This window comes from Vanellus vanellus (genome assembly GCF_965231255.1).
Source record: "Vanellus vanellus genome assembly, chromosome: 3".
Taxonomy (NCBI): Eukaryota; Metazoa; Chordata; class Aves; order Charadriiformes; family Charadriidae; genus Vanellus; species Vanellus vanellus.
Window position 1 is genome coordinate 47,296,418 of NC_138907.1, and position 60,948 is coordinate 47,357,365.

The 60,948-nt window shown below is 44.2% G+C and overlaps 2 protein-coding genes across 2 annotated transcripts; one reads left to right on the forward strand and one right to left on the reverse strand.

The window, feature by feature from the left end:
* Nucleotides 1-16,551: 16,551 nt before the first annotated feature.
* RAB4A (RAB4A, member RAS oncogene family) lies at nt 16,552-24,223 on the forward strand. Its single transcript, XM_082480959.1, has 6 exons — nt 16,552-16,597; nt 18,124-18,186; nt 18,876-19,030; nt 19,955-20,050; nt 22,025-22,185; nt 23,565-24,223. Exons 3-5 carry the CDS (start codon nt 18,922-18,924, stop codon nt 22,138-22,140), a joined length of 321 nt encoding a protein of 106 aa, XP_082337085.1. The 5' UTR covers nt 16,552-16,597; nt 18,124-18,186; nt 18,876-18,921; the 3' UTR covers nt 22,141-22,185; nt 23,565-24,223.
* Nucleotides 24,224-32,377: 8,154 nt separating this feature from the next.
* Nucleotides 32,378-43,653, reverse strand: CCSAP (centriole, cilia and spindle associated protein; the record flags this gene model as incomplete). The annotated part of the gene is made up of 3 exons (XM_082481789.1): nt 32,378-32,562; nt 34,406-34,713; nt 43,341-43,653. 3 exons carry the CDS (start codon nt 43,651-43,653, stop codon nt 32,389-32,391), a joined length of 795 nt encoding a protein of 264 aa, XP_082337915.1. The 3' UTR covers nt 32,378-32,388.
* Between the last annotated feature and the right edge of the window lie 17,295 nt (nt 43,654-60,948).

Sequence of the window (60,948 nt, forward strand, 5' to 3'; positions counted from 1 at the left end):
TAGTCAGGGTACCTGTTTTGGGATGCCTTCATGGGCATCTGCTCTGAATTTCTGTGCCCGTGACTGAAGGGATGCACTGTCCCTGACCCCACTTGGTACACAGCTGCAGAAAACCTACAATCTGAATTCTGGACTCCCAGACCCTGATCTACACCTGCTTCAAGAACATTTACATTGCCAGAGTGATCCAAAGGGACCTTAATCGTGAGAATCAGGCTAAAACACATGCTTTTAACCAGAAGGAAGTGCTGCTGAGTGTGCCTGCTCTCATGGCTGAGAAAGAGAATTTGCCCTTCTGGGGCACTTGTAATGGGCAGCAAGAGGCGTTGTGAAGAGCTGGTGCCTCTGATGCACCCAGTTTTAGGTATTGCTGTAAGTAAAATGCACCTGAAAAACTAAAAGGAACAAAAACATTCTGCTGGCTTTGAAAGAGAAACACAGCGAGGGTCGAGTCTTCTGACAGACTTAAAAATTCTGTAACATCTGCTGAAAAACATATCTGCCTCATTTGTCTTCAACCTCTCCTTTAGCTGGTGATAACAGATCTGTGTGGGTTTTATGTGACAGCAACAGCTAGGAAGCTAGATAAGATCATCAAACACATTTTATATAAGCCATCAATAACAATATTCAGTGACTAGCAACATAGGCTGGATGGAAATCCATGCCCGTTCATTTCAATCAACATGTCAGTTTGATGATGTAATTAAAAAAAAAAAAAAGAAGAAAGGAAGGAAGCTTCTTCATAGACCACAAGTATTTTCAAACTTTTCTTTTCAAAAAAAAAAAAAACAACAAACCACTATTGAAAATAACAGCTACAAGGTGAAACTAGCTACAAGATTATCTCCAAGTGAAGGTGAACCAGGTGGAAACACAGCCACAAAAAATGATTTGCACGGCCAGAGACAGAATTGCATTTTGGGAGCTGAGATTCACTTGCTACACAGACATTGTTATATTTAGGCACAGAGTCTTCCTTCAGACACTCTTGAACATGCCATGTTCCTCTTTGTAGTATACGGGAGCTTGCACACCTCATCCACATGGGGCAGCTCAGTCAGTCACCTCTGTCCCAGCAAACGCAAGGTGAATCCCTTGGCTTTTATACCAAAAATATTGTATATAAAAAAGCAACTTCAGATGTTCTGACTTTTATGTGTCTGAAAACAAAAAATCCAGTCTGATCCCTTCATAGGTGAACAGTTACTAAGAGATTTTCTTTTGCTTCATGAGCGTATGATGGCAAGTTGAAAAATGCTAATCTTGCAGCTTTTAAGACAGAAATATGTGGCTTCAGGGAAATTTAGTACATATTTAGCAGTGAAAGACTTAACACTGCACTGCAGAGCAGACTTCTCAAACCATCTTGGCTCAGGCCACTTCTTCAGGCTCATGCAAAGCCACAGCAAGATTTTAGCCCTGGAGACATCCCCTCATGCATGCCTGCTTTCTCTTCTCCCAGGCCTCTTCCAGCTCTCCTTACAGCCAAGACAGATGTGCAATGTGCTCTTCTTTGACCTCTTTACATGAAAGCTGGCCTGTCTCGGCTTTCATGGCTGCATAATATCACCACAATCAGGAGGGACAGCAACACCAGGAAAGCAGTTGCAGCTTATTTTAACAACACTGCAGCTGAAAACCGCAGCACTTCATGTCCAGAGGACCCTTTTGATGGGCAGGGAGCTCTCTCCACTGAGCACAGCTTAGCACTGCCAGCCTGTGTCCCACCAGGTCTCCCTCTCACTTCATCTGTGCACACAACAAAACAAACGTGTTCCAGGAGCTTCACGGTCTGTTTAGATTATTTCATGATAGCAGCTTTCAGAGGCAAGGATGTCCCTACAGACTGCTTGTTTAAAAGTATGTAACAGTTCAGAGAGGAAGATAAGCATATTAAAATTTGGCTTTACTCGCCAAACCTGAAAAAAAGGTTGCCCATTATAATTCCAAATGCATGATGAACTGCCAGTAACAGGCCTAGAAGTTGCAAAATAATATTCCATCAGCCGCCTGCACGCACCTCCTGACTGCTTCCAAAAGCAGCTGCAAGCAGAGCCTGCTGTGAGTGTGCTGGCAGCAATGGGTCACTGGGGAGGCAGGGCACAGGCCCAGGGCATTCAGTGGTTGTCCCCACCAGCCTGGTGCCTCACCCCTCTCCCTCCTCCATCTGCACAAGCCAGGCCCGGAGAAAGGAAGATGGAGCCAGACGCCCTCGGGTGGGGTTTGACAGTTCCTGCTTTTAGGTATTGATAAGTTAGTTTTTCGAAGCCTACACCTATAGCAGAGCCAATGGAGAAGAGGTGATCCATTCTGTCCTCAGACAGATGATGATGATCCCTGGGCTGAAGTCCTCTCCGGAGATGACTCTCATTCTGCACTGACACAAACAGTGTCCAAATAACCAGTGTGTGTTTAGGCTACACCTGAACAAGGGACATGGGAGTACTTCCGTGGGCCAGGGTCCAGCTGCACTGCTACTTGCGGCCCCCACCACAGCACGGCACTGGCATCATGGTACATTTTGGACAGGTCCCTGAGTCAGCTGGCTGGGAGACAAGGACCTTGGGAGCATGAGATCATGCATCCACCACTTGGTTATCTGTAACATGGGAGGTGACAAGAGAAATTCCTCCTTGAGCATACAGCTCACACACTGACCCAGGCAGAGGCACTACTTGCTGAGCCATCCAGGTGAACGATGCAGGTTTACACCCGCATCCAAATCCAGCCTTGATTGCTTCCTGGTGCTGCATTTAAACCAAATAAAGAAGCAGAATTGAAACAAGACTCCTGTATTGTGTCTTCAAGGATACTCGCTTGAGAAACAGGACCCAAATGAGCAATCTTTTTGTTATATGCGAGTTCTCCTGAGCAGGGAGAACATCTTTGAGCTTGAAAGAAGGAATGCTCACATGGCTTCGCATGTGCCTAAGTGCGTAATCTATTAACAAATCTTCTCATTCAATTATGTGGTATTAAAAATATCAACCCCCTCAGCCATCCCCTATTGTTAAAGGTGAACAAATGCAGCCAATTACATCCCATTATCACTATTTCACCAACAGAGCAGTTAATCGGTGACACCGATAGGCTAACTTCATAAAACACAGGTGTCACACAAAGTCTGTATTCTAGACACTGTCAATGAGTAATGTACTTTTAGAATGTCCCAAATTTCTGTTGCCTTCATTTACCTCTGCCTCTCTTGACATGCTGAAGTAAGTATTTAGGTCCCTCCACTCTATTTACATGATTCTTGCAAAATTAAATCACTAACTGCTTTTGAAAGCTATGTCCTATAGTCTGATTTCCTTTAAAATCTTTTTTTTTTTCTATTCTGTACATTTCTTTTTTAATTATAGGGCTTCTATATACCTTTATGCTAGTAAAAGTGCATTAATATGTTTCCCTGGACAAAACACCTGAAAATATTATATAGAGTTCTGCAAGACAAAAAGATACGGTACTCAGTCTGACATCAGGGCAAATTTGTACTTCTGCATTATAGCATAAAGCTATCCTGAAATGAGCTTATCTCAACTTCTGGTGATTCTTCACAAATACCAGGTTGCACAGTGTGGCTGCCTTCTCCCTACTACTGGTTACGAGAGAATGACAAAAGAAAAGAGCAGATAACTAGCATATAGCATGCCGGACTCTAGCCGTGACCGACTGCCAGTACGGTAGCATAGCTTGTGGGCTTCATATTTATTCTTGGAAAAGTTCACCATGGACCAAAGTAAAGGAGTTCAATAACAGCACCAATGTACCTTTGCAGTCACCTTCTTCACCAGCTCCTGTCACTCTGGGCTAACTGCTGAGGGATTAAGCCCAGGATTTTAGAAGTATCCAACCCATAAATTTTCATGCATAACTACAATAACATTAATTGACAACCATGTTCATATGTTGAGGACAGCTTCTTTGGAAGCTGAAGATGACAGTGTTCAGATGATGTCAGTTAGTTTTCAGATGAAGTCAGCTGGCCAATGACACTGCATACAAAGAGGTCATGGAAATCTCAGAGGTTTCTCAGAGCATCAATCACCTATCTTCATACTTCTTTTGGGTTGTTGGAAGCCTGCAGCTTCCACATACACTGGGTTGCTTTCCATATTCAGCACACAAGGAACAGGAAAGTACGGCAGAATGCATTATTCCCCATTTTACCTGAGTCTCAGACTGGACTGCCTGTCACACAGCCATAACTAACGGAGAAAAGACACGGTAGTCTCAGGCTACTGTAGTGCCTTTCACATACGGCCTTGTAGTGCCACCTTCAGACCAAAGCTTTAGCTGCACTCTAGCCCCAGCCAGAAGCACTACAGCCCCAGCAAAGGTGAATCCAAAATAGGGCCCAACTTCAGATCCAGCCTGAACTTTTTTTCCCTACGATATGGCAAGGAAAACAGAAGGATCTGGCCACTTGCAATACTAGGTCATTAAAAGCCATGTCCAAATCTGCAAAGTCCTAAGTCAGGTTATTTTACTTTGGAAGAAAGAGCTTTCATTGAATACCCCATCCTGAGTCTGGCTCTGAGGAAATCTTGTGGGTCCTCTTCCATTCCTAAGGTGTCAGGCACTAATGTTATGGTAAACTGGTTAGTAAAAACTATTAAAAAATGAGATTATCATTTTTAGAGAAACCTTAACATGACCTTCTGAGCAGCGATTTTACAACCACAAGCAATTATAGGCAAAATAATTGTGGCGAAACTAATTTGAGGAACAAATGACAGCATTTAAATGCCTGATCTGCAGATACAATCTGACATATGTTTTCACATGGGACAGAAGTTTCTAGCAGATGTAAAAACAGAAACCATAAATCAGAAGATGAATTAAGCATTTGGCTTTGGGGTTTTTTTCACCCTTATACTCAAGATGGACACCGATGAGTGAATTCTAGCTATTTATTTTTTGATTGCTCAGAAAGAAGGATTTTACTAACATACAGGATCCTATATTCTCAAGTTACTGAGGTATCAGCTATGTATTTTCTAACCTAGCACAATCTTATTTATTTCAGAATTTTACTCCTTGTTCTAATTTCCTCTTCAAAGCAGAAATACTGAATCCTATTCATCTCATGTTCTCCTGTCTTAACTTTACCATTCTTCCAACCTCCATCTTCCTCTTCAGTATTACTAATAGCTTTTATAGAAAGCTTTACAATTTTAATGTACTTTATTGGCATGTGCATGTAAACTAATTGGGAGTGGTTGGAGGCAGGCAAATGTGGCATTAGCACAATGACATATTTATCAAATATAACCTCCATATAGGCAAGCTCATCTTGCAAGATATGCAAAATAAAAAATGAGATCTGACATGACTAATTTGTGTCTTGGCCTAAATCACTGTTTATACAGTGTGGGATGTCTAAATCTCCGTGTTCTCTTATTGATATAACATGACATATTGTTAGTAATCTAGAAAAATCTATCTACTGTGTTAACTATCTTTGGGGATATTTTTGTTAGTACTTTTGGTTTGGGTTTGGGGTTGGTTTTTTTTGAGAAAAAAATAACCAACGTCTATCAGGGACGTTAACCCAAGCTTCTTTAAGTCCCAACCTAAGCCTCAAAATATACCATTTTGGGGGACAGCCTTCAGCCACAAAGCTCTCATCTGTGACATACTGGAATCCATGCAGCTCACATGAAAATGCTTGAGCTTCTCCAGCCTTCCGGAAAGCAGATACCCCAGAGAAATGCTCACATGTGACATTTTAGACCCGAATGTCCTCTGTGCATCAGGGCTATGATAACTTTGGCAACCTGCACATATAATCTCTAATTACTGTTAACAGTATGAACTCACTAAGAAGTTGGTTCTTTGAAAACCGTAGCAAGCTTCTTTGTCTATATGTATCCACAACATCAAGAATAATTAGCAGATTCTCTGAGGGGTTCTTGGTGCTGGCTCAGTGTGTATTATTTCACTGATTAGAGATAGGAACTTAAAAGCTGACCTTTGACCAGCAAAAGTCTCAGTAAGGAGGTTGCTGGGACAGGCAGAGGCAGTTTTTCCTACTGCTTGGGAGATGATGGAGAAGTGGAAAGAACGGGAAGTTGTGAGCAACAAGATCAAAAAGCCAGAAATAACAGAAGAGGAATTTTCAAAAGCACTGGCAGAAAGGAGAATGTGGAGGACACAGGAGGGGGGGGGGGCGAGAGGGGACGGAGGGTATTTCAAAGAACTGGGGGTGGCCATTTTGTGACTAAAGCTGGACAGTGGGACACAGTTTTCAGGAGGAACCGTCCCAGTGAGGTTCTGCACCAGGGAAAAAAAAATGCTCGTGTGCTCACCAGCCGGAAAGCCAGCTGCAGTCGGCCCGGATTCGAGACTTAACAATGTGCCAGGACCGAGGGACTACGACTGCCGAGGGCGGCCGGCCAGGAGCGCCCCGCTCCCTGCAGCGGCCTCCCCAGCCGCTCCGTTTTCCAGGAAAAGCGGAGGGGAACCCCTGAATTATACGAACACCGTCAGCTTCCAGCGCAGCCACCACAGCGGCCGTCTTTACAGAACACGGACACGGCTGCACCTCTCGGCCCGGCCCGGCCCGGCCCGGCCCGGCGGGGGGAAGGGCTGTCACATAGGCCGTCACATAGGCAGCTGCGCTGCCCTACCGCCCCGCACGTGCGCCTTGTTTTGGTGACAGCCTGCCAGGGGGAGGTGGAGCCGCCGGCCGCGAGCCCGCCGCGCCTGCGCGGGGAGGCGGGGCTCGCGCGCCCCCCCGCACCTCCCCGTACCCCCCCCCCCGCCAGAAGCGGCGGAGGGCGAGGCGGTCAGTGTGCGCGTGCGCAGCGGCGGGCGTTGCTGGCGGGGCTGAGGCGGGCCGGGGCGCCGGTGGCTCGTCCGCTTCCCTGCCGGCCCGCCCGCTCGGCTCCCCCGGTCAGCAGCGTCTCTGGGCAGGGCTCACCCCTCCCGAAATGTCGCAGACTGCCATGTCCGAGACCTACGGTAGGAGCCGGAGCCGGGGGCGGGGCAGGGTGGGGGGATCCTCCTCTTCCTCCTCCTCCCCTCCGGGAATGCGGGCCTGGGCGGTCGACTCCTGAGGAGTGGGGGGTGACGGCCCCCGCCGGGGGAGGCGGCGGAGCAGGGGCTGAGGCGGTGCGGTGTGAGGAGCGCAGCTGCAGGCGGTGGCGGCTGTCCGTGCTCCGGCGGGTGTCTCTGCCCCGGGTGGTGTGATGTGCTTGTGGGTTTTTGCCTGTTCTTGTGGTCTGTCTGCGCTGCAGCGCTCTGCCCCTCCCTTTGCTGCCCGGGCTGGCACGGCGGTGAGCGTTCAGAATTGTCTTTCGTGATGTGGAAGTATTGACTCGAAACGTAAGTGACATCTAGTGAGGGAACTTAGACACTATTTGTTACGGTTAAGTGAATGCAGAAGGAAAGTTGCAGTGCGTGTCCTCTAGGAGAAGCTGCGTGTTTCTTTAATTGGAGATTGTGTTCTTTTGAGGGTTAAGTTAGGATTTCGGTCTTGTTGTCTTAGATGTGCAAGCATCAAAAAGAACTGATCGTGAGAGTGAGCTAGGGGGAAAAGATCAGTGAGCATGGTCATACGTCCCTGTGTTGGCATGGATGTCTAACTGGTAGAAAAACATCCGAAGGAGTAAGTTGGAGCGCAGGCACTGGCAGGGTGTGTCAGTGCCTTACAGGGAAGCATCAAAGAGAAGTGAGGAGTCAAAAAGGTAAGCAGAGCTAGCATTGTTGGCTAGGTGGAGGAGGTGGGAAGCAACTGAATAGTATTAGTTTATCTTCTTTAGAACTTTGCTTGAAACAACTGTGTTTGCTTCAACCAATTTGGTTTTTCTCTCCTTTCCATGGCATACAGTTCTGTGATATTTTGCAGTATAAAAATGCTATCGTACATGTAAACATACTCAAAGTCCATGTGATAGGTTGTTGGAGAGTAAGATCAGAATTGAATACTGTGATAAGCCCTTTAACTTGTCATTTTCTAGCTTTGTCTGTTGCAGTATCTTAACTTCAGTAGCTGTTCAGACTTTAGAGCTGGATTTGCATCCTCTTGCTTTAAGAGCAGAGCCTTGAAAATAAGGAATTGTTTGGATAGTTAAAGCAAAATTGGACACAACTCTGCTAACTGTGAGGGACTCTGGCATGGCCATCAAGAGTTCTTACTATAGGCTAACTCACTTGATTCTTCCTGCTGTGTAAGTCAGTTTATTTTCAATATCCTAGTCATCAGTGCTTAAGACGTCCCACTGGTCAGTGCTTGGGTGTACAGCAGATGAACAAAACTAAGGGACAAAATGAGCCAAGAGTGTGGGGCAGCCCTTGAAGTACAAATGTTAGGATGTTAAGATCCTGCTTCTTTTTTTCCATACTTTCTTGAAGCATCTAAAATGTATGTGTAAAACCCAGAGAGGTGTGCTTTGTAGATCGAGACTTGAGTTTGAACTAAATCTTTGTGGTCTGAACTCTCGTGACGAAGAACTGGGATCGCTTTGGCTGTGCTTGTAGTGGGATTGGTGGTCTCTAAGCAAATGGGTTGATAGATAACCAGAGATGATGGATAGAATTTCAGCAGTGCTCTTCTTTTGATGCTGTAATAGTAAGCAAGCTAAATAGATGATTGTATCCTAAACAAATACATTTCAACGCTTTTTTGCATTGTTCCAGTGATGCAAAATAGGGATTGTAAACTCACTGTAGCTGTTGATACTTTCCAATTATTTTGGTGTCCTAGAAAACAAGCCCTTAAAATTGAAGGTTTGCAGTTGTGGGTTGTTCCTTCTGTTTGTTTAATTCTTGTTTGGTATGTTTCTCTTTTGAGTTTCAATGTTTGTTCTATTCATACGCAAGCTATGAAAATTCTGAGCTAGAATACTTGAGAGTGTCAAGGTTTACAGTAGATAGAAGAATAAAAACTAAGTTATAACATACAATTTAACAATGGCTATATCACCTCTGACCATAACAGTAATCGGTATCTAATTTTGCAGTGTCCTGTCCACATATGTAGCGGCCCAATTGACAGATCAAAGCAAACAGTATGATGTGATAAAATTGTGGGTCTTCTGTGCTTGATGAACTCTCTGGGATTTAATGTGCTCACTGTCCTAACAAAGGGTGCTTTGTTTCTGACCAGCTGTTACAGTGATCATCAGGGATGATAGAAGTATTAGGACAGTTTCCCCTGGGTGACTGAGATCGGTGGTCACTGTATCGCCTCAGTGATGGAATCCCTGTAGCTTCTGTCCTTGTAGATGCTTATTCATGAATTGGATTTTTCTTCTTACTACCTGGATTACGACCCATTCTAATTATGTAACCTCAAGCTTTTCATCCCATACAGATAAGCTCAGGAAAGTGGTTGGTCATTTGTGGTTTGTGTTTTTTTTGTTTTCTTTTTTTTTTAATGACATTTTGCTGTCTGACTTTTATATGACTTTAATTTTGCTGTAAGGTTTCAACTTCTCTTCCCTTTGAAAGAGGGTTATCTCTTTCAGTATTCTTATCAGTTTATGAGAAATAAAGAACCTTTCCTCTGGTCTGCCCTTTCTGCCTATTATACTTCATTATCCACCTCAGTTAATATACGTGTCTCTTCCTGGGTTTTTTTTTCCTTCCTGAGCTCTTTTCTCTGTGTCAAATTCTGTCTGCTTTGAAGCTTCTTTTGTTCACCCAGTTTTCCCAACTATTTGTCCCTTACTGTGATTCTTGTCTGTTCCCTCTTTTCGAACCAAAGTCTATAGCCTCTCACAGTCTTGGCACTAAGTTCTTTGTTCACAATCCATATTTTTTCTCCTGTAGATCTGTTTTGTCAGTTGTGTATCTTTTCTTCTTAGCTTTCTAATCTGTTTATCCCTTTCCTACTTGATCGATTTATTTCCCTTACAAAGTACCAAAACAAAACCAAACCAATCATGAATACAAGAAGACTCCATGAATTTTGAGACTAAGTTTAGAAAGAACATTTTACTGCTGCTTTTGGGAGAGGAGGATCATTCTTTAAAAAGTTTATCTTGTAACACTGGAAACAAATCTCTTATTCATAGGAAAAGTATTTAACTTGAGTTTTCTGAGATGCAGTGGCCTCTCTGTAGATAGTTACCATGTAACAATGCATGCATGCTTGCTCCTGCTTCCCAGTGCAAAATACACACGGCTTTGTGTTATGGTAAATATAGGCTGACATAAAAATAACTTACCCTTAATAAGTAGATGCAAAGCACCCTTTGGATTTTAAATAGTAGAAGAAGAAAAGTTGCACTAGCTTTCAGTAAATGTGATATGTAAGATTTCAGTCAAATCTCTTCAGTCCCTTCTTCCCTGTGTTCTCTCCACCAGTATCTACTGCTCCCAGTCTGGTCACATAAGTTTATCAACCTCTGTCATTGTCAGAGGATGTATAGTCTTTCTGTCCATTTAAAAATATTCCTTTTTGGTCTGGAGAATTCGATTCATCCTTTTCTCCCCATCCCACCTCCTCCCACTTATCTGATGGTCTCTGCATTTATCACCCTTTCCTTCAGTTTATTTCAAATCTGATTTTATTGCTTAGAGGACATTGCTTCCTTACAAGGAAAAGAGCTGATCTTCCCTCTTTCACACATTCATTATGCAGATTGGAATAGAGCCAGGTTTATCTGTTCTACCTGTTCACCTTGTTAACTCTTATTGCTAGAGAAAGAAGTAAGCAGGGAGAATAGCCCCTCTTTGTTCTCCTTTAGACGCAGTATATGCCAGTAGGAATACTTCAAAGCACTGTTCCTTATGCAGACTTCTGCAAAATAGATGATGTCTAACTACTAGAGAATCTCTTTTCGTGGCATGAATGAGAGAGTTATGAAAGGGTCGGTATTAGTGAATGTAAGTTCTACTCTATATCAAGGAGTTGGAAGATCAAACTGAGATTGAGGATATAATTTGGTCTTTTTTTTTTTTTTTTTCCCCTTCTGTGTTAGCAAGCATATAAGAAACAATTTAATTCTCATTACATTTTAAAGACTAAGCTGCATTAGCTTAGAAGCAGTTCAATTATTCCTTCTGCTGGAGTAAACTTCAGTCAAAGGAGGAGGTTGGATGTCTGGGGGTGGTTTCCACATCAACCATCTGTTTTTGCTGGTACATGAGTTAAAGCCCACAATTGTCTCGTCATCCGTCGTCCCCCCCCGGCCTCATGTAGTTTAGATGTTAGTGCATCTTTGGATGCCACAGTTTTACTCCTTTTCATCTATGCTAGAAAATAAGTTTTGTTCCCTGTACCCCCTACCCAGTTTGGCATCAGGTGATGCATGTAGCTCACAGAGGGGAGTAAGTTGATTCTTTATATTACCTTATTTCCTTTAACAGCCATGCTATGCTATCTTTCATCTCTTTATGCTTTCTCTAGTGCATGTCTTGTAAGCCTTTTTCCTTTTGGCACAGAGTTCAGTTTTCATCCTAAATCTTTTCTGTGTAATGATGATCTTATTTGCAGGCAAAGTACTTTAACTGTTCTAGACCTTTTCAGTAGCCAGCATGGTAGCAAGCATTTGTAACATCTGAATGATATTGCTTTTCCATGAATGAGGAACAACAGAATTCAGAAGAAAAACTTCTCTAGGGTGACAGCCTTGGCAGCTAACTGGAATGTTGGAGCTCAGAGCTGCTTTGTCAATTGCAAAAAAAAAAAAAAAAAAAAAAAAAAAGCTGTGAAATTAGGTGACTTAACTCCTCTGGGAAGAGAACACCGAGAAGAAAAACTAGAGCAATTAAGCAGTAGTGCAAACACTAGAATATGAGTGCAAAAACTGTAAAGAATGAGTTTTGTACACTGTGGGTACACAGTGATGTTACAGTTGGGTTAAAAGAAACTATCTGTCCGATCTCGTTCAGTTTCTGTGTTTCTGAACTGTGTTAAATTTTTAGATACATCTGTACAGTTCAAAGAGAAGATATTTCATGTCCTAAATCAAGCAATAAAAAAGTTATAAAAATGTAATTTATGTGGTTCCTTTTATTGTACAGAATAAGATTATAAGAGAGAAGTTCTGAATAACAAAATGAAAAATGTTCTCCCTGTTCATACCTGGTATTACTTTACTCATTAATATGCTAGGCTGTGAATTAAAAAACTTATTAAATGTGGATATTTGTGACTTTTGGTACTGGCAAATCCCTTTTCTTGTCCTTCCTTGCAGTTGATTGAATGTACAAAGTATTCCATATTTCCTGAAACATGTTATCCAGTGCTTGTGGATAAACTGTGGATAAGTCTTTTGCTATTTTGAACAATTTACATAAAATTGGAGTTTAAACTGGTAGAAGTACAGTTATATTTGTGAATGTAACATCAGTGTCATTTACTCTATGAATTTACATGTGTTTGAAAACATTGTTGTCATCTTTGGTGCAGAAAGGTTTTGATTTTTTTGTTGTAAGATTTTGATATTTCCATTCCATTGTAGAATAAACCACATTTCTTTTACTTTCATACTGTAAACAAGTGAATTGTAACTGCCATTTCAAGTTTAACCTTAGAAAGCCTGTTTGCTATTTTGCTAGAGGGAAATATATTTTTTTTTGTCTACTAAGTAAGCAGGTATTGAATTGGCATCCAAGTGATTTGTTTGCGGGAAAGATTTCCTTTTAAAGTTGTCTGGCACAATAGAATCTTGACTATTACAAAGTGTTGCTAGGCATGAATATAAAATCCCCAAATATCACACTTGCTTTCTGAGCAAAATATAAAGCACTTCAACTTAAAACACCCCAGGGAAAAATACACTGCTGTTTTGAAGCTATTCCAGATCAGTCCCTGACAGTGACACTGTTGTCTCAGTTTCTCACTGGCCTACAGCCTGTCTGCCCAGAATGGAGCACTGTGTTAAATTTGCTGTTCAGCATGGTTTTGTGGGTTGCACAAGTATTGCTTCGTGAACCACATTTAACAACCAGTGATTACAATCACAGAGCAAATTAGTGTAGGAATAGAGATTTGGTTTTATTCTTTTCCTGGTTTAGTTTAGTAGCAACAGCTACTGTCAATAATATCAGTCTTCCGTGGGAAGGAAAGGAGGGTAGACTTGAATTTTGTAGCTGGTTTTAAGAAGAAAATCTGACAAACCATATACATAGGAGAACCAGTTTTAACTGGATTTCAGATTTGTTTTGGGGGAAAACTGCAGAGAGCAGAAACAGATGATTTTAATTGTGACTATGTCTCAGAACATCTCACATTTTGAGGAACTCTCTGAAAGTGGTAAAACTAGTGAGATTACATACACCCACAGTAGTTTAAATATACAATAAGGTACACAAGGCAGCTAACTAGTGATATTTGGTCCATAAAAAGAGAAACTTGGCTTTCTTTCAGAGATGTTTTTTTTTCTTAACCTAACACTTTTGGGCTATTTATGGTATCTACATTTCATACTAACAGTGAAGATTTGATAGAATGAAGCATTCTCAGCTCCAGTGTGTTCTGCAGTTGAGATGACATGAAGAACCCTTCTTTACAGGAGTTAACACACAAAATTTTCACAACCTGAAGCAAAATCCTTTTTGTAACTATGTTTTTCATCCAGAAAGCATGAGCAGCTGGGTGGGGGCGTGAAGAATGAGGGGAGCTTGGAACAGAATGTCTTGAGCATGTAAATGGTCATATTTGTGAGTAAGAAACAGCAATCTCTCTCTGAGAAAGGCAGAACACAGAATCTATACCAAGCCTGTTACACCATTTGAAATGAGAAAAATCATGTAAAGGTAAAATGTAAAAAAGCATAAATCCTTACTAAAACACTACCTCATTTCAATATGAATAAAATTTGGAAGACATATGGACAGAGGATGATGGACGCTCCCAGGACTCGTAACCCTCTGTTTTGCTGTTGACTTTTTCAACAGTGGGAATTTTCTTACCATATGAGAAATTTGCTCGTTGCTTTTACCATTGCTACGGGGTGCTTATGATGTACCATAACAACAATTCCTGCATGAAATGAGATGTGCATAGAGATTTGTGTGCATGTTAAATTCAATTTGTAAAACTAAAGGCTTAAATGAGGTTTTGATAGAGTAATGTATCAGTGCTTTGACTTGCTTAGCATAGTCTTTTCTTTTTTTTTTTTTTTTTAATTATTATGCCATCCTCTGGGCCAATATCCATGTAATCCATTTGGCAGCTCTGAACACTGTTAATGAGATTAACGTTAAGTTTTTATTGTTGTTGATATTGCAAACTTAATCCTTTTCATTGCTTGCTTACCTGATGTCTTCTGGAGACCTGTTATGTTTATAAGAGAAACTGTGCAATAAAGTTGTAAAGATGGCTGTAAAGCTGCTGCTGGTAGAAGAATCTTGCATAGACTGTAAAGATTGCTGTGATGGCTTTATAGTAGGGGAAACAATCATAAACTTTCTAATCACAGTTTATCAGTGTATGTCTTTGAGAGTGGTTAGACAAGGAAGCTTTTTTCCAGTCTTTTTTTAGCCAAACTGAAAGCAGATCTGGGGAGGCAGTATTAAAGCATTATATGTAACCGTTAAAACAATACAAATGGACCATAGATCTTGAATACATGTATTACTAATGAACACTGTAAATGGCTCATAAATACGTAAAGCGCCAGAAATACCTGTATCTTAATTTACCATGTGGGGGAAATGTGAAAGCAGGCATCCCAGAATAAAAGCTACTTCTTGTCTACAAATTTTGTAGAAAAATATTGTAGTTGTTGCAGGTTTACAAGTATTAGAATGAAGTATGAATATTAAGCAGTTAATATAGAGAAGTTCAAATCAATGTGACTGAAATAAAAAAAAAGTAATCTTTAAAAAATACAAAAACATACAGATTTTAAGAAATGACATCATTTGTACTGACTAGAGTCAGTAGCTTGCGTACTCCACAAACAGGTTGCTGGAATACAAGCCGACCATATACTTGTAATTCAGCCTATTTTAATCAAATTTGGATTCATCCATTTCCATCTCTTCTTGTCATTCTTGTATCTTCATAAAGAAATAGTATTCTTAGCTCTTACTTTGTAACAACGCTATTGAATACACTGGGTTATTCCTCGGATTTATTGTTATTTTCCTAATTTTATTTTTATCTATTCCCTTCTTTTTGAAAGAACAGCTACTAGAGAATAGCTGACTTGTGTACTTGGTCTTGTGGCAAAAATGTGACTGCATATTAAAATTTAACAAATTTTTTTTTTGTCTTTCAATCTTCAGATTTCCTGTTTAAGTTCTTGGTCATAGGAAATGCTGGAACTGGAAAGTCCTGTTTACTACACCAATTTATTGAAAAGAAATGTAAGTATATGTGAGCACAGTAAGAGTTCTCCATTGCTTTGTACCACAGATAAAGGCTGTGCCTACACAAGTATCTATTCTTTGTATGGAAGTTCCCATTATTCTCTTATTTGTATAGATGAGGATTTTGATTGAGAATTACGTTCAGAACTATCCTGTAAATCTTTATTCATCGTCACTTGCTTCTAATCAAAAGCCTAATATTAAACAGTATTCTCTATTACTCTCAAATAAATGTAACGGGATGGTGATGAAAAAACAGACTTGCTTTTTGTGAGAATTAGATCTTGCAGCTATAAGCTTCCCTAGATATATAGTAGAGGCTTGGATTTTTTTGAAAAAATACTGAGCAGACGAAAGAAAAGTTGAATTGCTCGAGTAGATTTAGAAAGCTTGTAGTCTCTTTCTAAATAAATAGACACTCCGTGTTCTTTGTTAAGGACTGTGTTCTATGATAAATACTGGTAGAGACTCGATTGTAAATGTTATTTAGAGATGAATAGATGATACAAAAGAAAATTTCATGTTGGGTAGTGCATTTAGCATTATGAGTAAACAAAAATAATGTGCATTTAGAAACCTTTGTAAATCTAAGGTGACTGTTATCTTTTTCAAACAAATGGTAATTCACCTTATCTCTTGAGGAATAGCTCTAGGATAATAATGTGTAATCACTAAGGAACATGGCATGATTCTATGATTGAACTTATACCACGACCTTGCTTCTAATAAGGGCAGTTGTACATTGCTGAGAATCTGTGATATCAACGGTGTACATAGAGCAAGTATCTTAACTTTGGGCTTTAAAGAAGTAGTTCTTGTTTATTCATAGTTAAGACTGTGTGGTTTGGGGTTCTGCTTTTCCATGAATTTTAATTTTAAATTGCATCAAAGTATTAGAAATCACACTTGGGAAAAGTGTGCAAAAGTTATTTTTACCTTCTATTAATGTGAACTGGGAATTATTTGATTAAGGCAGGCCTTCCTAATAGTAATTTTGAGTTGAAAAAGCTGTTCAAAAATTATAAGAATGTTTATTTCTGCATGGTGGCAATATGCTTATAAGTGGCGCTGAATTTGGTGGTTCAGGAAGTAGTTTGTAATTTGAACACTGAGGATTTTTGATTATACCTAAATGGGATTATGTAAAAACTAATTATTCATTCTAAATATTCTCCAAATAAGTCTGGTTTTATTTCTTTTTTGTAGTCAAAGATGACTCAAATCATACTATAGGAGTGGAATTTGGTTCAAAGATCATAAACGTTGGTGGTAAATATGTAAAATTGCAGATATGGGATACTGCAGGACAAGAGAGATTCAGGTACCTTTTTCAATCATTTTATTAACTGTTCATTATAAAGTTGTTGCTGTGGGTGTTGGGTATTATTTATCCCTGCTTGTAACTAAGCATAGTTTTGTGGTCAGTGGAATTGTTTGTCTGCTTTCATATTATTAACTAGGCCAGATCTTCCAACTTGGACATAGCGACATAGATCCATTGATTTCAGTAAAGCAATGCTGCCTTGCAGGATCTGAAGTTCTGCCCTTGCATTGGGTATTTTCTGTGATAGTTAAGGTATATGAGTAGAATATGTGGCTAAAAGCTTGTTCACCAGCCAAACTCAGAATATTTTTTTAACTAACTGTGTGTGCTTTAACTCTGTTTAGAAGACCTGCTGCTGGTTGGATTAAGTAAATGCCAGGAAGTTGTAAACGGTTCAAAATCTGCATGAGAACAATTTCATAGTGTAATATTCTTTTATTAAAGGGAAAAAAATCAGTTGTCAAGTTCACTTGGCTAAATACACTTCTAGAAAGACTGAGATCCCTTAAGTTTCTTAAGGAACAAGTAACGCATTTATCAGCTTAGTACCCCCAATGTACTTTTAATGCTGTATTTTCACCGTTTCATGCATCTGAAGCATAGATCAAACTCAGTAAAGATCTAATGTATATTAGTACATATATTAGTACATTCACCATCAAATAGGACATCAGGTTTTTATATTTTGTGGGGTGGAGGGGAGGTTTCTTTGGTTTGGGAGGGGACAGTGGTTAACAAAGGTGAGTATGGTGGTAGAAGTCTGAGTGATAGGCAGCAATCCAGGTAAATGTCTTCTGTTAGGCAAGTTCTTTGGATACATCTGTGACTAGGTAAAGCTGGGCAGTGCCATGTAGTCTCCATTAATGACATCTCTTCAATGTGTTGGCCAAATATCCTGTGATTCTGAGGAGCTTGGAGGCTCTGTACTTTCAGACGCTTGTTTTCAAGTTCAAAGTGTTCACAGACTAGCAGTCCTTTTTTTCCTGTTGCTTTTTATAATCTATCTAATTCTTTTCTTTTTAAGGCTGATCACACCTCTGTGTACTTAACAGTTGGTTTTTTTCTTCTTCCTCTACCTTTTGAAGGATGCTTTACTTTGCTTTCCTTGCTCTTCAACTTAAGGAGTCTTAAATTGTTCAATTACAGCTACTTTGCTTGTTCTCTCCTCACTGCTGTGAGTTCAAACATAGGTTAATTATGCTGTTTTCAAGCCACAGATGCCACCATCAGCTCCCAGTTCAGTATCAAGCCATATAGTATGATGATATGTGTAGCTTCAGCAGCACACAGGTCATAATGGACTTTGAGAATGCTTGTACAGCTGTATTTAGTGAAAGTGCTTTGTCAAAAATCTAGTTGTAAATAGTCTGCTGCTGCACAGCTGATAATGTTGTCTAAAACCCACATATTACTTTAATTATGTAAATGACAATTGTTTTATAATATAGATTGCCTTATATTAACCCAGATTTGAAACAACGAAGATATTGCAGAAATGTACAGAATCTGCGATTCTATTTCAGGTCTGTAACAAGGAGTTACTATAGAGGAGCTGCAGGTGCTTTGCTTGTCTATGATATAACCAGGTAAGAACGCTAGCAACTCTTTTGCTTATAGACTACCAGATACAATTAATGCATAATGATTCCTCCCAGAGTACCTAGTCCTCTAACAGAGAATAGGCAGGAAGGAAAGAAAATAAGTATAAAAAGTACTTCTGTTTTAGTGTGTATTTAAGTTTTGGAACTTGCTTACACAAGATATTGTGAATGTCAAATGTAAACAGCCTCAAAGTGTTAGAAAAATACATGGGAATTGGCCCACCAGTAACTGTTTTAATCATGGTGGACTATATGCAACCACTGGTTTCAGAAGCCTTGCAACAGAAACTAAGCATATGTTAGTTAGCCACTTTTAACCAAAGTGGTACCCCCCTGTTTGTGGAAATTGCTTATTAGTATGCTGGTATAACAGGTGATCCTCTGAAGAAGCTAGCTGTACCTACACATTCCTTAACTGTAGCCCAAAATTCTGTTCATCTCTGCATCTTTCAGTATTTTAGTATTATAGGCAGCCAATAGAATACCTTACTGTTTCACATTTCCACACTTTTTCCCAGGTCATAGCTGGCATACTGAGATGTGTAGGTGACTTGCCTGACTAGCAGCAGTTTTTTTGTTTGCCAGAAATACAGATTTTCCTTCCGAGTTTTAGTTCAGTGATCTGTTCAGGAGAAATGAGTGTGTTCTACTAAAGGATGTCATTTTCTTCATAGCCGGGAAACCTACAATGCACTTACTAATTGGTTGACGGATGCAAGAATGTTAGCAAGTCAAAATATTGTGATAATACTGTGTGGAAACAAAAAGGATCTTGATGCAGATCGTGAAGTTACTTTTTTAGAAGCATCCCGGTTTGCACAAGAAAATGGTAAGTAGTAGAAATTCTTCATGTAGCATTCAGAGATGCTTAATACTTAAAATAATTTATTTCTTTTGCAGTCAGGGAGTACTTTGCCCACTGTACCTTGTCAAATATCTACAGAAAAGAAAATTCTGTCAGTACATGAGGCATAGAGAGAGTATAGTGCCTGCAGTGAGAACTACATGTACTATTTAAGTTGCATTACCAGCGATTTTTCCAGTCACAACTGCTACTTAAAGAATCCCTTCTGCGTAGAGAGATAGTCCCTAGGGAATGTAGTACAACTTCAGGTATTGCCTTGCCTCCAAAGGGCTGTGGAGATAATGAAGAGCACGATTTCCTAGTTTTCAGCATCTTATAGATTCTATAATCATAGACAAGGTTGGAGGGGGTGTGCTGCACTTGGTAGCCATGAGTTTTGCTCATGGGAAGCTGAGTTCAGGGCATGGTGTGGATCCAGAGGACTATTACCTGGTCTGTAGCATTCAGAATTTCCAGTCTTGGGACACATTTCTGCAGCAGCTAAAGCCAGTTACAGTCTGAGCTTCTGTGCTGCAGTCCTGCCATCAGTAAAAACTGGTTTTGCTTTTATAAATCAATTACAAATGTTTTTTTCTACCAAGGGTGGCTGCTGGCTGTCCTTTTGCATGTAAATTTCTGGAAACTATATGAAGTTCTTTGGTTTCATGTGCTATTTTGCATGCACAGCCTGGGTTATTGTCTTTGGATTCCAACTTTCTAGGGTTGATGTATAAATTTCAGAGGAAGTTTTTTGTGGTTTTCCAATCAAAAGCTAATTTTTCCAGACCATACTATTTGACAGTAGTTCTCCTTAAGAAAATTTTTATTGTTCCTAGCTTTCCTGCTTTGAATTACTATATCAGATATTCCAGACTTGTTTTGAGATTATTCTTCTGGTGTCAAATGCAGAGCTGATGTTCTTGGAAACAAGTGCACTAACAGGGGAAAATGTTGAAGAGGCCTTTGTACAGTGTGCAAGGAAAATACTCAATAAAATTGAATCAGGTAAATGGAGATTTATGCTCTTTTAATGTGTTGGGGTTTTTTTTCCTGAAAACTGAAAGTACACATGGAAATACAGCCATTCAAAGTTCTCTAATAGAATTAACCCAAAGAACCAAAATTTCATTGTGGTGAAATAACCCATTTGGTTTATAGCTGCTTCCCATATGTTTTAATAGGAATGGACATCTAAGTCAGATCTGTATATGTGGTATGAATTATGGATGTTTTTACAAAGTGTTTACCTTAACAGTCAGCTCTGAGCATAGGCTGTGCATTCTGTGGGTTGCTGTGTCCCTACAAACATCAAGCTTGACATTAGGCAGTTCTAGCAATGCAGAATAAAAACCCAGTATCAGTGAAGACATAACTTTTAATGCTGCTTCTCATACGTAGCAGGAATACAGTCAAGAGAATTTAAACAATAGTACTGCAAATTTCAGGGGTGTTTCCTAGCAACTGTGCTTCTCTGAAGTGACCTTCCTGCCTCTTGGTTGAAACTATTTTTACTTTTGCAGATCTAGAAATACACCAGAAGCTTCTCAGTGCAAGTGGGCAGGTTTCTATTGGAGACAGGCTCCTAAGTGTTAGGTGTCATTACAGCTAATTTGCATTCCAGTTTTCCTCTTTTATCTTCTAGTTGCTTGATATCTTCACAGTTTTAAGTATTGGCCATATTGAAAAGTTTGTCTCAGACTGATTCAGCATTTTGAATGCCAAACACAATTTTTTAGATGAAAAGAATATGGTATTTTCATAGACATTTCCTGATTACTGCATCAAATCAATGCCAAACAGCAGCTTTCATTTTAAACAAACAAAAACAAACCAGAAAGCAACTAGTTTCTCATGATACTGTAGTTCCATGACTGATTTAAAGAGGTATTACCACAGCAGAATTAAGTCCTGTTTTCTGTGAGCTGCTTCTGTTTACTTTGTGCCAGCACACATACATTGAATCATGGAAAAATTGAGACTGGACAGAACCTATGGAAGTCTCTAGTCCAGCCTCCTGTTTAAAGCATATTCAGGTTCAAAATGAAACCAAGTTGCCTGGGGCTTGTCGAGGCACATTTTGAGATGCTCCAGCAACTGCGATTCCACAACCTCTCTGGGCAATGTGTCCCAGTGCTAACCAATTGCTGCTATTTACCTAGTCAGTCCTCAGCCTGTACCAGTACTTGGGGCTGTTCTATCGCAGGTACAGAGCTCTGCATGTGTAGTTGCTCAATTTCATGAGGTTCCTGCTGGCCTGTTCCTTTAGTTCAGCCAAGGTCTCTTCTGAATGACAGCCCTACCCTCGAGCTATCAACTGGTCCCCTCAATGTGGTGTCATCTGCTAACTTACAAAGAGCTCGCATGTGTGCAATGAACCTGAATAAGTAATCTGAATTATTCAGAGGGATCTTTGTTTTGGTATAGGTTGTTGTTTTTTTTTTTTCTTTTTTAGTCTAAATGCTTCTAATCTTGGCCAGTCCACCATACAGCCGTAAGAATATTTCTGAAGGCACAGGGTATGGAGTAGGCAGAAATGGATACCAGAAGTAGGGAAGGTTGAGGTAATTTCCTCTGGGGGCAGCGCTTGATGGAATCGTACTGTCAGATTGATCCGTTTTTGTTTGGCTTGGTATCTACAGTACGACTTTCTTCGCGTATTAGTCTCTGAAAGCAGGTGTTTTTTAAGTGCTTACAGGAAACATTTTGGATATTTCCTTTGTTAGAAGTAGTTAGTGCAAAGATATTTCTTGTTGCAGCCTAACAAACTGCTCTGTCACTATGATTAAGGGCACACGGTTGAAATTACAGGAGAAAATGATGAAGGTTTGGAATTGTCTGCAAGTAAACAGAATTGCAATAGATCTCTCCATAACTAGAGCAGAACATCATTACGCATGTTTTATCTAATGTTGTCCGTTAAATTGGAATGTATTATTTGCAAGTGATCCATCTTCTTGTCACCATTTTGTTTCTCATCAGGAGAATTGGATCCAGAAAGAATGGGTTCAGGTATTCAGTATGGAGATGCTGCCTTGAGACAGCTAAGATCACCACGTAGAGCACAAGCACAAAGTGCTCAAGAATGTGGGTGTTAAAGAAACAAAACACAAATTCTGAAATACTCAGTTTAGATACAGAAGGTAAGGTTACAAAAATCTCAGGATGTTGGGTACATTACCATGTTTCATAAATGTGCAGTATCGAGTGCTTGGCTTTTTCACTGTTAGCCTGTAAAGTAACATAGAATATAGTGAAATAATGACATAGAATATAGTGAAATAATGCACAGTAGAATGGATTGGGTTTTTGATACTTTGATTTTTTTCTTCTACCATCTGCCCACTAAAGCAAGACTAGTGCTCTTATTGAAGTATTTATAGATACTTGCTTACTCCAAGTAATGCTGTGGAAAACATTTTAAAATTCTGTATTCCTGAAATGCATTATAGCCCTAACAGTTACCTAATGCACTGTAGAGAAGATGAATCATTTCTGTTGTGTCATGGATGCAGCACTAGAAATGAGAATTCACAGAATGTATGGTGCAGTATCTTGTCCAAAGCTGTTATATAGTCTTTTCTGAAAATACAAAGTTTAAAGATTGAGGCTTGAAAATTAAAGATAATACTGGATCTCAAACTTCCACTGACTTCTTTTTTTCTACCTAAAACCAGCCCTAAGTGTTTCTGATTCCTGTCTGCTATGAGCAGAAATGTCAAGAAGAGAATAGTAGCGTTTGCTGCTTAAGCAGTGTTGTCATCTGATGTAGCTCTTCTAGGGCTGTCGTGACCTATGGAACGGGTGTGTGGTCTTCTAAAAGTCTTCCAAAGACATTCTTCAAAGAAGTGAGGAACAGATTCTTCCCTTTAGCAGTGGCAGGGGAAGAGACCTAAGAGTCACATAACCTACTCCCAAGAACAGCGAGGTGGTTAGTCTTTCTTATAAACAGTTAGGACATCTCTCAATATTCATAGATTTTACTTGACTTCTTGCAGTATGTAAGTGGCTGTTTGGATGATCCTTTCTCCCTCACTCAATGAGGGTAATTAAGGAATTGCTATGTAGTTAATTATACTGATGTAATTAATCCTTATTTCTCTAATACTAAGATAAAGATATCAAATTAAACAAGTACAGCAGGCATAGTTACTGCATAATTTTTACTGTATTCATTTTTTTGAGTTTGAGCCGTGCACACCAGCAGAAGCTTTACAGAACGTTAAATAAAGCAGCATACAATTCTACGTTCTCATATTTTGTTCTGTATTCTGGGACCTTAGCTCCCGGTTAAAGCTCAGAATTTTAAATAATGGATAGGAATCCTTGAACTGCTTTCCTCCCTTATTTTTCTCCTATCAAATATAATCCTTCAACTAAGAGACTGCTGGAAAAGGGCATTAATTTAGTCCAGCTTTGGTATGACTTTACAAGAGTGAATATTTATGTATCTTACTTCAGGAGTTGAGTTTTCAGATTGATCAGATGTAGATAATTGATAGAGTTCTTGTGTATTTTACAGCTGTCCTTGCAAATGGTGTTTGAAGAAACAGACAAAGCTTGAAGGCTATGCAGTTTTTAAAAGCATCTTTCCACTATCTACAAACAGAGCAGATGACTGCTGACAGAAAGGTGTAACCTGTGGTGTGGGGCAGGAATGTTCACATGACACAGAAGTCCCAAGGCGAACTTGATAATTTGGTGGACAATATTAAGACTTATAGCTGTATGTAAACATTTTCCATTACCTATTTTTGTTCTTTCACCTCTGGTTTAAAGCATTGCTATATACTGTAAATAATGTAACAGTAAATTTACAAAGCATGGTATACTTATGTATGCTGATAGAATGTTGCACTATGAGCAGTTTAATATTTTATTTTTATACCATATAAACAAATTTAACTGAGGTAGGCTTTGTCATGTTTGTTTGTTGCACAATAGTTTATATTTATGACCTGAATTATAAAACCATTGGCACTGTCAGTGAGGAGTGGTTGGTTTATTTTTTCCTACTTTGTTTGCCACATTCTAACAAGCTGTTGACATGACTGATTCTCAACATACGGTTAGGATCCATACTTACATTTACTAATATGTCAAGTTCAAAAAGTAATTTTTATTGATGTTCACCTGTCTTATTTTATGATAGTTCTTAAATAACTTCTGAAGCTCTTTTATCAAATTTCAAAAGTTTAGAAAAAATACTTTTAATTCTCTCAAATGGCTGTCGACTGACTTGGATTTTGGAATTTTCTGTTTTCTTGGTCCTGATGTTTTGTATAGCACTGGCATCATGAAGGTGGAATGTATATGTGAACAGAACTGTGCATCTTCTGTGTGTTGTAATTTTAAGGCAGGGGCATGGGTTTATGGAGAATTATCACAGTAGGAGTTCTTCTAACCTCGTATCACAATCAGAGCAGTCAGCTGTGGAAATACGATTTCTGTTGAAGCATACTTGGTGAGGTACAGACTGAACCCAAATGGGTTCTTCTAAAGTATTCTGAATGTATGAAATTTAAAATACTCATTTCTTTTTCTTAAACATTCATAAATTACAATTAAGAATGTGATTTTTAAAATTAGACTGTAAAATTTGGAGCTTGCAGTCTGCCTTGCTGGAGCTCTACCTTTGAACTTCATGTGAGTGCATTGTACGTGCTGTCCACATTTCCCCCAGCAGACTCGAGTGTTGAAAGGAAAAAAAAGCAAAGTATTTAAATAGTTCTTCCTTCCCGTGAAACTCATCAAGGGGAATTTCAGCCTTGGTACTGACTTTTTTTTTTTTTTTCTCTCTATGTTAAAGCACACAATTCAGACTTTCTTTCCTGCCCTCTTTTTATTGTGGGGAAGAGGCATGGGGCAAGAGATTAGGAATATTGTCCTCATTCCTCAACTGGAGACAGAAGAGGAAGAAACTTGTGGTTTGGTCCTCCCTCTTGGACCTTCCGCAAGTATTGCATGTCATTTTTACAGTGCCATGACAACTGATCAGGTAAGATACCTGTGGCTTTTGTTTTTCCAGATAAGGAGCTGCAGAATTAAGCTCGTGTTTCTGCAGGTGACTGAATTCAACCGATTGAGGAGGGGCAATTTCACTTGCACTAGTGACTTTTTACTTAGTTACTTGTATAACCAGAAATGGGATGTCTCCTTGGAAGTGCAAATTAACACAAAATAATTAATTTGATCAGAAACTAGTATTGAAATTCCAAGGTCAAACATGCTTTATTATTTTCTATACATGAATCTTTTGTATTTGAGGGTCACTTGTCAAATGCATGTTTAAAAACTAAACCAGAAAACTGAACTGATGCTGTAATTCAGAGGGCTGTTAAAGCACAAGAACAAAGCAAGAACGCTACACAGAGATGTACCATCTTTCATGGAATTAGAATTGTGTTTAAAGCTATTCCCTTTATCCTGACATTTTTGGTTCAAATGGATGCTTATCTGAAAATATAATCACACCTTGGGTCATCTCTGAAATAAAAGAAATTGTTTGCTTTGTACTTAAAAAGCCTACGTTTAGTTTTAAAAAAAATTTTGGTTCCAAAGACTTTGTTATAGCGCTCTCCTATGTATCTTGTTATATTTAGGATTTGTTATGTAACTGATAACAATTATTCCCAGGGAGTTTTCTCTTCCTGGTAAGTGTATAAAGTATTTTTGAAGCAGCTTAACTGTTCATTTACCAGAAAGTCAAAGCACTCCAAAGAAACCTACCTGTCTTAATCCTCACTCAACTTATTTTGGCTTCTACTACTGAGGACTGGAAGTAATTACAAGAAGCAAGTCCTGGGAAGTAGATGTTGGATGTAGTTGTCTCTTCCACCAGACCAAATGGCCTTTTTTTAACTGAGCTGTGTTGTGTTTCTGCCAGAGATGGGGAAGGAGGGTGTTGGTTCCAAAACCCCAAACCAATTCTGGACCGCTGGGAAAAGATGAGATTTTTCAGAACTCTGTTCTCCCCCTTACTACAGTCTAATCAGGTTTCTTGGTACACTCACAAAAGTGAAAGCTGAGCACTTATTTATCAGCTGGGACATAGCACAAGTAAAGCTAAAGGTCTCTCTTCTTGTCACTCTTACAATGGTTGAAGTGGTGTTGGCTGTTGATCAAAACTTCTGTTATTACAGTAGCAGCTGAAAGGAGCAGGGGACTGTTACTTGATTCCATTGCTTTTAAATAAACATTTTAGGGCTTTGGCAGGGATTTTCTTATACTTCTTCCTATCCTTTTCCCTTTACATACAAGACTGGCCCCTTTTGTGTACTCGGTTCTTATGATCATTTTGGTCAAGTGTCTGGGGTTAAGAAGCAGCAAGCACAGTTTTACTCTTTCTGTAACCAACTGTCTTAAGCTGTCCCCTTTCTACCTGGAAGGAGCAAGTAGTATCATTATAATGAGTTTTGACATGTTTTTACCATTTTTTTTTATGTATACTCTTACTGTATACACATTAACTGTTAATGTGCATGTTTTGTAGTATTGCAACCTTTTATGCTGCATATCTCTCTAACGTTTTTAAAAGAAACTTTCTAAAATGGCAACTCCTGAGGGAAATACTGTCAGAAGCAATAGCTCTCACTAGTGCAAGCTATATTGTTTACTATTTCTCCTCTGAAGGTTTTTTATTTCTAAAAGCAAACATCATGCCAGTAACAGCCCTAGAATAGATTTTAAGCTTTAGCATTATAGTTCACACAGCAAACCAAACCTAGTTCACCTAAACAGTAAGTGATAAATAGGTTAAATTATGTATGTTTTAGCATAAAATTCTTACTTTACCAAAGTAAGATGGCTTGGAGTTTTACATGAAATAATACTGGGTACCTGCATCCTAGAATTTATTGGATGTGGATCTTCAGTTGATCAGACCTTTAAAAGATTTGTCTTATTAAAGCCTATGTCTTGCCTTTTAATCAGTCTGAGGGTCTACACTATTTCATTTAATGCTTGTGTCTAGCACCAAATAAAGAATCTGTCTTGATTTTCTAGGTGTCTCGTAGCAAATTCTATTTACTTGTACAAGTCTTGCATGCTAAGTGAAGTATATAAAATGTTAGATGGTCTTGAAAAAACACTTCTATAAACTCATTGCATAGTCAGTATGGGGCAACTGCTGCTAAAGGAGCTGGAGTGCTTATTTCCCAGGAGCAGGGCCCTCATTGCACTCCGGTAGCAGCTTTGCCCTTGGCATGGGAGGGCCGCAGCACTGCTGCTGCCACCCCCTGTTAGAGAGGAATAACACATCACTTAACCTCTCTAGGACACAGAGAAGGGATGGCTGCAAAGGTGTGCTTACTTTCCCTGTGTCTGAGGTGGATCGATCTAGATCTCTTGGAAAATAGGGCTTCAGAAGTTACTTTTTTAAAGCATTAAACAAGGGGGAAATACAGAATGTATTTCCACTTTCAACTTCTCCAGGCTATTAGACAATTCACAGTTGACACATCTCCTGTCCATTCATTGTATTCAAGTACCTATCCTGTGTCTGAAATGTACACTGCTCCCATAAGTTCTTAAAAAATGAGTGCTATAAAAAAGCCTGATTACTCTGTACAACTCATTTGCATTACATTCTATAAGCTGAAAGAATTAAACACTATAAAAAAAACTCAAGAAATACACTGTAAACCAACAGAGAGTACAAATATGAGGTAGCTTTGTTTCCTTCATTTACTGTAGAACCAGCAGCACCTAGAACTTCAGTGTAGCCATCCTTTAATAGCTTAAGTTCTCCTATTTGCAAGATTATGCTTGTTCTTAGTGATAGAGCTTCCTGGTTTTTTTTCCCCATGTTACCCTTTTTTTTTTCCAAAGTTCTAAATTAAGATTTCCAAAGGCTTCAGCATGCACAGCACTTCAGACAGCTATTATATTTTAGGCTCTGGTTTTATCTTGTTAGTTTTAGAAAAAGCCAGTCAGCTTGGGAAAGGGTATTAAGAATCTGTGGGAGAGTTACAGGAGGAACATAGGAGACAAGCTCAGCTTTTAGCTGAAATTGTAATCTAACTCTTTACCCAACACCAGTTGGTACATGACATCCACAGTGCCTGGCCCACTAAGGTGGCTTAGCTGAATGGGATTACAGCCCTGCTGGACCAACGCGCTGTTTAACCAGGCTTTGTGAAAACTGGCTGTAATCAGCTTGGCAGTCAGGCCCGGTGGATGATCAAGCTGTTTATTGGTTTCTTGATGCTATACTCTCATACCGCAGACCGTGCATGGCTCAGCTAAGTGCCTCTGCTCTTCTTCTCCACAACCAACCTGGGCTACTGATAGAGCCCATCACTCTTACTTTTCGGGACAGAGTATATGAGACAGGCAGAAGCCACAGTCTGCATGCAGACTAAAGCACCCTGTAACAGAAAACCTGAGACCCCAAAAGCCACAATACAAGCAGTCAAGGTACTTTGTGTCACTCATTTTATTCACATATACAAGTTGACACTACACTATTAAATATAGACAATACAGAAGCATTAAAAACAAATACTGTTTATAAACTTTAAAAAACACATATTGCTTCAAGCTTAGATGGTATTTCCCTATAGTTTTTAAAGTGAATTCAGTGCTAACAATAGCTGAGGCAGCTTTCCATTCACTTCTACCCCTAATTTTATAGGGCCTACTGTCAAGGTGTTGAATCAGGCTCCGTATATGGCTTTGCTGTTGAGTGCACTAACCGAGATGGAAAATAAACTGGAACATCCAGGTTACCACACATAAGGCCCTCAGATTGCTAGCTTTTGGTCCCTATCCCAGTTTAAAAAAAAAAAGTCAGCAAGGCCTTTATAGTTCAGTGGCACTGCATTATACCATTAAAAAAAAAAACAGATACACTTCCCTACATGTTAAAAACTTGATTAAAATATGTATTTTCTATCTGGATAAAATTAATCCCCAAAATTCAGGTCTGACCCTCGGTTTTGTTAGGTTTGGCTGTAAGTTTAGATACCACCTTGACTATCTCAGCTTCCAGTGAAAAAGTGTAATTCATAGTTGCAAAGATGTGACAGCAGTGACTGAACAGGCATGCTACTGTATTTTACAGGGACATTCTTATGCAGTTCTCATTGTAACATTTTACATTGTAAACACTAGTCTTCACAACACTATAGTTAAATTGCAGCATTACACATTGTTAAAGTCTTGTTTCACTTAGCTAAGTACTTTCAGAAACAAAAAGGAATAAACAGTTATTTTAATGAAGACTTTTGACAACTGAGTATTTAATGTGTTCTTACAAACAAACTTTTACTTCTAAAACAGGAGTGAGAAGCGTTCATCACTTGGCCAAATTCAAGAGTCCATGCAAGCCAAAGTTCTGAACTTCCTTAATTCATATGGTGACATTCACTAGGTTTTCCATTTTTAGTGTGTCCAATTTGATGCAAAACAGCCACCTCCTGTAAGAATCTATGGGATATAGTTAAAGCTTTTACACTTGAAAAGTTCTGCCTTCCAAGTCAATTGGCTTTTCATTTGTTAACATCAACACGCTAAAATAGCGGTTTTCAGACTTCAGCCTGGCACATGCCAAATATTTTGCACATAGAACTTGCAGTTATCAGAACTATACTGTTTCACATAGTCTAAGCAAACCTACTAGCCTTTTTTTAGCCAAATCATGCCCAAATGCATGAAGGCTACCTGATTTGCAGAATAATTTACCCCTCGTTTCAGGCATACTTAGACCAAGATAGTACCAATGTAGCACCCAGAATTATTTTTAGCTACAGACCATTTGAAAAAGCATGATATAACCAGATTAGTATCACTACTGTCTTCTACCAAATTGTTTTGGTGGGGAACAGCTTTTCACCAGACAAGGATAAGAACTAGATAATTTCCTCAGTACACAGCAGCCTTGATGCTGTTGAAGATTCTCATGCTCTGTAGAACACCTGAACAAGCCTGTTTGAGATGTTTTAAGTTTGGTACCTGGTATCCAAGGCAAAAGTCACTTAAGCCTTCTACAGTTATTGGAAACACCATCACCTAGTGGAAGATTCATCTTACCCAAAATGGGTACTTAAGGCAGGCACATAATCATCTTGGCTCCTCCACTCAGTGGGAAGAGAGAACTGTAGAAGCTGTCTTTGAGAGTCTGGCAAGATAAGTCCTGCCCTACACAATCAAGGAAGTTTTTTAACGTGACAAAATGCACCAAGGGCATAGTCTATCTGGTGCAGTTACATGATGCCTACAAAGGCAGAGGTGTATATGGTATTCTGGGCAACAGGACTAGGCAGAGCTTTTATTGAATAAGGTTGTTAAACACTACTGAGTTAGTGCTTTGATACTGTTCAAACCTAGAGCAGATTTCTGAATTGAAACAGCAGCAAAAGCAACTTAAGCATATTTACAGCAGCTATTTAAAGAGGAAAACATAGAATGAAGGAAATTAAAGGGATCTCATATAGGATAAAGGCATCCTCTGGAATAGTTTGACTCAGTTTTGGGCACTGTTCTAGAGTTTTAAACAGAAGTTCTACCCTGGGTTCACTTAAAAATTGGAATGCAATGATTTTGCTATGTGTAAAACATACTTAATCATACTTTGCATACATTCCCATTCTTAAAAGCTGTAATAACTCTAGTAGGTAGCCTGAACAAGAGTTCTCTGTATTTTTATAGCTTTCTACTTAAAAGGTGGGTAAAAAAAACAGATTATAGTTTCATGGATTCTAGGACATTTTAACAAGATTAAAACTGAGATTAATGAAACCTTTACTGATGTAATGTAATTAACACTAGGAGGCAGCAGTGCTTGGTCCCTTCACATGATTACTTTCTTTCAGTAACACTTACAATCAAACTTTTTACTAAGCACATAACTCTTGCAGTAGTAATTCTAGAGTCTTGCTTACTCACTGAGATTGTCGAATGAAGCTAAAGCTAGTGCAGGTTTCTGCTGCAGAAGTGCAGGTGTGCTTCCTATGAGGTGTCCAGTCTGTAAAACACAAGCTTCAAAACAATTAAACTGAGATAACCAAGATATGTAACTAACACACAACACATCTCAACTAAACTTTGAAGCTCACAACTACAGCAATAATCTGCCTAAAGCTCAGTTATCAAACAAAAAGTTTACAGCAGCTTGGGGGGGGGGGGGAGAACCAAACATCACTGAGGATCTCGCAAACAATGACTGTCTTACTATGTAGAAGTAGAACCTACAAAGTGAGAATGTTCAAACACCATTATATATTCTTATTTACTAAAGAGTACACAGACCTCTCCTCCTTCCCCTAGCCCTCACCCCCCTATAGTGAGGGGTCCTGCACCAATTTCAAGAGGCAGAAAGCTTCTCGGGACTTCATCTACAAGTACTATCAATGTGATTTTCAAGTTTAAAAACTTTAACAGTATACTTGTACAATACCACTAAATGGAATGCATATTGCACTCTGACCCCCACCGAGTGTAATAGATATTCTTAAGTGTTAAAAATAGACTTCACTAGACAGGAGCCAGCCCTCTCCTTCAATAAACTGGCATTTACACGATTAAGCATAGAGTAAGTGTGACCACAGGCTTAATACAGCGGTACAACTTGATACCAGTAGAACAAGCAACTGCTTATTGAGCAGTAGCTATCAGATGATTGTCTACATCAGTTATTTGGTACAACAGGCACAGCAACAGCAAAACAATCCTGTAGCTGCTTCTTGCCCTGAAAATTTGTAGTTTATTCTAATGACCTTAGAAACAGCAATAAAAGTTAGCATCAGCAGATTCACTAATCAAACAAGGTGTTTTGAAAGTTTCTATATACAAACAATACTTGGTATTTGTCTGCTTAAAGCATCTACATTTATTAGTGCTGTTGACCAGACCCACTGGCTTTCCTGTTGCCTGTCTTAATATACTTATTTTGGTAGAAGTATTAAATTGATTAGTACTATAAAAGCAAAGGCACCTCCATCACACCTTTAAAGTCTTTCCCCACCACCACCTCCCTGTGACTTGGACTTTTAAAATAAGGGACAACAGATATTATCTGTAACCAAGAACAAAAAAGTGTTTGCTTTGACTCCCTGTATGCTAAGGTTCCCCCCTCCCACCCCAAAACAAGTCAACTGAAGCATTAGAAAGTTTCCCAAAAGGGGAATTGTTTAAAAGTTTGGGTAGCTATATCTAAAAGCCTCTTCAAATGCTATGGCTCCAACAATACACCCCACTGTGAGGTAGGTAGCCAAGATAAAAATATTGTAACAAATAATTTAACAGCTGGAAACTCCCTATAAAAACCTTGCATAAGTAGTTTGGTTCCTTGCACCAGTGTCCTGATATGTGTAACTTCTTTTGAAGATGCCTAAGGGAATCCAAATTCACCGAGCTCTTGCTGAGTAGCATCTCATATACTCTGTCATCCAAGGGTTATCTGGTGGGGAGGGCTTTATTCGCCAGGCTTTCTCTGCTTCTGCTGAGCGCACTCGTCTCTGAGAGAGCTTCCTTTTCTCCACTTGTCTCCTGTTCTTTGCTCGTAGAGCAGATTCATGAATCTAAAAGACCAAAGTTAGTATTACAGCAGGAAAACAGCCTAGGAATGCCCCCAGGAAAAACCAAGGATCACTTTGTATTTGCCCCAGTGCCCATCCTGAAGAAAAAGGGTTTGCTAGCAAGGTTCTATTCTCTTCTGTAATTTGTACCACTAACAGAACAGAAACGTGGAAATTTTTTTCTATAAAATGCCTCAAATTCTACTCTGCATTATCTTTCCCACTTCACACTATTAAACAATGTTTCTCTTTCTTATTCTGACATATTCTAAAAACCTTGAGTTTCCTATTTCTACCATTTTAAATTCTTAAACATCCCTCAATATGCCCAAGCATCCCTTAAGACCTAAGCAATAGTAGCAACACAAATCCCTAGAGACTCCTTACTAGACACTGAAGAAATTAATTTTAACATGCTGCAGGCAAATGTACATACATTTTTATATTAATAAATTACCATATTTTCCCAAAATTTAAGATTAAGAGCCAGCTTCTGTGTTTGCTTGCTTCTATCTCCCAATTTAAAACTGTTTCCTATCTCAATTAGGGGAAAATAACAGCTTTCAACCATTCAAGAAAAGTGACCTAGCCAGGCAGTAAGTAGTCAGTTCCCACTTAAAGATCCTTAGTGACAACACTACACAACTGGAAGCATTTCAGAAGTGTCCTGCCCACTCACTCCAAACTCAAGACCCGATCTTAGGGGTTCTGTAACTTTTTCTAGCATAAGCAGCATTAGGAGTCTTAGAAAGTATAAATATCTCTGCTCCAGTCAGGCATCAGCCTGTTAGGCTTCAATATAAAGCACCAGTCAACTATGTCCACCCCTGACCAAAGCATATCAATCCAGTAACAGTATCCATCATCAGGAAGGGCAGCTTCTTTTAAGAGCTGCAAGTTCCTCCTTCCCCTCAAAGGGTTGAGCTGTTCAGGAAGTAAAAGACTATGCTTCAAATCCCTTCCAAAGCAGTCCATCAGAAGGCAGCTTTATCATACACATCAAGAACAACACGCACCTTAATCCTCAGATATCTTGGGACATAGATTCAGACTCTACATTAGTAGTAAGATAAAGGCAAGACACTGGCAGGAATACATTAATGATTATGTTTTACCAGCCTAGGAGAGTTATACAAAAGACAGACATGGATCTGTTATAACATTCCAGCCTTGGTGTTTCTTGCTAAGCCAGGAAATAGAAGCCACTACAGCAGAATCCTGGTGCTGTCCATGACCATATGAATGTTATTTGTGCTATTTTGCTAATATTTACATCAGTCCTGCAATCCATCAGCCATCCAATAGACCATTCTGCTGGCAACCCACTGAAAGAGGCTGCTAGACAGACAATTTAGCAGCATTCATACCTTCTCAGCAAGGCTGCTATTCCTAGGAAGTGCCCCAGCAAAACTCACTCTTTCACAGCACAAGCTCTACCCCAGTGCTTATATACCTGAGTGCTGTGTGATGCCTGGTGCTAACTGCCTACTGCTTTTCTCTTATTTTCACGAAGTTCAGAATGCAGAGATATATTTATAACAGCCAGTTTTGCTCGTAGCACTGTAACAGCCAGAAACAAGATAGCCAAGTTTTAATCGGAACTTGAAAGTATTAGTCAAACATGGGAAGTTTAAGAACCAATTAACAGTTAAGAGCTATTTGATTCGGACATGTCAAACCTCTTCAGGTTTATTGCTAGAATATTTTTTTCCAGAATTTATTGCTAGACTCTCCATAATACTCAAATAAAGGCATCCCTGAGAAGTTTTACCTCGATATTAGACATATCTCTTACCCATGCACTAAGTAGTCACTGCCCTTTAACAAAACAGAAGCTTTTACTTACTTCATTTGCTGAAGCAGAAGCACAAACATTGTGAGTTTTCTGGCTTCCAGTATCTGTCTGTCTTTCTCCCCACCCATACAGAGCAAATGGATGTTTATTCTCCTTTGGTGCATCTGTCTTCTGAGGACTTTTGGCTGATCTTCGATCATTACGACTGGACAAGGCACTTCGACTCGGACATCGTCCTGTACGGCTGGTTTTGTCTGCTTCTTTTACAGAAGTTTGTTCTACAGTTTTTTCTTTCTCTTCCCTTTGCTGCTTTTCTTGCTCTTTCCTCTGCTGCTTTTCTTGCTCTTCTTTTTCTTTCTCTAAAGAAAAAAAAGGTTATCCTTTAAGCTCCCAATGATGATACATTAATGTCTGATTTGCACAGCCTCTCTTAGTACATCATTAAAGCTGTGCTTTTTTTTTTTTTAGAAATGGAAGTCATTACTTCCTCAGTAAAACAGATGTCTACCTTGCTTAAATGCCTTCATCCTTTCTTTAGTGACTACAGTATTTCCCAGCCCATCCCTCTGTACATCAGCTTTCACATATGTAAATATGCCTTTCACTAGTGAGGCTACAGATAACCAATAGCTCCAGGCAGTATTTTGAAGACTCTTCCCAGTGATCTTGTGTCTTTGGATGTCATCCTTCCACCTTTCAGACAGCAAGCAGATGGACTGCTGAGTGCCATGTAGATGCTGCCAGCCAGTCAGAGATGAAGTCTGATGCAAGTATGCACAATATTAAATTCCTCATATTATAAGCTTCCACTGAAAGAAAAAAGGGTTTCATTTTCAAGCTCCCTGATTATACACACAACTTGATTATGGCTTTCTGTTAATGGAAGAGAAACAACTATGAAGCAAAGACTTAGAAAGTGATAGTCATCACCTTTACTATCTGCTCTGTGAAGTGTGTTCCACATTTAAAGTACCACACTCTACAGGCAATACCCTCCAAGGCCCGTTTCCCCCACACATGCTTTTTAAACCTTTCCTAACAAGGGTCCAGCATTTGTCCTCCAGGCATTGGGTATGCAGAGTAGGGTTTATGAGGAAGAATTTAGAGTCTGTATCATTGTTAATTTGCAGGTGTAGATCAACACTGAAGGCTGAATCAGCATTATATAAGATATTAAATAATAAAAACACAGGGACACAACTGTTCCATAAGATCTAATCTTGCTTTACAGAACTGTGGTGGAACGAGTTTTCCTTTGCTTGTGGTGCCTGACAGCTAGCAGTTCTTGACGTTTCCTCAATACTACCTTCTTAAATACAAAAATTTGGGTCTTAGACTTTAGATGAAGGAAGCTAATATCTGGTATAGCACTGCAATACTTCATAAATCTAAGTGAAAGGCTGCTAAGAAAGTCATGCCTTACAATAAGGTTGTTTTGAACAGGTCTGTTTTATAACCTCATTACATAGTCAAGTGAATAGATAACATGGATAACATGTTATGGATAACATGGATATCAATTACTGACTGGAAAAGAATGGCTGAGGATTTTTCCCACCTTTGAGATCTGTAAGGTGTTACAAACTGATGGCAAAAGGTCTTGAACTACTCTGTTAATACTAATCTAAAGTAATATCTTTATCAAAGATCTGGACACCAAGTTGGGTGGGAGTGTTGATCTGCTTGAGGAAGGCTCTACAGAGGGATCTGGACAGGCTGGGGCCAATGGCATGAGGTTCATCATGGCCAAGTGCCAGGTCCTGCACTTGGGTCACAACAATCCCATGCAGCACTACAGGCTTGGGGAAGAGTGGCTGGAAAGCTGCCCAGTAGAAGAGGACCTGGGGGTGTTGGTCAACAGCTGGCTCAATATGAGCCATCAGTGTGCCCAGGTGGCCAAGGCGGCCAACAGCATCCTGGCCTGTGTCAGCAACAGTGTGGCCAGCAGGATGAGGGAAGTGGTCATCCCCCTGTAGTCAGCACTGGTAAGGCTGCACTTCAAACACTGCATTCAGTTTTAAGCCCCTCACTACAAGCAAGACACTGAGACACTGGAGCATGTCCAAAGAAGAGCAGCAAAACTGCTGAAGGGCCTAGAGCACAAATATTATGAGGAGCAGCCAAGGGAACTGAGGTTGTTTAGTATAGCGAAAAGGAGGCTGAAGGAAGACCTTATCTCCCTCTACAACTACCTGAAAAAAGATTGTAGCAAAGTGGGCATAGGTCTCTTCTCCCAAGTAAGAAGCAATAGGATAAGGGGAAATGGCCTCAAGTTGCACCAGGGAAGGTTTAGATTGGGTATTAGGAAAAATTTATTCATCAAAAGGGTTATCAAGCATTGGAAGAGGCTGCCCAGGGAAGTAGTGGAAGGGCCATCCCTGGAGGTATTTAAAAGACATGTAGATGTGGTGCTTAGGGACATGGTTTAGTGGTGGACTTGGCAGTGTTAGGTTGATGGTTGGACTCAATCTTAAAGGTCTTTTTCCAACCTAAATGATTCTATAATGATTCTAATCAAATATACTGCTTAGAGTACATTAGTAAAATATGACTTCAGAAAACAATAAATACACAGAACCCTGGTTTAGCTCTCCATCCTGCAAATCTTAAACAGTAGTGTGGACAAGTTGGAGTTGTATGCTAGACATTGAACATGACCCCTAAACATTGTGGGCACAAGCAGACATTGTGATCTGAAGTCTCTGTGACTTTTAGACCAATGGTGCCCTTTATGTAACAGGCAACTAAAACCTTTTATTAACCTAACAGCATAGCAGTCCACAAGTAAGCGATTCCCTTCAAGTGTCCACCTTTGAGCATTAGATGCCACTTCTGCTAGACACAGTGATACAGTCAAACTCTGCTGACATGATCACACTGAACTTGCAGGTTTTCTGCCACACCCTCTATTTCTGGTTGTGGTAGGGACCAGCTGCAAGCTACCTCTGTTCCAGGGCTCAGTGCTTTCAGCCACAACCAGCATACACTGGTATGTATGGAGGGAATTCCTCCACAGGCACAGGAGTTCATCTAGACTAAGGCTTGCGTACATATTGAGATGTTGACCACAAACAACAAGAAGAAATTTTTACCTAGGTGTCTTCATTAAAAGCAAAAGGGCTTGCCAAACCTGTGACACAATAGCAAGTGTTCTTGCTAATTGATATGATTTAGCTAGTCAAGCAAGTACATGCCCAATCTGACACTGCTTTAATTTTGCTTCTGCATCCATCCAGCTCTGATGAAATGGAAGTTTTCCTGCCTGGCACACTGGTTAAACATCCATTTACTCTTGCACTCACTTTGCACTTGTAAAGACGTGAAGACTTGCCACATGCTCCAGCATCCCCATAAGGTGAGCCTCATGCTCTCTCTTGCTAGCTGTTAGTCTTGCCAGCACATTTTCTACTTGCTACCAACCAGCACAGAGGCCCTGGTGCTTGGCCCTGTTCAGGCTGGCCTACACACACACGTCTTCCAAATTGTGCAGATGCAGCATTCAGCTACAGATGATACTGGTACAGCTGAGTATTTGGTAAAGAGTAGCCAGAAGTATTAAAGTATTTGGAGCTGTATTTCTTAAGAATTATCTCAAGTGTCCCCATAAAACAACCAAGAACAGTCAAGGCCAAAGGAGTGACAGTGAAAAACAGAAAATGGACAAACAAATTTTACATATCTAAATATTAGGTGCACAAAATTTCAGTCATTATAGCCAAGGCTGGATAAAAAGCAAGCACCAGTGACCTCAGTGTGGTAAAAGACCTGCTTTGCATAGTGTCCTGGGCTCTGGGACACACAGCTCCACATCTAACAAGGCAGCTCATTCATCACAGCTGCAACAGGCAGCACAGAGCTATCCCCTTGCAAAGTATTATTCATGCATATCTCTACACAGCCTGCTCCCAAGAAGGGACTGTCTAGGTCCCCTTCTGTGTAAGCAAGGCCATTATGAGAACAAAGCACTGTTTTGAGAAAATGGGGGGATATACTGCTGTCAGTCCTGAAACAGGAGTGCTTTTAGTTTGGGAAGCTGTTCCATCCTTGTTCAGGGAAAATGGCATCTTTTTTCTCTACAAAGGAGAAGGCAGCAATGGGAATTTCCTGATCAGCAGAGGTAGCATTTAGAAACTTTAAAATACAGAAAAACGGTGAGTCTGCAATTGCATGGATACTCTAGCTTTAAGATATGACTTCAAGGTAACAGCCATGCTTGGGGACACTGCTCACTAGGATATAGTCCCAGCTGGCGCAGAAATGATTGAGCCAGCTTGTCCCAAAATAGCAATAAAAGCATATGGGTAAATGGCACACAGAGTCCTGCACACAGTCTTACAGTAAATGCTGTATGCCAGAGCATACTACAGCACCCTATGAGCACCTGCTGTTAGAGCAGGTATTTCAGCGAATTCACTCCTGCAGTGCATTTAGACAGAACTCAGTTGGTAAAAGCACAAGGTAGGTATCTTTTATTTAAAAGATTTAAATAACTGTTAAACTATAGTTTATATCCAAGGCATTTTGTTAGGCAAAATGGCCTTTTCACAGGAAGGTAAAAAAGCAGCAGTTGATAGCAAGGAAGGAGTTAGGCCCAGCTGCTCAGGGAGCCCAACCACCAGCAACACCTACCCATCTCCTTCTCTCCTTCCCATCCAGTGTGCCAGCTCCAGCTGCCACAGGAAACTCAGAACTGACTGGCCGCAGCATGACAGGGATTAGACAGGAGGGGGGAAAAAGCTAGGAACATTGAAAACTGCATCGTGGATGCTAAACAGAGCACACTGGACAGGAGGGGATTAAGTGCTTAGCAGGCAGAACAAGGCTGCCAGGCCCACCCAATATGGCTGTTGAATGCGCCTGCCCAGAAGGGGTCACCCGACTAGCGTAAATAAAAGCTCCCCTCCAGGGGTCAAGCAGGAAAAGCTCAAGTGGAGCTCCTCTCCCTCCCACAGTACTGCATGCTCTCCAGAGCAGATCAGACTCCCATTTCAAAGGCTCTGCTGACTGACTAGAAGTACCAACACCCTTCCAATCAGACCCACAGGTCCTAGGAGTCAACAGTATTACCTCTATATAGATATGTTTGCTCCTTACAGCACTACCTCAGGTTCAGGAGAAGCACTTTGCATTTTAAAACTGCCAGGGCAGGTCTCCAAGGCCTCTTGAAGGAAGTATATGCTCAGTTGTGGGTATGAACTGACTAAAGCTCAGTAGAAAGTAGTTACTGCAGCTGAAACAGATTGCAACATCATTGCTTCAAGACAGATCTTGTATGAGGCAGTATTGCAGCTACCAGCAACACACAGTTCAGAGTCAATTAGATTCAGGCAAGCTGCATCTGTAGCAGAGTTCAGAAAGCAATGACTGGCTTGGCTTGATAGCAAGGCTATCCAACCCAAAAAAATGGAGCAGCTTTGAGTCACAGTACTATAAAACCCCTGAACTGACACTATTGCCTTCTTCCCCCACCACAAGATACACCTTCCCATGTCCTTGGGCCAGCAAATATACCTGCAACACCAGGGCAGACAGGATCAGGGAGCAAGTTTGAAACGGGATCTTCTCCTGAGTTGCGCTAATCCAGATCAGTCACTTTCCAGCTACTGTGTGGCAACTCCTTTGATACCAGCTTGTCACTGCTGTCATTTAAGACCTCTGCACAAAAATGCTGAAGGCAAAATGGCAGCAAGGATTGAAAGATGCCTTCATCCTCCATGCATGTGCAGCAGTATCATTTCACAAGCAACAGGTCTGACAGCAGTGCTGCTGCCAAGAACTCCTGCACTTCACTTACCAGCCCACTGGGTTCTGTTGACAGTTTTGAGGATGTGTCAACTGTACCAGTTGATGTAGGTCAAGATTTTGCTGGATTATGTTTAAAGCACATCTGTGCCTGGGCACGTTCTACGGAACAGTCCCACAAACAGTTGCTGCAAGTGAAGGGCCAGAAGGAATTAACCCAAAGTTGCCACCAAGCACACTGTGGTATCTCTCAGCTATAGCTTAAGCATGAGATACAGTAACAAAACACATTTGTTCAACATGCTGCCTCAGGTGTTCACATTGGTAGTACTTTAAAACAACCCCACTAAACCTTAAAGTCAAGCTGCACACATCAGCTTTCTCTACACACACCAGGAGCATTTACAAACTTCTTTACAAGCACCCTCAGGCTCATCTTAATGAGGGAAAGAAGCAACAGTGGCCACAAACACCATTTTGAATTGGCTTTACCTCAGATACTAGGCAATATTAATGCTGGCCAAACGTAGTTGGCCACAAGCACTGTCAATACCACTTAGCCAGAAATCAGGTTCTCTACAGAAGAGAGGGAAGTGGCAGTAGCCAAGTAACAACCAGGATGCTGTAGCGTGTAGGTGGACGTCAGATTCAGAAGACAAAAAAAATGTCATCAATATGAGCACACTCAGCTACCCCCACAGCACTTCACTATAATTAAGTTCTTCCAGAGAAAAAAAAAAAAAAAAAGCAGTTGAATAATGGAAGATTCACGGAGTGGTAGCTTCTATGTTATCGCCTCTGCATGTTTTAATTAGCCAGCTGCTAAGCAAAAGAAAAATACAACCTTACAATTGTCCAATACTGAATGAGTTACTTGCTTACATATTAGTGTACACACTACTATACAGTAAGTTCCCACTTAATCCAGCTGCCTAAGCAGAGTTGTTTTCAGTTCTTTTGCTAAGGACTTGCAAAGCTCTTAAATAATGGCAGAAATTATAAAAACATTTATCCTAAGCCACTTGGCAAAGAAATGCATGTTAGGTAGAGATTTTTCTCCCATAATAAGTGTAAAATAGCAAGGACCTAATAGAACATTAGGTACTCCCTTACAGCAGCCATGGCAAAGTTGCATCAGCTATAGAGGCACAATTGCTCAAAACCCCATAGACTGACAGGCCACTGTTGCTCCACAGTCCCTTTGCTGCTGAGATACAGTAAGCAAGGACACAACTATACATGCACTGGATAGTCACACACACCATGACTGACCACAGGAAGTGCCTGCATGAGCAGCACATCCATAGCTATCAAGCTTTTATCCACTGACAAAATTGGCCCTACCAGAATCAGGCTACCAAGTAACTCCAGCCAGGTCTCTTCCCAGAGAGGAGTCAGGGAGAGCAACAGAGAGCAGGCCAAGGACCAGAGTGTCCCAGCCAGCAGCCTCTAGCCTTGGCAACTGCCAGTCCCATCTAGAATGTGGCAGGCTACCTGGTCCACCCCACTGGCTCAATGGGCAGAAGAATGAAATTCTGGGCTATACCACAACTGCCTAGGATTGGCACATGTTCAGACTGCATCAGAAGAGGTAGAAGTGCCAAGTTCTGAGTGCAGCTTCAACAGATTCCACCCTCCTCTCACCAGAAGCCAAGCCTTTAGGCTGCCCATCAGAACACATTGCTTTTTCCCATGCAACCATTCCCTCTTCTGCTGCAATTCCTTAGTGCTTCTTCTCACTGAGATGCTACTTACTTACTCATTCCATACATACTCCCCAGTCTAACTTCCTCAAGGCCTGCTTGAGGAAAGCAAAATTAGACCTGCTCATACTTTGTTACCTACTGGTTAACTGGGATGCTTCCATCACCGCACAGCTTTGAGGAGGTGGAATGCACGACCCTGGCAGCCAGCAGCTGTATGCACCCCACAAGCCAGCCACAAGAACTACAGCTCCCTGAATCACTAGCACGCTCTGAAACACCAGACCACTTGAACAGATGACAGCATAGCTAACACTTTTCTATAATACAGTATTCTTAAAGACAATGAATGCAGTTTAGCCTTGAATAACAATACGCATCATTCTGGTAAGGTCAGGCACCAAAGGGCATTGAAACTGGTTAATGTCTCCCCCCTCCAAGCAAGCACATCTAACCCCAAAACACCACCCAGGCAGCATGAGGCTTAACTGAACAATTCTCAAGGATTTTCCCTGCTACTCTGCAACAGATATACAGCCAATCCAAAATACATTGCAAAACACCAATCAATGGCTGCCAGACAAAGTTTTCTTTCGTTACAGGCAAGAGACAATATCGTATGGGATTAAGAAAACAACTTTGGAAGCTGGACAGTGTTGTTACCTGTCTACCCACTCTGCATAGTTAATCCTTGAGACCTCAAAAGGCAAGATACGCTAGAAGAGAGCCAAATACTATTAGCTCTGCACCTGCTTCAGCCTACGGAGCTGCCTGCACTCAGCTACAGACCCAAGCCCAAACCTCAGCGTTGAGCTGAGACAGGTTAGGCGTGCAGACCCAGGACAGCCGTGGCCCCAAGTGCCAGCCGCCGGCACACACCGCCCGACCTGCGCTGCTTTTGCCAGAGAACCGGCTTATGTAATGGCGGCGATGCTCCGCTGCCATGGCAACCGTTTACATAAGGGCCTGTGACTCAGGGTGAGAGTTGCCATCGCTCGGCTCTTTAAAAGCGACGCCTCCGATGCCGCAGCTACGGCTCCTACGCGGGCCCAGCGAGGACCCGATGAAGGGCGCTTTGCTGCCTTCCGTCAGGGAGGGGCGACCGCCTCTGGAAGCCGCCGGGGCCCCCCAGCCGAAGAGGGGTCTCGCTCTGGCGGGTCGGGCTCTCCCCACACGCCCCGTCTGGCGGGCACCGAGCGGGAAGCGCCGCGCACCTCCCCGCCCGCCTGACGCGAACCGCTTCCCTCAGCACCGGCGTCGCAACACCATCGTCCTCCCTCGGGCACGGCCCGAGCCGGGCCCCTGAGGACACCCCCGCCCCGAGGCTGGGTAAGGCGAGCCGGGGGCCGGGGAGCGGTAGACCGCTCCTCGCCAGGGGCCGCCCGGATGGAGCCATCTTTGACGCCCCCCGGAGAGGAGGCGGCGGAGCCCGCCTGGCCTCCGAGGGCGGGCAGTCCCCCAGCTCACCGCAGGCCCGCGCCCCCCAGCTCACCGGAGGCACCCTCCCCACCGCCGCCGCCGCCATTACCCCCGCTCCGTACCGGGGCTCGCCCGTCCTGCCTCGCTCGGCGCAGGCGGCGCCGCCGCCGCCTCCTCCTCCTCCTGCGCGGCCGCGGGGCTACCGGCGCCCGGTGGCGAGGGCGACCCGGTGGTGCTGCTGCCGCCGCCGCCGCCGCTGCCACCGCTGTCCTGCTCCCAGCCGTCCCACAGCCAGGGCCGGTGCGCCTGCTCCAGCAGGCGGCGGCTGAGGCGGTAGTGCAGCAGCTCCAGGTAGCAGGCGCCGCACGACTCCCACTTGGGCTCCTTGAACCGCTTCATGTACTCCGTCTTCACTCGCCGCGCCGGCACCACCATGGCGAGGCCGGGAGGCAGGATCCGCCGCCGCCGGGCTCCGCCACCGGCCAAGCCCGCCCCCTCCCGCTGCAACGTTTAAATCCAAACAGCGGCGCCCGGCCCCGCCCCCGCCCGCCCGCAGCCAATCGCGGCGCGCCGCCGCCGCCCCCTCCCCAATCACCACCACCGTGGGGGCGTCGGAGCGCACGCGGCCCGTCAGGCGGGGGCGGCTCTCGGGGCTCCGCCGCCCCGGGCGGCCGCAGCGCCGGGGGGGGGGGGGGAGGAGGTGGAGGTGGAACGGTGAGGGGACGCTGCAATGAGAGCACCCGGGCCACCGCCACCACCCCGGCACCAAGGCGAGCTCTGACCGGGCCAGAACGGGATGAGGGCGGCCACAGAACCGGGCCCCCTCCAGCAGCGGCCTGCTCCGGCGGCCCGGGGCCTGTCAGGAGGAGTGCTGGAGCCCGAGTGCTGCCCCGGCACCGGCTGAGGCGGGAAACCCGTCCTGCCTCGCCACCTCCTCAGCCCTGCGCCTGCCAAGGGATATTTAAAACTACTGAGTATATTTATATATTTATATTTTAAACCACCGAGTACGTGTAGCGCGTCAGAAATAATGCGTTTGCAACAACAACTCCTTTTTTGTGCAAGACCGCGGCAGGGGTAATGGCTGATTTAAACGATTGTCTTGTTTCCGCAAGGCAAAAATGCTGGGCAGAGCAGTAGGGTGCCTGCCGAGGGGAAGGCGAAGGCGCCTGCAACAACAGGAACCTCTCTCTCTCCATTTTCCATTAATCTGCTTTAAAAATCCATCTGCGGTGAACGCCAGAATAGGATTCGCCTAATCCAGCCGCGGTCACTTGGGAAATGAGATGCTTCGGAGGTAAATGCAGGAAGCAGGGCGGCCTGCGCAGCTGGCGTTGGCCCTCCTGCGTGTCTGCACCGAGACCTGGCTGTGCTGGCACAGCCGCACGGGCACGGCCAGGCACCGGTTCGCCACCAAACGCCTGTGCCCCATGACCCGCCAGCGATTTCTGGATATTTTCTTTCTCTCTCTCTTACTCCATATGTAGAAGCATTGCACCCAAATCCTGCCCCCGTGGGCTACGATTGCCCTGGGGAAGGTTGCTGCGGTGCCATGGCCACTACAACACACACAGTTCACAGCACCCCTCTGAGAGGAGACAGCGGGCTCCCCCTCGTCCAGCCCCAACCCTCCAGCTGACAGGTTGCAAATGCCCCATTTTTGGGTAGCTGCAAACCTGCTTTCCCTCGGCAGCACGCAGCAGCGCTCTGCACAGCCACCTCTCCCACCACCGCACCAACACACGGGGGCACTGATGGATTTTCAGAAACAGTAGTAGGAAGCTACTTTTTTTTTTTTTTTTTTTTTTTAACAAGGAGGCAAACAGTATTTTTAACTTGCCGTGCCTTGGGCCTCCCTAACTGGCACAAGTGAAAAAAGGGAAGCTGACACGGGTATCCAGGGTGGAAAACACTGGCCCAGACTGTACAGTGTGACAAAAGTGCTGGTGGCTTTAATGAGAGAGGATGGTGGTGTCCTGGTTTGAGCAACACAGGACTAATTTCTTTCCTAATGTTAGGGAAAACTGCACTATTAGAAGATTCTAGTGTCTGAATTTGTGAAAATATTTACTTTATAGCCAGCTATGGTACATGGGTTTCAAGGTCTCAGTGTTTTTGAGCTCGCCAGGTGTGGGGATGAGATGGAGCGAGACCTGGGCACTTGACCCAAGCTGGCCAAGAGGTTTCATACCATGAACATCATATTCAGTATAAATTAGAAAGTTTGCTGAGGAATTCTCTCCCTTCCTTGATGGCTGCGATCCTGAGAACTCCTTGCCCCAGTGCCAGACCCCTGATGCCCTCCCTTTCTCCCAAAGCTGTAGCACTCAAAGTGTCCCATATTTGCTGTCCACTGCTGGGAGTGCACAGCTTCCTACTGGTATAATGGGCTGAGTATAATCCTGTATATTTTATACTGGTACTGGGATCAATATTGGCTCTTTAGTGTTATTAATGTTAATTATATAGTCTTATCCTATTAAAACTATTTATATCTGAACCCTTGGGTTTCCTTGTTTTTCCCCGATTCTCCTTCCTGGCTAGGGAGGGGTCATTGGGTGATAGAATAATTGTCTAAACGACAATAAATTGTCGTGGGTGTCTCAAACCATAACAGGTAGTGATACGCAGCACCTCTGCCTGTGCAGCAGTTTGATGCAATCTCTGATAGAGCTAATACAACCAAACTGGTTTAGTTTAATCAATGCTCAGACAGAGTAGAATACAGCTTTCTGTTTTTTACATGGACTGATTGAGGCTTTGCAAGCTGGTGGCGCCCTGGGATGAGGGAGGGGGGCACAGACGTTGCCTGACCTTCGCAGAAGCACTGGGATATGTCCCTTCAGCCCTCACAGCCCCCCAGCTCTTGCAGTTATGGCAACAGCCCCGTGACATCAGGATGTTGGGGAAATCCAGAGGAAAACGCAATCAGAAGAGGCCAGTTGCACTGGTGTCTAGGGCCTGGTGCCGCAGGCAGGCACACTGTACAGCTGCATTCATAAACCTATTAAGCTCCATTTTTAAACCAGTTAGAGCTTCTCCAGCTCCCTTTGGCTCTGCCAGCTCTCTCAGGGGTAGGCAGCACTGGAGCTAACCTATTAAGCTCCATTTTTAAACCAGTTAGAGCTTCTCCAGCTCCTTTTGGCTCTGCCAGCTCTCTCAGGGGTAGGCAGCACTGGAGCTACACGGAGTGGAGTCTGGGCAGCGTACCTACCTGGAGGACAGGCACAGAAATAGCACCCCTGACATGCCAGCCATCACACAAGAGCTTCAAAAATGAGTGAGGAACTCCTTCTGAGAGCACCTTCTCACCGTGCTCTGCCATGCATGGTGCCCTGCCCAAGGCAGACGTACAGGAGCCTTCCCTACGTGCTTTGCTGGAAGAAAACCAGGCAGATGGAGCAGTGTTCCCCCTCTCAGTGCTATCCTGGAGATTACATTTGGGAGCTGCCTTGCTCATTCATTATCCCCACTGAGGGCTCTGTTGTCCCTGCTGCCTTCTCCTGTTGCCCTTAGTGGTCCTTAGGGACCTCTGTGGTCCCACTGCACTCCAGCCATGCCCTCAGCACCACCTGCTGTAACAGAGGGCATTTCTTGGAAAATAATGGGGGACAACTGGTATGAAAATACCTGTAACTGAAGACGGCACTAGAGAAGGCTGTTGTAGCAGTGTTGGCTAGAGGGGAAAGTAGATTACCCCCCCCTCCCCCCAATTAATCAGGACTCTGGTTCCTTACTCTGATATTCTGCTCATATTCTGGACATTCTGCAATGCCAGGCAGATCGGCAGTAGCTAGGCTTGGAAAATGACTGGGGACCATTTGTATAAAAAGACAGAAGCGTGCAGACACCCAGCAACGCTGAGGCTGAAAATCACACATTACCTAAGGCTGACGCAAGCAGCGGTGGTGGCTGTCGGGCACATTTCCCATGGCCTGCCACAATCAATGTTCAGGCTTACAGTGCAGGAACCACCAGGAAACAGGGCCCAGTGTCCCTCCAGGCCACCCACCACCCCAAACTGGGTCCAGAGCACATTCAGCAGCTCTGGGAGAGGATGCTGAGACTGTCCTGGGTGAAGGACAACTCCTCCCTCATCCCTCCAGCTAAAGCCAAGCAGCTCTGTATGTGCCAGATGAGAATCGTTCCCGGTCCTCAACACAGCGGCTCTGGATGTTCTCAGCATAGCTGTATAAACATTATTATTTTTTTAATCCTAATGAGTTTTGGCTTCAATACTTCGTGGCAGAGACTTCCATGGGCTGAGAGCAGCCAGTTATTAAATGATTCCTGAGTGAAGAACTACAATATTTATGATGCTGATACTAACATGAGAATTTCCTCCCGTGCGTATTTTGCTGGGGTTTTTTCCTTCATTAAAAACGAAATAAAGACACCACTTGAAATTCTAAGTATGCTTTTTCCTTTTAAAGCACTTTCCCCCTGAGGATCTCAGTTATGCCTCTTAATCCTTATTATTGCTGTCCTCCAGGTAGCAAACCAGGTGGCCAGGTAAGTCGAGAGTTTCAAACCAGATCGATAGCAGATGACGCATCAATGCCAAACCCCAAGAGTCCCAATTTCCTCCGCTACCTCCGTTTGCGTGGGAGCACCAGAGCTTCTCTCTAGGGATGAGAGCAGCCTGGCCTGGGAAACAGTTTTACTTCTGTCTGAAATAACCACAGCAAAGTTAACAGCAGAGAGATAACTTGATTTTTATGCAAAAAAGTAGCAGGAAACGAAAAATGAGCATATATGTTATTTTGCAGAGTGCGGTTGCAGAAAGACACGGGGTAAGTGCGTGGAGTAGTTTACACACAGTTTTGACTTGCAGTCTTTTGCTATTGCACCTCTCTGTGGCCGTGGGCAATAAGGGGGCACAGTGGACAGTTTGTACGTGGTAGTAGTGGAAAATTACATGTCAACACAGCTTTTAGATCGCCAGACTAGCTTCCAGCCGAAACAGGAGCTGTCATGATCTGAAATTGTGCTGCTGAGCTATCGCTTGGGTAAAGTCTGGGGGAGAGAGGAAAGAGGGAAAAGAAGCTGCTTATCATAAAGAACCATATTTTTAAAGTATTTAACAGCATAAAAATGAAACCAGCAAGAATATTTTGCCAGGCAGGGAAAAAACACAGGCCTCCTAGACCTGCAAAACTCAGCCTTCACCTAGATCAGTGAAGCTCTGCCGAATACCGGGGTAGCTGTCCCAGTCACCTCACAAAACAAGCCATTGCACTGTTAATAGAAGCCTGGTTAATCCCACTGATGCAGAGTGTCTTGTTTCATGGGCTGTTATCCCTTTTAGGTCTGTACCAGATGCCCACGGGGTAATGCTGTCGTGCAAGAAGGATCACCAAAGCTAGTTTGAATGCTCTGTGGGGCAGGTTGGCCAGCGGTAGTGTGCTTGGCGGGGAAAGTCCCCCAGAACTGCCTGATGCTGTTATCCAGAGCTCTGGGAAATCTGGTCATGGCCAGGATAGGCTGCAACCCGCCAGGGAAACTCTGCAACCCCTCTTCCAGCAGCTCTGAGCACAAATCCTGTTACTTGTGCAAATCTCACCTTTTTTCTTGGAGCAACCCGAAGCTTTTCCCATCACAGCTCTGAGTGGCTGTGCCTCTGAGCACACACAGCATCACAGTTTGCAGCAACCTCAGCAGCTCTTCCAAGCCTTGTTGATGGTCCATACTTTGCATCCGCCTTTCTGAGAGATGTAGCTCCTTGGGATGTGTGCCCAGGAGCAGGGAGAGACGTTTCCAACTGCCCAGTGTCCTCTGGCTGCTGCAGCATCAAGCCCTGGACTGGGCACACAGCGAGGCTGGCTCTTCACCATGCGATGTGAACGCAGCTCACCTCCGCGCTTTAAAACTGTTACCATGGGCAAAGAATGAGGTCCCTACTGGCATCAGTCTTTTTTTCCCCCTTTCTTTTCTTGCTGGCCCCTACTCCGTAAGGTTGCACACCATTGGTGACAGGTCAAGGCGATCCCAGCAAGGGGACGGATCTTAGGGCCAACAGTAACGGGGTACTTGTCAAGGTGCTGCCCCCAGCAACATATTTGCAGGCTGCCTACTCAGTCTGAGAAAAATCCAAGTTTACATGCCAGCCAAGGGAGACGCAGAAGAATCGGGAGAGATTCCTTGCCTGCTCTCTCTTTATCTTCTGCTTGAGCAGCCCCAGTGACCAGCCAGCTTGCCGGTGAGCCTGGGTCGCTGCCTGGCTGCTGCCCATCCCATGGCTGAGGTGTGGGATGTGGGGAGCCGCGCAGCTCCCCATGGGCAGTGCAGGCGACCCCACGCTCGGCTACACATCTGAGTGTTTTCAGTGATGGATGTGGGTTTCCAAAGAGGTAGGAGCAGTGGGGAGTGAGTGCTGGTGGAGGTGGCTGCGTGCTCGCCCCACACTGCCCCACCACATCCCTTCGTCCCAGGTGGCCAGTGAAAGGGGTGTAACTCCAGATTCAGCTGCTCCCTGAAAATCCATGTGTATTTGCTTGCCATATCCAACCTAGGGCTCTTCTAAAGGCTTGGGGCCACTTTTCCCAGCACAGCTCAGTGGCTTTGTGGATGCACCCCTCTCACACACTGCCTTTCGCCTTCCCAACAGCCAGCCTCTCCCTCTCCAGCAAATTAACCCTTGTTCCCCCATGCTGTCCATCAGATTTGCTTGTGTTCCCCTGGTCTGTGCAGGTTGCCCACTTGCCTTTCTTTCCAACAGAGCAAAATGTGTTTCCTCACAGCTGGAGTGTTGGACCCAGGAGTGCTGGAAGGCAATTTCCATGTATGTATACCCTGCCTTGGTCCCCTCTGCCTTCCCTCACCCCCTGTTTTGCTTTCTTCCTCTCCCCCTCACCAGCTCTGCTCCACTCTGTCAGCCTGGCCACATCTCCACCAGGAACCGGGAGAGAAGCTGGAGAGAGGATGGGAGATGCAACGCTGTGGGAGCCTGCAGCCGCCTCTCCTTCTCCATGCTTAAAAGGGATAATTAAAGAAACCCAGTCTGGGAATGTCTGCGTTCTGAATGTTTGTCAAAAATATCTTGTTATTTCTGAACTTCTGCTGAAAGAAAGGGTAGGCAGGGATCGACGCAGTTCTCCGTGTGGAGGCATCTCACTTCCATAAAAAATCATCAAGGCAGAACTGGATCATGCTCCAAGTGGCAGAGCCCAACACATTCACTTGCAAAGTGCAAGACATTGTCAAGTTCCTGGTCTTGGTAACATCTACTGGATGCCACCTCCACAAGCCAGGGTAGGAGGCATCCTGTGTGCACCCATTCAGGGAGAGGCAGGTGGTGGAGAAGTATCTGAGCCCACACACTTTCCTCCAACCTTGTCTCAAGCTCATAATGCTGCACAAAGCTGTTCCCCTCTCATACTCCCATCCCTCTGGAGCTCTGGGACAGCAATCCAGCCACTGTTTGGGATTACTTTTACTGTCATTCCTGTTCATGTTCCTTTTTCAGTTCCAGGCATGTCTTCCTCTCCTCCTCTCACCCCTGGACCACAGCACAGCATCCGAGAGGCTGGAACATCATTTGACACAAGCAAGGGATTACAAATCTCTGGTATGGGCTGGCCACCCCTGAGAGCCAATCATCTGTCACTGGGAGGACACAAATTTTGGGGGAGAAATGGAGGCACCTGTGCTGTAACTTGCTCCCCACCTCACAGCAGTGAGGGAGCACTGCTGAAATGATCAGCTGAGCAACATCAGTGCTTCAGACCATCACTACTGGGCTAGCGTCACCTCTAGGTGATGGGGACAGCAGCCATTCCTATAGCTTCAGGCTGTTTTGTCCACCACAGAAACCTGCATGCCTCACTATTCCCCATGTGCAAACCTGGCACCTGCCTGTCATGGGGCCCAGTGCCGGTCCTGAACCTAACACCAGCCTGCAGTGATGAGACTCAGTTTCCCAAAGAATAAACTGATGGGTAATAATAAATGCATTGTGGAAAATAATTCAATGCTTGAAAAAACTTTACAGAATTTGCAATGAGGGGGCTAAGGAATAAGCCCAGCTCAAGTGCATATTCCTGAATCTGATTTTAAACACCAGAAATTAGTGGCAGCTCAGTGTTGATTCTTGGCTGATTTCGCTGGCAGTTTGTGAAATCCGTGTAACCTAATCTCATTGTTCCTTCACCTGGAAATGGTGGGTGTCCAACACAGAATGAACCTCATCCCAATGTTTACATTTACAGACCTCAGTGGCACGATTGTGTGCTTTGAGATTGTCAAGTGAAGATTGCCACAGCTGTCCACCTTCTTTCCGAAGCACCTCCAGCTCCAGTTCAGAAAAGCCTGTGTGTTGAAGGCTCTTCCCCAACCCAACTAGAGAAGCAGCCCCAAAGGACCTGATAGCTCCAGCTGCAGACAAGGGGTGGAGGAGGATGCTGCTATGGGGTAGGAGGAAGGCTACACAGGGAGCTCCCCAAGAAGGGGTTTCCCTGCCCTCAGCAGTCCCTGGCACACAGGATTCCCAGCCTCTTGACGGGGCACTGCTGTGCCCTGCTGAGGTTCAGTCCCAAATAAAGCCACTCACGTGGAGGGCTCAGCTCCCTTCGTACCAAAGAGAAGCAGGGCTCAGCTGCCAAGTTCAGCTTCTAAATTGATTCCAAAATTGCCCAGGGGCAGCAGAAAAAAAATGGGAAATGACATCTGGGAAGGCAAAGTCAGGCTTGGGAACCACAAGCCGTAGGAAGGGGGCACGCTGAGGGCTCCCCCTTCCCTCCCTGCTGGCACCTTGGCTTGTCCTTGCTTCTACCCATTTGGGAAGAGTGCTGGCTTGGAGGATGAGCAGTCGTGCCCCATCCTCCCCGCCTCTCACCCAGGAGCTGCTGCCTATGCTGCCTCTTTAAGTCAGGGCAGGGGGAACCTTGCGGGGAGCCTTCCTATGGGGAACGTGATGGGGGTGTGCAGTCAGAACTCGGGGAATGGCATCCCTAATATGGTCTCAGCTGCGCTGACTGGCTGGGGGCTCCCGGGGGAGGAATGGAGCCCCTTATAAAAGCACCCAGGTCCTCCCACGAAGGCAAACCTCCCTGGGCTTTCGCAGAGCTAGAGTGAAGCTTGCTTGATATGGGAATTTCGTCTGCCCTTTGGAGATTATCCAGGCTTTCTTGGGTTTCACGCAGTGCGAGGCGGTGGCCTAGGCTGTGCGTGACCTGGTGGATGCCAGCTGAGAAAGCCCCTTTTCAAGCAGCACGGGGCTCCCGCCACGCATGGCTCTGCAGGGGAAACCTGCTGGCACCCCCCATGTGCCGTGCACAACCCTGCCTTGCTCCCCACTCCCGGCCACCACAGCAGCAGCAGCACACGCCTCACGGGGTGCAGAGCAGTGCCACCACCTCAGCCCCCATCCCATTACTCCTCTCCATGGCAGGACCAGCGGCAGCTCTGCTTTGTTTTCCCTGCTTCTAAATCTGCCCAAAGTGCCCGTTCATGTGCTGCACCGATCACTTCATCCCATCCCCATCCTAAGAAAAATGAAGGAAAACATTTTAGTCATTTAGAGAGCAGGTCCCTGCCTTGCTCAGAAGTACAAACTTGTTAGTTGCTGACTACGTGTCAGGGCAGCCACCACAGCAGCGGTGCCAGTGGAGAGCACCACAGACATGCTGCAATCATGCAGTTCCCCGGTTAGAGGCAAATGCCACCCTGCTGCCATCGTGCTTTGAAGGGGAGCTGGCCCAGGCAGCCACGCTTCCAAAAAAAGGGGGCCTTGAACGAAATGTCACCCCCTTGAAGGCATTTTCTCCACTCTCAAGAGGGGCGTTAGGATGGAAACACATGAAAAGTACGGCGCACCTTTAAATGGACATAAAATGTGCCATCAGCAGGGTGGGATCTATTTTTAACCCTTTGGAGTCTGCAGATATGCAAACCCCACATGTGCAGGTCTCTGCAGCTAGCGAGAAGCACGCAATTAGCCATTTGGCTATTGGACTGGGAAACACCAGTGCAGTCAGGGTTTGTTTAGCCTCCAGCAAGGCCGAAGATTAAAGTCTTACCGTGCCCGTTCCTTCGGCTTGGTAGCAAGCCCAGCGAGCAGCCTGAGCACACACGTACCCACTCAGCGCTACCGACCAGACACCATCTTTGCAGTTTTCTTTTTGGAAAAGGCCACGCTGGGTCCGGCTTTCTAACCTCGGCGTCCCACGAGGCTCTGCCGGTGGGAGGCAGCCAGGAGCAGTGGTGCCCTGAGGCACTGCAAAGCAAGACAAGGCACCCTGGGGAGGGTGAGACACACAGGCCGGCAACCCATCCGTAGTCACCGGTGGCAGGAGAGTGCTGCCACGGAGGCTCAGCCCCTCTGCCAGCACCGCTGCAAAGCCATCGGGGCTGGATGCCGGCCGTCCCGGCCTGTGGTCTGACATCGCCCTGCGCCCCAACGCCTCTTCTGTAGGGGCAGCAGGAGACATGCATCCGCCGACCCGGGCCGCCTCCGTTTCTGTAATTAAACCGCTGACCTGCCTTGGCAGGGTTGGGGTTTGTCTGCAGCCCCTCACGCTGCCCAGCATTTTGTGGAAGACTTCCCATCCCATCTGAAGAACTTCCTTACCGCCTCCTAGGAGAAAGCCTAGCTGTTCAGCAAAGCACTGTACCAATTTAAAATACAGAAAAGCAAACACTGCAGCCATTTCCCCAGATCTCTCCAGATTAAAATTTTAATACATTGGTCTCCAGACACACCTGTTTGCCCCCCTCTGGTGCTCTCCCTCCTAAAATACTCCAGAAAAACAGCCTCCCTGCAAGGACAGTCACCAAAAAGGCCAGCTGCTCTCCAATGGCAGCTACAGACCCTGCGGCATCCTTACAAAAAGGATACTTCAAATCTGCCATCACACAGGTTGGCACTGAGATTTTGGTTCTTGGGGGACGGGGAGCAAGCACAACCTGTGCCCAGCGGGGGAAAAAAAAAAAACAGCATGAAATTCTGCATCCCCCCAGGCACCAGAAATTATCTTGAGAACGGTTTTGACAAATGGATGCCCTTGAAAAAAACCTGTCCACCACTTGTGAGTGGCTCCCCTAGAGAGTGCTGACATCTGTGTATATTGTTTATAATGAATTATCTACTCAGCACAGAGAACCTGTTGGCTCTGGAGACATGGTGTGAGGCTGACTTTCATCTCCCTAGCTTGCTGGTGTGAATCCAGCCCGGGCTGCCTGTGAACCAGACCTTTCCCTGCATGACCCACCATGGAGCCCTGAGCCCACGGCAGCACTGGAGAGGGGGAGGGAGGCAGCTGGACCTCCGCCTTGTCCCCACCGCCCCGTGCAAAACGGGGTCAGTTTTCCAGGAACACCTCTGTAAGTGTCAGCTTGCTGCACGCGGAGAATTACGGCCTGGTTTCCCCTCCGGTGGGGCCAAGGGCACTGCAGGGGACTGGTTTTGGGGCAGCGGAGGAGCTGGCTGCGCAGCTTGCCGTCTCCTGCCCCAGCACCGATGCTCACCTGCCACCACAGCAAGAAAGAAATGACTCCTGTTGCACCCTCCAGTTGCCCTGGATCTGGGCTGATGGGCAACATGAGGAAATTTGGGGGGATACAGAACTAAAAAGGCTGTGCTGAGCCAAGCTCACCAGAGACGCTTGGTACCCGCTACGTGCTCACTCAGAGGAAACACAAGAGTTATCCACAAGCAAACCTGAGCTGTGCATTTTGCTAGCAGTGGCTGATGAGGCAGATGGCTTTACTCCTGGCGGAGGGGGACTGGGAGTTTGGGACTCTGGGTTGTGCTCCTGGCACTCCCACAGCCGGGCGGGCATGCCTGCCATCCCCATGCTCCCATTGCCCCACCTGCACAAGGGCAGAGCAGCGTCTTCCTCTGGCTGTGAAATACTAACTCATCAGTAGTTGTACCGCTGTCTGAACAGCCCTACGTGACTGCTTCAGCTCGCTGTCCCTGTGGTGCTCAGACCAACCACCTGCCCCAAGACCTCTGTGGAGGGAGATGCTCAGCAAAGATGAATGAACGCGACAGCAGCCCGGCCTTGCTAAGCTGGGCAGGAAAGAAATTGCTTTCGTGGAATCTAAATACTGATTTATGTGTAAGGAATTTTGTGTATGTCTGTGTGTGCTACCAAACTGTGTTTTATTAAAGATCTTTGGGGCTATGGGCTGCTGGCGAAGCAGACTGACTGCACCACCCTTCCTTCTGCGAAGGCAGACACAACCTTGAGGCCCCAAGGTGGCTCCAAAGATGAGAACATATGTGTGTCCTACGTTGAGCCCTGGTCTCTTGTTTGCCCAGTGCATTCAAAGACGATCACCAAGGGAAAATGACTGACAGGGAAAAAGATCATGCATTCATCCAAAACAGCCTTTCAAAACTTTTTGCCTGTCTTTGTTCCTCTTCGCCCTTTGCCTGTGGGAAGGAGACGGGCAGAATGGGCCAGGACTCTTCCTTCTGCTTTAGTGGCACCACCACTCTGGTCCCCAGTACAATTTCTGCTTGGTACCTGATGTGCCCTTGCCATATCGCCCCTGCCCTCCGCCTGCTTGGTGGGGAGGTGTGCACCACTCTGGACGATTTGGGCATTTGAAGAAAACACCAAACGGGACTCCCTGCTCAACCCAGCAGCTGCAACACAAGCAGTCTGGCTGGGTCCTCATCAGGGACAGGGGTCCTGTCTCTGCCCCTCAGAAGGCAGTGGCAGGCAGGGCACAGGGAGCCTTCTCCTCCCTGCTGCAGGGAGCAACATGGATGGTGCCAGAGATCCTCTGCTGGAGGTGGGCACTGGTACGGTGTCTGGGAGGGCTTCTGCAGCCCGGCATTTGGTAATGTGCTCTTTTCCCCAGCTCCAGCTGGAGCCCTGGGGAGGAGGACGCAGCTCTAGAGATGTGTCTAGAGATGTGTGCACTCCTGCGCATTGAAGGCCTATCAGCACCGAGGCACCCCATGGCCGGCAGCCAGACCCACACCAAGACTCCATTCCTCTCCACTAGCAGGGGTAGGGATGAGCTCCAGCAGCTCCACGCCCTCCCTCCAGGCACTGTGCATGGGGAGCGAACCGCCGGCTCGATCGCAGTTGGGTTTTTGGGCATGCCTCCCTGGGATAACCTTGCCCTGGTCCTCCGCATGTCCTAAAACACAGCCAGGGGCTCAGCCCAGATGAACCCTTGCTCTGCTCTTCTTTCCCCACCTTGCGCCCAGCAGATTGAAGCCGGGGAGCTGCACCTCCTGGACTTTTTCATGGTGAAAATGCGACAAGTGGCACATTAGCTCTGCTCTTCAGAAGGCAGCGAGCGTGCAGAGATTTGCCGTGCCCTTTCTAACTTCCCTTACTCTTCTAAATTATTCTCCGCGTCCCATAATATGCCACCAGAATCCCTTCCGCAATTTGGAAGGCTTATTTAGCGAGTCAGATATAGTAAGGCATGAATTTATAAATAGAGAGAGGCATGGTTGGGGACTGTGCAACGTGACTCACAAGTCAAACTGCTGGTGAAGAACTTATCAGACATTTGCTTTAAATATTCATTTAGCAATACCAAACCCTGCTCACGGTTACACTTGCCACATAAAAACACCATTCCCATATGTGGTCAGTATATTTATGATGATTTCTCCAAAACCACTCAGACGCCACTTACCGTCTTGCTGGTCAGAGATAAACCAGGGTTGGAAACGAAAATGCCTCCGCGGAACTTGAGCCTGCCCTTGCTTCCAGCTCTGCAACTCAGCGCTCTTTCCCAGCACAAAGCCAATGGGACGGCAGTTATGTCATAAAACATTATCTCCTTAAATGCTTTCTTTTTCCACCCATGTATCTTATTTGTCAAAGCTACTACTACAGAATACCTGTGGTCCAGACTTGGGTCTTACTGATTTTCAGTTTTCTTCTATACCCTCATTTGCTCAACTGTTCCTTAATTCAGACTGATTCTTCTACAGAAAATGGAGAAAACCACATGTGAATTATGAAATCAGCAGTAAATCCCCTGCAAGACGGGCAATAGATTAAATGCATACATCTTACATATTTCCGGAAAAGAATATTTTTTAAATCTTTTTCTTCCAGCTGATCATTTCATGGCCTCAAGCCATGCCAGGTTCTGGACTTAGAGCAATGAAATTAATTGTTCCCTCTTCCTCCCTTCTGTTTCCTCATGTGATTGCTTTTATTGCTCTGGCTTTGTTTCTTAATCTGGGACCTCATCATGCAAGCACTTAAACATTAACCAAATCCGTTTTCCTCTCAGTGGCTTCAGTGAGGATTACTTGTGTGAATCAACTCCAGCACATCTGCAAATTGTTAAATCAAGGGTTTGTCTAACCCAGCAGAGGGTACCTGAGACTGGATAAATGGGTTGAAACTTTCCTGCAACACTGTAATAGGCACAAATAATAAAAATTACTACAAAGTGCAATGTCAATACAGGAACTCTGGGGGCCTTCTCCATCATTCCTGTGCTGCAGATTATCCCAGACGCCTTCTCCTTATGTGGCCTCCATGTCCACAGCTCCCAGTATTTGTTCTGTCCCTGCCCAGACCCCCCTGCCCAGGCTCAAGCCCTCCCCACGCCATCTGCTGACCTTGCAATATTTTCCATGTTATTCTTTGCTCTCCCCTTTTTATTTTTAAACAATGATGCACATTCAGCAGGTGCAGTCCCTGGGCTGCCCGCAGTCCCACTGCAGCCTTTGCCTGGGGAAGCTGCAGCCAATGAAGGAACCAAGCGCCTCCAGTTTGGGCAGAGCTACACCTGGTTTCTGGATCCCGGTCAAGATGTGACAGGAGTTATGTCAAGTTGCTTCTCCACACAGGAACACATGCAGCAGGCACTAAGAAAAAGAATAAAGCAAGGTGTCAGCAGAGGTTAAGCATCTCAAGGATTAAATGACACCCTTTTTAACTTGGACTTTGGATTTTAGCACCAAGTTCCACTTAGTGCTAAATTTTGCTGCCTAAGCAGATCAATCTTCTTTATTAACCTGCCTGGCTTTTAACCCCTCACATGTGAGCAGGGGGATCATAACCCCTCGACCACGCAGTGTCGGCCAGGATGGGCTGGCTTCAGTGGGCTAACAAAAGTAAAGGGAAGAGGGAGTAAATGTCAGAGTAGTAGTAGGTAGTAGTAGTAGTAGTAGTAGTAGTAGTAGTAGTAGTAGTAGTAGTAGTAGTAGTAGTAGGTCTAAAATAAATTGCCACGTTTTTCCTAAAACGTGTATCCTGATGGAGATTTCTCATATTCTCCCTCAGTTGACTGCATTGAATACGGTAATCCTCCTAAATTTGCCACTTTTATTAGGTTTGGAAAATAACTTCATCCCACAGGGCTCTTGCAGGCCATGTCCAGAGGCATCACACCCAGAGAAAGGACAGAAACTGCTGGTGGTTTGGGTTTCTGGTGTGAACAGCCTGGGGGGAAGACGGCGGTCTGCATCCTCAGCAAGGCCATGGACTCTCCAGAGGCACAGCCGGGGATCCCCGGCACCGCTGGCGGCTACTGCAGCCTCCAGCTGGTGGCTGAGCTTGGAAGACATTCAGATTTCAAGACTTTCTCCGGTATTTGTGCCAGGAAACTGGGCTGCGTGACTTTCAGAGCTAAATTTAGGATCGCAAGTATTTCACATTCCCCGAACACCTTCTATGACAACATCTCAAAAGCCTTCATGAACATTACCTATTCCTCATTATCTTCTGTTGTGATGGAAAATAGAAAAGCCACTTTGCTGGTAATAAACAGAGCCGTGGCTGTTGACTTGCTCATGGTCACAGAGGAAAACCATGATGGGCTTGGGATGGGGAAGGAGAAAAGGGAAAGAAAACCAACCTCCCAATGTAAATTGCTCAGTTCATGCAGAAACACTGCATATATCACCCATGGCAGTGCTGCTGGGATTAGGTTGAAACAATACTGTCATTACTTCAAAATGTTTGGGGTTGGGGGTTCTGGGAGATCACTGTTGGGTTTTTTTGGGGGGGTAAGGGTTTCAAGGACAAAAAATCCTTATGGAGGAAATATCCTATTATACAGCTTTTTGAAAAGTGCCTTGAATCCTGCACAACCACTCTGAACCATAGAATCATAGAATCATTTAGGCTGGAAAAGACCTTTAAAATCACTGAGTCCAACTGTAAACTGCCAAAACCACCACTAAACCATGTCCCTAAGCACCACATCTACCCGCCTTTTAAATACCTCCAGGGACGGTGACTCAACCACTTCCCTGGGCAGCCTGTTCCTATGCTTGACAACCCTTTTGGTGATTAAAATTTTCCCAACATACAATCTAAATCTCCTCTGGTGCAACTTGAGGCCATTTCTTCTTGTCCTATCGCTTGTTACTTGGGAGAAGAGACTGACCCCCACCTCGCCACAACCTCCTTACATGCAGTTGTAGAGAGCAATCAGGTCTCCCCTCAGCCTCCTTGTCTCCAGGCTAAACAATCCCAGTTCCCTCAGCCGCTCCTCAGAAGGCTTGTTCTCTAATAACTCGTAGCAAGAAGGTGGACAGCCTCAGCACCTGGACCACACTCCATTTTCAGCATGGGCTGTAGTGCCGAGTGTGCAGCTCTCCCCACTGCACCCTTTGGCTGTATTCCACAGATGGGTAACCCAGTGACAGCTTTGTTCATCACCAGCAAAGTCAAGCTGGTTTAGATCCTTGTTCCCCTGTTATTTTAACTGTTCTTTGTGATTATGGTTGCTAAAGGGAATTAAAAAATCTTACAGAAGCAGATGTAGTTGACCTGGGAAACCTTGTTGGCTTCTTTTGGTTTGACCATCCTTTGGACTTGCGTGGTCCCCAACCCTTTCTCTGCAGACATACGGCTCCCTGCAGCCACAGGGAGGTTTGGGAAGGGCAGGACTGTCCTGTGGTCACCTGCTCCCCCAGCAGGAACGGTGGTGATGTGGGTCTTGCACTGGACTGGTGACCAACCCTTTTTCTACTCCATGGATGTCCCCTTCCCAGTGCTGTCCTAGCCAACGCAACATGAGCAACCTACACTCAGCACCAGCCACCGTTAATGGCAGTGTATTATTTTACACTCAAATAGATTAGGGGATGTCTGTGTCTGAGGGACCAGTAGGTGTGAGATGAAGGGTCGCTATCCCCCGTCACCACCCCAGTGCTGCCTGTGGGAGCACCTCTGCCCCTGCCTGCATGTGCCAGGCACCAGGGCAGCTCTTTCCTCAGGAAATGGACAGAGCTGCAGCCACACAGAGGCCGCCCTATGATCATGTACCTGAACCCCCTCTCAGAGTACTCCTGCTTTGGTAAAGAGGACAACCTAACCAGAAGAGCACCAAGCCATGGCCTCCTTTGCAAATACAGCTCAGGTCCTTGTGGAAGAGCCCAACCACATTGCAATGAAATAAATATGCCTCCATGAGCCAGGGTCAGGCACTGATGCCCGTCACCACTGGCTTTTGGCTGCTCATCTCTGAGCCCTTTTATAAGGTGATCCTCCCCCTTTTCCCTCCAGCAGTGAGATTTCTCAGCTTCAAAGCCTTGTTTTCCCTGGAAGGGAGAGAAGCTGCTGGAAGCCGAGCAGCGAGGGCGCAGGAGGGCAGGGAGAGCATGTTTGGAGGGTATTATGAGAGGGAGGGATGTGCCAAGGAAGAAAGCTGCTTCCAGGGATCTATATATACGCAGGTCCCCGAGGTGGGGTTACAGAGAGGCTCATTTCAGGGCTGCCTGCGGCACTCCCTGAACAACCGTGGCCAGAACTGCCTCCGAGCCACACGCTTTACTTTCAAAGCATGGCC

Bases quoted from the DNA above. Each gene is read 5' to 3' on its own strand.
- RAB4A (XM_082480959.1), top strand. From the start codon at position 18,922: ATGTTAGCAAGTCAAAATATTGTGATAATACTGTGTGGAAACAAAAAG. The intron at 19,031-19,954 runs GTAAGTAGTAGA...TGTCAAATGCAG, and splicing joins CCGGTTTGCACAAGAAAATG to AGCTGATGTTCTTGGAAACA. The intron at 20,051-22,024 runs GTAAATGGAGAT...GTTTCTCATCAG, and splicing joins ACTCAATAAAATTGAATCAG to GAGAATTGGATCCAGAAAGA.